The sequence below is a fragment of the Apium graveolens genome, chromosome 10, assembly GCF_009905375.1.
Source record: "Apium graveolens cultivar Ventura chromosome 10, ASM990537v1, whole genome shotgun sequence".
Taxonomy (NCBI): Eukaryota; Viridiplantae; Streptophyta; class Magnoliopsida; order Apiales; family Apiaceae; genus Apium; species Apium graveolens.
The window spans coordinates 2,241,447-2,313,535 of record NC_133656.1 but is presented as its reverse complement, the minus strand read 5'-3'; the positions used below and the strand labels follow the sequence as shown (position 1 = coordinate 2,313,535).

General features: G+C 37.5%; 2 protein-coding genes and 1 non-coding gene across 27 annotated transcripts; 1 reads left to right on the top strand and 2 right to left on the bottom strand.

The window, feature by feature from the left end:
• Nucleotides 1–30,543: 30,543 nt before the first annotated feature.
• On the top strand, nucleotides 30,544–31,029 carry LOC141689614 (uncharacterized). The gene is made up of 2 exons (XM_074493961.1): nucleotides 30,544–30,836; nucleotides 30,957–31,029. The coding sequence occupies exons 1-2, from the start codon at nucleotides 30,544–30,546 to the stop codon at nucleotides 31,027–31,029; spliced, it is 366 nt and encodes a 121-aa protein (XP_074350062.1).
• A 5,539-nt stretch (nucleotides 31,030–36,568) lies between these two features.
• LOC141694293 (small nucleolar RNA R71) lies at nucleotides 36,569–36,675 on the bottom strand. Its single transcript, XR_012563613.1, has one exon. It is a non-coding gene; the product is annotated as a small nucleolar RNA R71 (small nucleolar RNA).
• A 6,215-nt stretch (nucleotides 36,676–42,890) lies between these two features.
• LOC141690323 (putative protein phosphatase 2C 20) lies at nucleotides 42,891–47,619 on the bottom strand. 25 transcript variants are annotated; one of them, XM_074495071.1, is made up of 9 exons: nucleotides 47,493–47,619; nucleotides 47,329–47,419; nucleotides 46,964–47,251; nucleotides 46,798–46,870; nucleotides 46,242–46,557; nucleotides 45,464–45,619; nucleotides 44,638–44,782; nucleotides 43,974–44,054; nucleotides 42,891–43,353 (listed from the first exon to the last, which is right to left on the bottom strand). In XM_074495071.1, the coding sequence occupies exons 3-6, from the start codon at nucleotides 46,996–46,998 to the stop codon at nucleotides 45,558–45,560; spliced, it is 486 nt and encodes a 161-aa protein (XP_074351172.1). In that variant the 5' UTR covers nucleotides 46,999–47,251; nucleotides 47,329–47,419; nucleotides 47,493–47,619; the 3' UTR covers nucleotides 42,891–43,353; nucleotides 43,974–44,054; nucleotides 44,638–44,782; nucleotides 45,464–45,557. The 25 variants fall into 25 exon arrangements, 6 of the variants coding, with proteins under 6 accessions (XP_074351172.1, XP_074351173.1, XP_074351170.1 ...); XM_074495072.1 differs by having other exon boundaries at nucleotides 46,964–47,041; XM_074495069.1 differs by having other exon boundaries at nucleotides 46,964–47,041; nucleotides 47,129–47,251; nucleotides 47,329–47,615.
• Between the last annotated feature and the right edge of the window lie 24,470 nt (nucleotides 47,620–72,089).

Genomic DNA, 72,089 nt, shown 5'->3' with positions numbered 1-72,089 from the left:
AAATATGCTCCCAAGAACCTCATCTAAGTTAGCAATCTTTTCTTCACCCCTGACTTCAATTCCTTTCATTTCTTCAACTTGGCTTGACTTTAGCTGTTTTTCAAGCTTTGCTTGTGCTCTTTTGTCAGCCTTGAGTTTTACAGCTTCTTTCTTCAACCTTCTGGTTTCTTCCCTTTTAGCCTTTAGAAATTTGGGATGTCCTTGCATCACACAGATACTCTTTCCCTCTCTATAGATAAAGGCCATGTTCATTCTCTCACCCTTGTCCTTGGTCTCCTTCTTCTTTATGATGCTTGCACTTAGAACTTTGTCTCCATCAGGTTTTGGAAGAGGAAAGTCTACTTCCTTTATCTGAGCAAAGTCTAGGGGATTCTTTGTGGAGTCCATACTGGATCTAGTGTTAGGCTTTAGAACCATAGGTTTTAAATTCTTGAAAGAAGTCTCTCCAACCTTATTTCTCCCTACTGGCTTGAGCTCCATGTTGATTGGTTCAATCTTTGTGCTAAATTTCACAGATGTTGATTTGTCTTGTGTAGAACCAAACACCAATTGCAACCTTTCATCAATTCTCCTCCATTGTTCTTTCATTTGTATTTCAGCTGCTGCTAGCTGAATCAAATCAATTCCATCAGGTTTTCCCTTGATTTGAATGATTGGAGAGGTAGTGATGGCAGGAACTAGCACTTTAGATATCTGAATCTTTGTAGAGGGCTCTCATTCCCCTTCCCTTTTATTCTCCCCCTTTTTGTTATCATCAAGGAGAGGGGTCAAGCCTTGTGCTTTTGCCAGCTGCATTAGGAGATTGGTTTGAGATTGTTGGTTGAGAAGAAGGGTGGCCACAGAGTCTTCAATTCCTTGAACTCTGTCTTCCAACTTGGCCAGCCTTTGTTCAGTAACTGATTCCTTTTTCAATCTCGAAACCAAGTCCTGCAAAGTACCATAGGGCATGACTGAATCCAATTTTTCTGAAGTGAAGGATTTCAAGTCAGCAATATCTTTCCTGAGATCATCTAGACTCATATTTTGCTTTACTTTCTGCAACTTCATGAGATGCAGTGAGTCCAGGTGAGCTTGGAGGATAGCCTTGATATTTGCATTTGAAGTGTTCTGAATGGCCTGTTGAATAGTGATGATTTGTTTGACCAAGTGGACATTGAATTCACCTGTTCTATGCTCCTTAGTCAGGGCCCATTCAGGTAGATTAGGAATGGAACTAGGGTCTTCATCTCCCCCTATGTTCATGCTTCCATCAGAAGAAATAGAGTCATCATCATCAGAATTTACTCCAAATTCCTCAGATGGCTCACCAGCTGTAGAAGGCATCCTGTTAATAGCAGCTTTATCCCTTTGAAGAGATTCTGTTGAGTGCACTAGATGTAGTGTCCTTTCTGCCTCCTCATTGCCCTGAGCAGCCAACATTTGATAGGCTGTCACAGGATGAGTAAAAGTGTCAGCATCCAAGGAAATGTTATCAATTACAGCTTTGTAATGTTGCTGAAATTGTCTTTCCTTTTCAGCATCATCCACAATCATTGACTCATGAGCAATGGCTGGTTTCACCCTTGTATCAACTGTACCTGCTTTTCTCTCTTTTTCTCTATGTTCTTGCATCAGGGGCTCCCCCTGGCTCACACATCTCACTCCCTCACCTTCACCTTCTAAGGTGGTACTCCACTCACTGACTTTTGCCATGCTGGAAGAAATAGCATGCATTTTTGTGCTCTCAATCTCTCCTTTTGCCTGGGAGCAACCCATCCTCTCACTCAAATTTTCACTCCCTGCCCTCAATCCTAAAAGTGATTGCACAGTATTCATGTCTTCTACACTTGGAATCATTTCAGTTATTTGTGTAGAGACTATCAACGTATGTGGAATATCCGTTGAAGTTGAAACTGTTGTTATCAACGGATAACTGCTGTTAAGCTTATCCGTTGAAGAGCAACCACTTGTCAACGGATGAGTGATATCCGTTGAAGAAGGAAAAGAAGATGAAATTGAAAGTGATATAACTGTTGAATCTGTATAGATTGATTTGATATGTGTTGATACAGATCCTTCAATTATATCTGAAAGAATTTGCGGGTGATCCAACAAATCATCTAAAAGATGATGATCACCTGTATTTGAGTGGGGCTCCTCCCTGAGTTGTAAAGAGGGAGAATCAGGAATTGATGGGAATAACATATCCACATCCAGAGATGGTGAAGAAGTATTTGGTGATTGATGTGTAGTTATTGTGAGAGAATGGGGCTGTGACTCCACATTTATTGGAGTCACATCAAACTGAGTTTGAGAAGGCACAGAGACAGATGGATGTATCTGTGCAGTGTGTGCACCCTGTGTAGAAGATTGGGTTCTAGCCTTCTTTCTTCTAATAAAAGCTTTTGTAGGTGAGTGTTTGGCTTTAGTGTCCCTCCCTCTTTTGTTCTGTGTTCCTGGTTGGGAACTCTTTTCAATAGTAACATCCTTTTGGGAGGATGCTACTAGGGATGTGCTAGAAACCTTTTCAACCACCACAGCTTTTTGAGAAACTGGGGCTTGGCTAGCTTGGGAAGCACTCAACTCTCCTTCCTTATCCTGGGGGTTTCTTTGATGTTCACCCCTCCCCTCACCACTCACACCCTGATCACTTCCCTCAGGGTTAATGGTTGTTGTTACAACTGTTGTCTTTTGAGAAACAACAGAGGTGGTTTTCTTTGTCTTGGATTTTGAAAGTTTAGATTTGGTGACCTTGGTAGAAATCTGTTGGGGCATTGACACAGATTTCATGGCCACACTAGAAGATAAAGAAATAGAGGGGTTGGAAGAAGTAGGAGTTGTAGAAGCAATTACCTCACCTACCTGGGGTGCATTCATGATTGGTAAATATACCAATTGCACACTGCTGTTGAGATCCATTCTCAATAAGTCTGCAAGAACTCTTTTCTCTTGTGCCCAGCACTTGAGTTTATTATTCTCATTGATAATGACTAAACCTTCAGCAACATGGTTAGCCAATAACATAAAGAATCTAGCATAATAGATGTTATTAGGTCTATTAGCTTTGTTACCTAATTTAGTACCTAATTCTAGCATCACATAGTTGCTAAAGTTAAAGTACCTATCAGAAACAAGCATATAGAACATATTAACAAGAGATGAAGTTATGGCATCAAAATTACTAATTTTCCCAGAGAAAACCTTTATGAAGGCATCCCCAAGAAAACTCCATTCTTTCCTAAGGCCTTTTCGTCTAATACCCCCTAAATTAGCAGAGTTAAGAGAGTAACCTATGGAATCTAACATGCTGGATACATCACTATCAGTGTGTGGTGTCATGGCATTGTTCTCAGGTAATTTAAAACATGCTTGTAAGTCATCACAGTTAATACAGTGATTTTTACCTTTGAGAGTGAAGGAGATAGTCATATTCATGGAGTTGAACTCAGCAGTTGTCCAAATCTCCTCAACTACTTCACAGAAAATCGTTGGGGCTTCCAGCATTGCATAGCTAAGTTTACAGTTTTTGATGAAGTCCATCATTTTGTGATAATCTGAGTGGGCTTCATTCTTTTCTACCAGAGCTATGAAATTGTTCTTCTCGTAGATGAACCCAGATTGAGACATAATCTTCACGACTGGTGCCATTGTTGTGAGTAGAAATTGCAGAGAATAACTTGAAGGTTTTGCAGAGAGAAAATGGTAAATGCTTGAAATTCTAAGAAAGCGTAAAGTAATAATGAACAATCAGAAGGGCTTATATGCTTTCAAAGAAAAAGAAATAAATAAAGGATTAATCAATAAATGGGTGTTAGTGAATTTCAGCCGTTTAAGAATAAACTGTAAGTATTCTAATAACTACCTTTAAAACCAATACATACAGATGTATGTATGGTATCAACGGTTAAGAAAATAGAATCAACGGCTGTGAAACACCTCAAACGTCTGATGTGATATTTCAACGGATAATGTAAATTGTCATCCGTTGAAAGGTACTTCAGCTTTATCCGTTGACGGATAAAAGTTCCAGAGATATACTTGTCTTTCAACGGATAATGAATATCCGTTGATAGAGCAATTTTGACTTTCAACGGATAGGGAACATCCGTTGATGGAATAAACTTTGTTAAAAGTCAAATTTGTTCTAGCAACTAATATATTTCAGGCTTCACATCAAATTGCAAAGAAGACATGAATTTTAAGAGTAATTAAGCATACCTAGCTCACTTACCAATCTTGTGAATGTTGATTCATCAAGTGGCTTGGTAAATATGTCAGCAATTTGTTGTTCACTTGGAACAAAATGTAGTTCCACTGTACCATTCATGACATGCTCCCTGATGAAGTGGTACTTAATATCAATGTGCTTGGTCCTTGAGTGCTGCACAGGATTCTCTGTTATGGCTATGGCACTTGTGTTGTCACAAAAGATAGGTATTCTATCAACATGAAGTCCATAATCAAGGAGTTGATTCCTCATCCATAACATTTGAGAACAGCAACTTCCAGCAGCAATGTATTCAGCCTCAGCTGTAGAAGTAGAGACTGAATTTTGCTTTTTGCTAAACCATGATACAAGCTTGTTTCCCAGGAATTGGCAGGAGCCTGTTGTACTTTTCCTGTCTATTTTGCAACCTGCATAGTCTGCATCTGAATAACCAATTAGATCAAAGCCAGATTCTCTAGGATACCAAATTCATAAATTTGGTGCACCCTTGAGATATCTGAAAATTCTCTTGATAGCAATTAAGTGAGACTCCCTAGGATCAGCTTGAAATCTAGCACACAGACATGTAGCAAACATTATATCTGGTCTGCTAGCAGTTAAATATAAAAGTGAACCAACCATGCCTCTATAACTTGTAATGTCCACAGACCTTTCAGTCTTATTTAATTCAAGTTTGGTGGCAGTGGCCATGAGAGTTTTTGCAGATGAACATTCCATTAAGTCAAACTTCTTTAAAAGATCATGAATATATTTAGTTTGATTAATGAAAATTCCATTACTAACTTGTTTAATTTGTAAACCAAGAAAATAGGTTAGTTCTCCCATTAGGCTCATTTCATAATTACTTTGCATTAGCTTAGCAAACTTTTTACAAAGTTTATTATCTTTAGAACCAAATATTATGTCATCTACATAAATTTGAACAAGTATACTAGAGCCATTAACATTTCTAAAGAAGAGAGTTTTATCAACAGTACCTCTAGTGAAATGATTCTCCAAAAGAAATTTTGATAATGTTTCATACCAGGCTCTAGGTGCTTGCTTCAGTCCATAGAGTGCTTTCAACAGATAATACACATAGTCTGGAAAATTTGGATCTTCAAATCCTGGAGGTTGACTTACATAGACTTCTTCCTCTAATTTCCCATTTAGAAATGCACTCTTGACATCCATTTGATAGACTTTGAAATTGGCATGGGCTGCATAGGCTAGAAAGATTCTGATAGCTTCAAGTCTTGCAACAGGAGCATATGTCTCATCAAAATCTATTCCCTTTTGCTGAGAATAGCCTTTAGCAACCAATCTGGCTTTATTCCTTATGATAATGCCATTTTCATCCATCTTATTTCTGAATACCCATTTTGTATCAATAGGACTCTTGTTCTTTGGTTTGGGTACCAGCTTCCAAACTTGATTTCTCTCAAATTGGTTTAGCTCTTCCTGCATAGCTAATATCCAATCTGGATCCAATAAGGCTTCTTCCACTTTCTTAGGTTCCTCCTGAGATAGAAAACTACTATACAGACATTCATCTTGAGTAGCTCTTCTTGTTTGCACTTTAGATGATGCATCACCAATGATTAGTTCAAAGGGATGATTCTTGGTCCATTTCCTTTGAGGTGGAAGATGAGCTCTAGATGAGGTGATCTCAGTATTGTCATGATGTGAGACAGCGTTTTGATTAGTTGAAACTCCCCCTGAGTTGTTGGTCCTTTGCAGGGAACTTGGAGTTCCATCAATTAATGATGTAAATTGATTATCAGTTGATGAGCTATGATCAACGGATGCTTCATTAAGTACTTCAACGGATGATGCACAATGTCTTTCAACGGATGCTGAATTTTGTGCATTATCCAGGAGCAAATTTTGTATTCCTTTTGAAGTGTCGTCTCCATCAATCTCTTCTTCACTATCATCATAATATATTTCAATATTGTCAAATTTGAGTCTCTCATAATGTTCCTCATCTGTTAGTCCATCAATCTTTTTATCATCAAACACAACATGCACAGATTCCATAACAATGTTGGTTCTTAGATTGTAGACCCTATAAGATTTTCCAGCTGAATAACCAACAAATATTCCTTCATCAGCCTTTGCATCAAACTTCCCTTTATGGTCAGATTGATTCCTCAGTATAAAACATTTACATCCAAAGACATGAAGAAAGTTTAGAGTTGGTTTTCTTTTCTTGAACAACTGATAAGGAGTCATGCCTTTAGCTTGATTGATCAAAGAAATATTTTGAGTGAAACAGGCACAATTAACAGCTTCAGCCCAAAAATATGTTGGTAACTTTGATTCTTCAAGCATTGTTCTGGCAGCCTCAATTAAAGATCTGTTCTTTCTTTCAACTACCCCATTTTGCTGAGGTGTTCTTGGAGCTGAGAACTCATGCATGATTCCATTTTCTTCACAGAACAGCCTTAATGTCAAATTCTTGAACTCAGTTCCATTGTCACTCCTGATGTTTCTTACCTTCAAGTCAGGATGATTATTGACTTGCCTGATGTGATTGATAATGATTTCACTTGCTTCATCCTTTGATCCAAGAAAATAGACCCATGAGAACTTTGAGAAATCATCTACAATCACTAAGCAATATCTTTTTCTTGCTATTGACAATACATTGACTGGTCCAAACAAATCCATATGTAGCAGCTGTAATGGTTCATCAATTGTTGTTTCAAGCTTCTTCTGAAATGATGCTTTCCTTTGTTTGCCATCCCTTGAGAATTCAACAAGAGGAATTCCTCTTACTAAGTCCTTTTTGACTAGATCATTCATTGTCTTGAAATTCAAATGGGATAGCTTCTTGTGCCATAGCCAACTCTCAACTGAACTTGCTTTGCTGAAGAGACAAGTAATAGATTCTGCATCTGTAGAGTTGAAGTCAGCTAAGTACACATTTCCTTTTCTAACTCCAGTTAGAACCACTTTGTTGTCTTTCTTACTAGTGACAACACAGGCTTCAGAATTGAAGGAAACTGTATTCCCTCTATCACATAGTTGACTGATACTCAGTAAGTTGTGCTTGAGACCATCAACTAATGCAACTTCTTCAATGATGACATTCCTTGTTGAAATCAAGCCATATCCCATAGTAAACCCTTTGCTGTCATCTCCAAAGGTTATGCTGGGGCCAGCTCTCTCTTTAAACTCTGTGAGCAGGGAGAAATCTCCAGTCATGTGTCTTGAACAGCCACTGTCCAAGTACCATAGATTTCTTCTATTTTCCTGCACACCACAAAATCAATCAATTTGATTTTGGTACCCAAGTTTCCTTGGGTCCATTCTTGTTAGCCTTTCTCCTAGACTTCATTCCTCCTGCATCTTTAGACTTAGGTGAGTTTGAGTCAACCTTGGTCTTAGATGTGGTTGGTTGAGGTGTAGGGTTAGTCACAACATTATCCAGCACATTTATAGAATTATTAGGCATGGATTGTGCATACATGTTATTCCACATTGGCATATTGTATGGCAATTGAGGCATACTGAATGCAGCAAGATAAGGATTGTTAAAATATGGCATGTTTGCAAAATGTGCATAAGGATTTTGTTGAGACATAACAGGCATAGCATGTAGAGGTGATACAGACATGTTAGGCATGGAAGAGGGTACAGTTATGGGAGATTTCTTAATAGATTTACAATTAGCAGATAGATGATTAACACTACTACAATGCACACAGCTTTTTCTAGGAGCATACTTATCAGGTGTGTAATTGTTATGTTTGTTAACTCCTACCTTCCCATTTCTGTTGGATTTCCTTTTGGATTCCTTTTTATCCTCAACCATCTTGAGCCTATTGTTTAACTGTTCTAAGGTCATGTGCCCTACATTCACCTTTCTGACATCTTTGGATGTGCTTGCTTCTTCTTTGACAAAGTTCTTTGAAGTTGAACCAAACTTTTTGTTGAGTTTCTTTAGATTTTCTCTTTTAGAAACATCTGCCTGTTTTAATTGAGGAACCTTCAACGGATGTTCCTTTTCTTCCTTCAACGGATAACTTTCATCATCCGTTGATTCCACATCCGTTGACAGTCCATCAATTAATTCCAGTTTCTTTTTATTTTTATCCCAGGCAGTTTCACAGAATGATTCAATTCCTTGGACTTTGGCAATTTGAGCACTTACATCCCTAGATGTTTTCCAGGCTTTAATCACCTCTTGCTCTTTCTCTAATTGATTGGAAAGTATTTCTACTTTCTTAACAGATTCAGCTAGTTCATTCTCAACAGATATACAATGCAATTTGGTTTTCTCTAGGTCAATCAACTTATTTTCTAACACAGTATTTCTATTACTTAAAAACAGATTGTTCTCTTTGATCCTACTATTTTCTTTAGCAAGAGATTTAAGAGACACACGCAAATGATACAATTCAGTAGACATGTCATTGAAAGCATCATTGCACTCTTCTTTAGTAAGCTGTGTTAAATCAGTAGTGATTACCTGATTGCTTGATGAACTAACTTCGTTTTCTTCAGAATCAGCCATGAGAGCAAGGTTGACATAATCCACATCTTCATCCTCTTCATCTCCATCAGCTGCCCAGTCCTTTTCTTGAGTAATGAAAGCCCTTTCCTTCTGTTTGAGCAGATCAAAATATTTCTTTTTGTAATCTACTTGTTCAAATTTCTTCTTTTCAGAGGTTGGCTTTCTGCACTCACTTGCAAAGTGTCCACTTATACCACAATTAAAACACTTGAACTTGGATTTGTCCACCATGTTCTTATAGGGTTTAGTGGCTCTAGTGTTTTTCCTGAACTTCATCTTTGTAAATCTCCTGGACAGAAATGCAAGATGCTCATCAATACCATCAGAGTCATCTTGACTGGAGTTGTCTTCATTTTCAGCAACTTGCTCTTTACCCTTGTCTGATTCTGGATTTCTTACACCATCTTTGGAGCTTGATGTAGATCTCACAGTTTCTTTTCTGCATTCTTTCTCATTTTCAGCTACCAATGCAACTGAACCTCCTTTCTTTCTCCCCCTCTCCAATACCTCATCCTGTTCCAACTCTAGTTCATAAGTCTTCAAGATTCCATATAATCTTTCAAAAGTAAAGTCCAACTCTAGTTCCAACTCTGTCTGATGATTAGAGCATCAATTGAAGAAAGCTGGAAATGGCACAAGAAACTCTCTCATTTAAATTTCAACAATATAAATGAACTTGTCAAGAAAGATCTTGTGAGAGGACTGTCAAAATCAGTATTTGCTCCTTATGGCCTTTGTGATTCTTGTCAGAAGGCTAAACAAAGGAAGTCTTCATTCAAGAGCAAGACTGAATAATTAATTCTTGAGCCTTATCATCTACTACATGTTGATCTATTTGGTCCAGTGAATGTCATTGTTATTCCTAGAGGACTAACAATGAGATTTACAGAAGGGGGGGTTGAATGTAAATCTCAAAACTTTTTCAAGTTTTGAGAAGTTTATTAAAGCAGTGTGTTCTAGATGAACAAGTGTATGAATTGCTTTGAGCTAATGCAGACAGATATATATTCAAACACAAAATGTAAAGAACACAACACACTTTAAAAACTTTTCTGGTGGATTTGTTGTTCCACCAGAGATGGTATATTAGAAAATCTGTGTTCAACAATGTTGATCACAGCTGCATCCTAGTACAAACTAGATGAATTTTCTCTCAAGATATTTCTTAACAGCTCTGGAAAATCTCTCTCTAATTACTAGCTTCTTCTTGGTTTATATATTACCAAGTGTACAAGTGAAAAACAATATAAAATTACAATAGTAAAATAAGTTCTTCACTTGCTTCTTTTCCTGTTCACTCAAGTACTTTGTTGACTATTGCATCTTTGTACTAAAGAAGAACGGCTGCTTTTTCTGTTGATCCTGAAATTCGGCTACCACATCTCAGTTTTCTCTGTCAACCCACGTGCCTCTGTTTGTAGGTACAACTACCACTTATCAACGGCTAATTAGCAGAACATCCGTTGAAGCTTTCATCCGTTGATGACTTCATCCATTGAAGGATGTTATCCGTTGAAGCTTTCATCCGTTGATGCTCTCATCCGTTGAAGGATGTTATCCGTTGAAGCTTTAGAGACATCCGTTGAAGCTTAGCTTCTCATCCGTTGAAGGTCTTTAAGTCATCCGTTGATACCACTTCATTTATACAAAATTACAAGGCATGAAATATTTACAATTGGCCTTCCTATTTGCATATCATCTAGTAGTCAACATGACTCATAGTTTCTCTCAACTTCTAAGAATTACAATTTTAAATACAGAGACTGAAATATGCTACAATACTAGACTTATTTCTAAGTAAAGCTACACCATCAACGGATAGCCAAAGTGGTCTTATCCGTTGAGGCTACAGACACTAAATTTCTACTTAAGTGTTTTGTTAAACATATCATCAAACTAATGCACATATATTCCTAACAGTCATGTCTATTGCAAAGAAGAAATATGCTATGGTCATAGTGGATGAGTTCACCAGATACACATGGGTGTATTTCTTGCACACTAAAAGTGAAACTCCATCTATCTTGATTGATCATGTCAAGCAACTGGATAAATTGGTCAAAGATTCTGTGAAGATAATAAGAAGTGATAATGGCACTGAGTTCAAGAATTTGATCATGGAAGAGTTCTGCAAAGACCATGGAATTAAGCAGGAATTCTCTGCTCCTGGAACTCCACAGCAAAATGGAGTTGTTGAAAGAAAGAATAGAACTCTCATTGAAGCTGCACGAACTATGCTTGATGAAGCAAAGCTACCAACATATTTTTGGGCTGAAGCTGTGCAGACTGCTTATTTTACTCAGAATGCAACACTCATTAACAAGCATGGAAAGACACGATATGAGATGGTAAAGAAAAAGAAGCCAAATCTGAAGTATTTTCATGTATTTGGATGCAAGTATTTTGTTCTTAAGACTCACCCTGAACAGCTATCCAAATTTGACTTAAAAGCTGATGAAGGAATTTTTGTTGGATATCCACTTTCCACAAAAGCCTTCAGAGTCTACAATTTAAGAACAAGGGTTGTCATGGAATCTATCAATGTCTCTTTTGATGATAAGAAGATTACTGGACTTGAAGATTTCAATGATCATGATCAGCTGATATTCGAAAATGAAGACTCAAATTCCGATACTGAAAATCCTGAAAGTCTAAATCCTAATAATGCAAACTCTGATGGATTAAACTCTGATGTTATTGAAACTGTGGTGATTACGTCAAAGGAAGATGCACCTGTGCAGGGGGAGTATATTGAAGATATATCCACATCTCAAGAAGCATCAGAACATAAAACTGGCTCTTCAGGTTCTGATTCATCAAGTCTAAAAAGCCAAGTTCTAATAGTTCTGAAAACTTAAATTCTGAAGGATCCAACTCAGAGAGCATAGTTTCAGGGGGAGCATCAGAAAATGTTGATAAAATAGCATGGATCATGGGGGAGCATCCAGTTCTAGGGAAAACCTTCCATCTGCAAGGAAGTGGACTAAATCACATACACCTGAATTAATTATTGGAAATCCTGATGCAGGTGTCAGAACTAGAACAGCTACTTCAAGTGAATGTCTTTACAATTATTTTCTTTCTCATACTGAACCAAAGAAAGTGGAAGAAGCTCTTCAAGATGCTGATTGGGTGCAAGCAATGCAGGAAGAGTTGAATGAATTTGAAAGAAACAAAGTCTGGACCCTAGTGCCAAGACCAAAGAACAGATCTGTTGTTGGTACAAAGTGGGTATTCAGAAACAAAATTGATAGTGATGGCATAATTACTAGGAATAAAGCAAGGTTGGTTGCAAGAGGATATTCTCAACAGGAGGGAATTGATTATGATGAAACATTTGCACCAGTTGCTAGATTGGAAGCCATAAGGATATTTTTGGCTTATGCTGCTCACAAAAAGTTTAATGTCTTTCAAATGGATGCGAAAAGTGCTTTTCTTAATGGAGAATTGGAGGAGGAAGTATATGTGGAACAACCTCCAGGCTTTGTAGATCCCAAATATCCAGATCATGTCTACAGGCTTGATAAAGCACTTTAAGGCCTTAAGCAATCTCCAAGAGCATGGTATGAGACTTTAGCTCAGTTTCTTCTGGAAAGTGGATTTAACCGAGGAACTATAGACAAAACATTTTTCTACCTCAACCATGGAAAGGACTTACTTCTGGTTCAGATATATGTTGACGATATCATCTTTCGTTCTATAAATGACAGACTTTGCAAAAAGTTTGTCAAACTGATGCAGTCAAGATATCAAATGAGTATGATGGGAGAACTTAGCTATTTTCTGGGCCTTCAAGTCAAGCAGAATGAAGAAGGCACTTTTATTTGTCAAACCAAGTACACCAGAAACTTGCTGAAGAAATTTGGAATGCAAGATTATTCAAGTGCATCCACTCCCATGGCCACTGCAACAAAACTGGATAAGGATACTGGTAAATTAGTAGATATTACTGATTATAGAGGTATGATTGGCTCTTTACTTTATCTAACTGCTAGTAGACCTGATATCATGTATGCTACCTGTCTTTGTGCAAGATTTCAAGCAGATCCTAGAGAACCTCACTTAACAGCTGTGAAAAGAATATTCAAGTATCTTAAGGGAACAGCTGATCTGGGATTGTGGTATCCCTTAGAATCATATTTTAAACTAATAGATTACTCAGATGCAGATTTTGCAGGTTGCAAAATTGACAGGAAAAGCACAAGTGGAAGATGCCAATTTCTTGGAGGCAGATTGGTTTCTTGGTGATCTCATATATCTAACCTTGTCTCAACGTTTTTCTGAAAATCTTTGTCATGCATAAGATAATCATTTACTAGATATAAGTTTAAAAGATGAAGTTACAAGATACTCCAATATACTTATATCTTTTCCAAATACTACTTGAACTACCACCGTTCAAGTTATATTTAGTTTCAAAAGTTCATCACGTAGATGAGACTACAAGACCAGATTTGAATAGATTAAATCTTTAAAATATCATCAAAATAAAATGAAGTTACGAGATACTTCATTTGATGCAAACATCATTTTGAAAACTTGACCCTGCCAACACTCAACAATCGCCCAACCGTAGCCTTTCTATCGAAGTGCTCTGGGTAGTGTTGCAGAAATATCCAATTGGATGATGAACTCATTACGGGAGTTTGCCGCGCCAGGAAGACCACTTACGATGATCAGTCGTAGTAGTGCAACCCCACCATTTTCTACATGTAGAGGAGAACCTGTCGGATTTACTTGTCAACCGAACACTGAACTCCTAAGGAATGGACCGCCTTAGCGGAACTTCCAGGCCATTTGGGCCAATATAATAAGGCTGGGCCGGCGCCACTCGACCACTTACGCCACTCCTAGTTCAGATGAAATCCATGACTCTGAAACGTAAAGCTCGTTCCCCCTTTCCCCAAGTAGAAACTTGTTGATACGGCTCCATCAAGAAGTCGTATCTAGTTGGAAAGAAGAACTCACCGATATTTCCCAGGCGATGCCTGTTAATGGATTAACTTGTTCCAAGAATTTTACTTCCCGAGTGTTGGGTAAGTAATCGATTCATTTAACAAAACAGCAACCTTGTTGCGAATATAAAACACACCACAGAGCCGGATCCCTCATGTTTTGAGCGAGTATTTAAATCCCCTTCGAAAGGAGGATCTTAAATATAAAAATGAGTTTTGGGATCTGCTCTAACTTTTAAAAATCATTTTGAAGACTCGCAAAACATTTTTAAGAATGTTTGGAGTGATGTTGATTTAACAAAATAAATCAGTCCCAATATATTAGAAAATATCTGAATATTATTGTTTAAATAATATTTCCATAAAGAATAACCTTTATAAAAATAATTGAAGTAGAAGTATTGAAACTTATACTTGAAATGAATATTAAATATCCAAAGATATACCTATACGAAAGTACTATCTTTATTTGAATAATCAAAAGTGAGTTTGATTATCGACACCTTATTCTTTAATAAAATAAAGAATATATCTCAGCAAAAAATCGGAGTCATAGATCCTCAAATGAATATTCAAATAATATTCAATAAATAAAATAAGCTGAGTCATAAGCCCTCGAATGAATATTCGAAATAATATTCAATAAATAAATAAGCTGAGTCACAAGCCCTCGAATGAATATTCGAAATAATATTCATTAAATAAAATAAAGGAGTCATACATCCTCAAATGAATATCCAAGTAATATTCAATAAATAATATAAAGGAGTCATAAGTCCTCGAATGAATATTCAAGATAATATTCATTAATAAAATAAAGTTATCGAATAAACCTTATTCGATTAATAGTTTTGAAAACTATAACCATATATATAACCATATATATATATATAAAATCTACTCGGGATCCTCGACTCCCGGTTTTAGAAAATGTTTTCACCTTTGGGTCCCTATACTAAAGGTATATGCAAATTACCGCTATTCTCTAGCATAGGTATTATCAACTGAACCAACAGATATATATGGTAAGAATACGAAACAGGCATGCATATATATACCATATCAGCATGCTTCAATATATCGCAAAAATTTGCTAATTAACCAACATGCATTTATCACAAGACGATGCATATACATATATACATCACAACAACAGTATAGCGGGTAGAAAACTTGCCTGAGCGACTGGGGGTGATAAAAGGCTCGGGACGAGTCTGGTAACCTATAAACAACAAGTAAGTTGGAATTAAACCAAAGTCACTTGTAAATCTATACTCTAACTACCTTAGACTCTAACGCTCGCTTTGCGCTTACTGATTCTTTAAAGTCACTTGAGTACCCTCGGCACCACCATTTTTTATAATTTAACAATTACCAGTTTTAAGGCGATTCCTTCGCGAGTGTCTTACCAACTGCCTAACAATCTTACCATAATTGTTTCATACACTAATTAACCCTTTTTGGTCTTTAACCTATGTTTCAAAGTAAGGCAAGGGGAAAAGTTTCGTTCGCGAAACGCCGTTACTTAAAACGGTCGTTTCTCCTAAACCGTACATCGGAATCAAACGAACTACATATCAAAATGAAGCTCGTAACATGAACTATCTAAACATGGAAATGGTCATAATCTAGCAGGGAGTTCTCGGGTCCAAATGTTATGAACAAAAGCAGTCTAAAGTAAATCGGACATTACGACGGCTATGTTTACGCGATTACCAATGTTTAAACTACTCCAATTAACCACCAACCAACTCATAACCATCAATACAACAAAACTTCACCTAAACCATACCACATCAGTCCATAATCTCCAAGGTTTTCAACTCAAACAACCACAATCAAGACCTATGAACTATAATCAAGCTTCAATTACCAAAACACTTCCAAATCAAACCAAACTACTAATAATCACAATCCATGCTTCTCAGTTCACAAAACCAACCATTAAACTTACTAACAAATAAAGTAAAGGCTAGGGTTTGAAGTTTATACCTTCCTTAGGAGGTGTTAAGTTGCTAGGAAGCCTTAGGGAGCCTCCTACAAGCTTGATCTTTCCAAAGAAATCAAGAACACAAAGTTAGGCTTTGAAGTTTCTAAAAGTCCGATTTAAAGAAATGTACAAATGAGGGTCTTACTATGATTATTTGGACGAGACTTGTGAACAAGAGTTGTCGGCCATCTCAATACCTTTCCAATGAGCTATAGAACACAATATTTGAGTGAGAAATGAAGGAGATACAGCAGTTTTAGTGTGCTGGTTCTGTTTTGGCCGAGAGCAATGGAAATGGGGGAGGAAATGCTTTTGCTTTCTTGTGTTGGTGGAATAATGTGGTGGATAATGATGGGTTGTCTTGATATTTTGCTAGGTTAATAATAAACAAAGGAGTTAGTGAAAGATGATCTCACCATTTGCCATGTGTTGGTGATTTGTGGTGAGATGAGATCATCCCTAGTTAACTATATAATTAACTAGCCATTCCTTCCTAACTATCATTTGGTTTCTTGTTTGATCAACCATCCACTTGCCTTGCCACTTGCAAAGGTATTTACAAGAGTCGTTATTCATTTCTTTGTCCGGTTATCACTCAATCTCGTTGATCGTTTGGTTAAATACCTTAATGGTTTTATTGATAAAATCTTCTTGGTATTTTTAATACCTAAATTAATTCTCCTTTATAATCCTTGAATTTAAAATCCTTCATCTTAATATTAATTCCTTAAATCCCTTAATGTCTGGTGGAAATCTCGGGGAAAAATAAAAGTGCTCGTTTTCAAAATCCGACAACTTTTACATACACTTATTTTCTTTATGGAATACTAATACGATCTTAGAATTTCCATAACAGTACTCCTATATATCGTGGTCTGATAATTTTTCTTAATCAGCATTGTCAGCAAAAGTTACTATTCATCCGGGTTTCAAAAATCTCCAAAAATTGGGGTTATTACAGTCTCCCCTCCTTAAAAGGATTCCGTCCCGGAATTAGATAGAAAACAGTTGGGGATGCTTTTCTAGCATTGTGCCTTCTAACTCTCTAGTCAATTTTCCACAATATGGTTCTACCACCAAACTCTGACTAGTTTGATAACCCTTCTCCTAAGCACTTGTCCATTTTCGATCTATAACCCTTCCTGGTTGCTCCATATAGGTTACGTCTGGTTGCATGTCTATGCGCTCATATGCCCCTATTTATCTGCCATCCGAATTACATTTTCTTAACATTGATACGTGGAACACGTTATGAACTTGCTACATATTCGGGGGTAGGGCTAGCTCATATGCTATCTTCCCAATATGTCTTAATATATCCAAGGGTCCAACAATTCGTGGACTTAGCTTCCCTTTCTTTCCGAACCTCGTCCTTCCTTTCCAAGGGAATACCTATAACAACACTAGGTCCCCCACTTCCTATTCCTTATCCTTTCGTGTCAAATCAACATACTTCGTGTTCTCATCTTGGGCTACTACCAGCCGTCCTCTGATTAAAATCTATTATATCCTTGATCCTTTGGACTACTGCGGGTCCGAGCATCTTGCGCTCTACAACTTCATCCTAACATAAGGGAGATCGACATTGTCTTCCCTCAAGGATCTCATAAGGCGATATCTCAATACTGACATATGATCTATTATCGTAAGAAAACTCAATCCGTGTTAAGTGATCATTCCAAATTCTTTCAAGTCTATTGCACAGACTCTCATAATAGCTTTTAACATTAGAGCTTTTGCTTCTCAATACCCATTTTTTTCCAGTTCGTAATCGCTACTACCTTCCGTTCCTAATATTATACTGGTTATACTTTTGCTCGTTAGCGTTCTATAACCTTTTAATAACCATGCCAACCTTAGTATCACGAATGTGTTTCCATTCCGAATACTACCACAACTTTATTACTCATTTTCAGCTGTTTCTATTTTTGAAAGCTTAATCCTTCATATAGAAGTAAAAGAATTTATTGAGAGATCACTATGATCATGAACACTTGTTATATCGCATAGTTAGTACAGAAGGTGGCCAGCCTTTAGTACTTGACAAGCAATTAAACAATAGATGGTATCCTACTAGGCTTCTATCACACAGATAGATAGTCATTCGGCAATACCTCCCCTTTCTGGAAGGGTTGTTCTTCTCAGCTTACATGAAATGAAAAGAAGAGAAAAGAACAAATTGAAGAGAATTGTATATATGAAAAAATATATTGCCACAAAATATCTTGCTTGGAACCTACCTCTGAACTATAGAGGTTTGTCATAGGAGAACAAAACATATATGTATTTATATCAACATCAAGTATTATAGCATCGCATTTCACATGCCTAAATATTTTCGCCATTCCGTCCATCATTCTATGGACCCATACTCTTCCTCGAGCTTATACACAATCACCTTTAAAACTCCCTCGATATCGAAAATCGAATCTGGGATCTCATTCTAGACCTCATCGTTACTAGAATCCATTTCTATACCGCAACCTTCTTCGTATGGGTAATACTACTCTTTATCGATAAGAAGGAATAAATATATCATAGGTAGATAATCGACTTAATTAGTCTATCAATGATAACTTATACACCACCACGACCCGATTAGTGGTACTTACTCTCAACATCCATTCCAATACAACTCTCACGGTTGTAAGTAATCAGCTCATTACTCTCAGAATCATTCCTGCATTACTATGGCCCACCGTTGACCTACTGTAGTCATTCGTTTTCTATGAAGTTTTAATAGCTAACCATACGGAGTCCATTCATATCATATCGAATTCTTCTAAGGAGGTAACATGATCACCGTTCCTGATTCATGAAGAACACTCCTGATCCTGACGTACATTCATGACGTGAAGCAGATAAAATTGCAGAAGAGTTTCAATGAAAGCAATGATAGCAGGTTAATACCAGTCTTAATCATATGCCTTCAATAGAAGACTTAACTCAAAGGTTTGTTTAGTCCTTTTTTTTTGAAACATGGTCCAGGCTCATTCTCAAGATAGTATCTCCTGAGATAGATAGCCCGCTCATGGCGATTACACGAATTAAACCTTTACCAACTACTATTACGGTTGGGTATTGCACAGTCATCAGAAGGAATGTCAATCTTCCAAACCATAATACAACCTTCATAGCTTTAACCATCATCACTGTATTCCTTTGGCACAAGCGCCTATAATTATCCTCTTACCTTTAAAGTGTCGGCCACCTCTTTGGCCTTTCCTGATAGTAAAATTTCCTTACAGTCAATGTCATTTTAACCACCTCCAAATAAATTTTCTACCTTATTTCAATCACAGCTTATGTGAAAATGCTTTTCTTTAATATCTGATGAGTAAATAAAAAAAATATCACCATTTTTCCATAAGTTATTGCCACAATCTTTAGAGGTTAATCACTGTCACGACTGACTCTCAATCATTCTTAGAACATCTTTTATCTTAGGTCCTAATTGCCCTGAACAATTTCGACCTTTACTGGTTCGATCCATACTTTCTCGTGGTTTAACACGTGCCCTACTTGGCATCATTATAATTATGTCATATTTCCTTTATCAACATTTTTATTCTTGAGAATTTCGAACATTTCCTTTCTCCTTGTAAAACCTCTAAGGTTATCCTTCAATCGTTCCTCCTGTATTTCCTATATATAGGGCATATCAAAATACCATTTACTAATACTAGAACCATTGTCTATATACTTCTGAAAAATTTCTCCACTGATCCTTAAAGGTTATTATTACCTTAATCCTTTCCAATTCATACTGTCAAAACTCATACTATCCCTATTAAGGGTGAAATGCCAACCTTTATGCATTCCCCTAGGATTCGTTTTAAGTTACCGATGTTCTATCCTTAATTCCACATTTAAAAAGGTATAAGCATCCTTCCATGGATAAATAAAGTCATATATCCCTGATAAGGGTATCTTATTCAATCATTTCCACCTCGATAGTCTATACCGAATTTCACAATAGCATCCTTATTCAAGTTAAGGTCAATCCACATGGCCTCCAAAAGATAAAAATGGTTATCCGCTTTTCTTTCCTGATTTGGTAATGATCACATGGATGATCTGGAAGATATTGGTCGTGTTCAACGTGAACTTCTTCTTACTAAATCCTTATTTACTTTTGTTGTTTATCTCAACAGTCATCTCAATGTTGGGATATCTTTCATACCTGGCGTCTCCCTTCCTGGGTATCAAGCCACCGGTCTTACACTTCACATTCTTGAAGGTCACTTCCTTCATCCAATTTTCCTAATTTCTTACTTCCTTGTCTCCTCAGTCTATCCGCGTCTCAATATTTATCCTTCGAACTATCTCAAGGTTTCCTCAAATCCTCCCAACTTACAGGGGATAAAATATATTTATCTCTTATGCCTTCAACCATCAATTTAACTCATGGTGAATCACCCTCATCCTGACGATTACATACTTTTCTATTTCTATTGCTACAAGTCTTTAGGGTTTCCTCATACCCAACTTCCTTATCATTCCTCAAACTCTATTGCCTTTATATTCTTTTCCACTTCAGTTTCTTTTTATTTTCCTTTCTCTTATCATTATTTCATGAACCAACACAACATAAGCATTGATTTCAAATATCCCGTCATTCTGGATTCGTGTCCTCAGAACGAATCTTGATAACTTTTACAACTTAGATTCATAATTCATCATACTCATCCGCTTTTGTTCTAGCTCCAAAGCTTTTACACTACCTCCATAACCTTGGGAAGTACTTTCCCGAAAATAATTGTCTGAACTTAAATCAGTTTATTATAATCTCTTGCTCCGTGCCTTCCTTGGCCTTTCACCAGCGGGTGGCCTCTCTCTTAGGAGGGTAAGTGACAAAAATAGTCTTTTGTGATTCGTCAATCATTTAGAATCTCAAATGATTCCTGTATTTCCTTTAGCCAGGCTCTTGCCTCGACTGGGTCAGCTTGTTCCTTGGAACTCTGAGAGCTTAGCGACTTAAAGGTCCTGAAAGAATTTCTCACCGCATTGTTTCCTCAGGGTGGTGGTTGGGGATAATAGTCTAAGTTCTGTCTAGACTGGTCCATAAATTGTCGTATAGGAGTACCATCTCGGGTCTCCTTTCCTTACTCGACTTTCTGTTTCCTTAGTATGAAATGTTTCAACCTTCTCCCATAATCGGGGTTATCTTATACATTAAAAACCTTGTTTTCTGCTCTACTATGTTATGGGTTCTTTCTTTCTTGATGGCAACCTCCCTGACTATCACATTCAGGGTTTGCCTTAAATCTTATTCCTCAAACTATGGCTCTCATCTAAGTTCTCATCCTTAAGCTCTTGAACTTTTGGAACCCAATTTCTGTAGGAACACCTCACTATCCCCTTATCATCTTTCTCGGTGTGGATCTCTTCTCCAGTCATTGACTCTCTGCCTTCATTCATCACTTTTTCTGGCACAATATGTTCTTTTCCAAAAATTTGATCTGTATTGCAATCTCAAACAGCTTTTCGGTACCGGCTCCGGTTACCTTCACTTCTATTTCCATTTTCTCAAAATCTCTTATAAACTATCCCAAAGACATTATCATCTTGGGTCTCTCCTTTTTACTAAGGGCATCAGCCACCACATTGGCTTTCCCCGAATGATAAAGAATCTCCCAATCATAATTCTTGATTAGCTCTAACCGCCTCCTCTGGCGTATGTTGAGCTCTTTCTACGTAAAAATGTACTAGAGCTCCTATGGTTTGTGTAAATCTTGCACTTCTCTCCATACAAGTAGTGCCTCCAATCTTTAGGGAAAAACTATTGCCACGAGCCCAAGCTCATGGGTGGGGATATCGAATTTTATATTCCCTTAATTGTCTTGACGCGTACGCTATTACCTTGCTGTGCTGTATATGAAGCACCCTAATTCCTTATGCGAAGCGTTACTACACATCACAAAATCTCATTTTCCATCCGGCAACGCCAACATAGGGAACGTCACCAACCTTTGCTTCGGTTCTTAAAAGTTGTTCTCGCATTTCTCTATCCATTCGAACTTCTCAGTCTTACGAGTAAGCCGCGTTAAAGGGGCTACTATCTTTACAAACTTGAACGAACCTCCGGTAGTGACCGGCCAATCCTACCTCTGGTAGTTTCCCTAACCATGATCATCAATTCCTCAGTGGTCCTTTATTCATTCTTGTCAGGATCCTCCACGGGATCCTCCTCAGCAACAATCCCTTCTAGGACAACATCCTCAACCGCTACATCCTCAATATGAACATCATTCGGTCCTGCGTTAGGACTCTCTATCGGATCCACAATCCGATCTCCAATTAGTAATAAAACATCATCGCGTTGTTGCTCCTCAACCTCAGGGTTCGGAGTCCCGCTACCATATACGATAACGAACTACTCTTCTATCACGATATTTATAAGGGTTCCCATAAGGGTTTTAACTGTCAGTACTACGTTAGGTAGCCCGACTATGAACTTGGCAAGAGTTCTTATTATCTTAGTTATTATCTTAACGTCACATCATCTCTGAGGTTTATAACGCTTAGCTCTGATACCACTTCTGTAACACCCCCAAATCCGGGGTCGGGGATCCGGGTTGTCACGAGTTCCATTTCCCTTAATAACACCCAATCTTAATAATTAATCAACTACTCTGTACTGTGACCCCACAATAAACACACACACCACACGTTATAGTCTCAGAGATGAACATCCAAAAATAATCACAAGTCATTTTATTCCACAATTATCTGCCAATACACCTTAAAAGGTTCTCTGAATAAATTTACATTTTCTTTGCCATTATTACAATTCATAAGTATACATAAATCTGGTACATCAAAACTTGAAGCCTAGTCTATTGGTAGTTCCCACCTTAGTTACAGCGACTTCAATGCCTACAGGAAGCTGCAGAACGTTTCCTATCCGCTCGCGAATTGGGAGCTTGGTCCTGTTCATCTTGTCTATCTGATGTTGTGTGATGAAAGAAGAAAGCAAGGGTGAGTAGCAAGCCCACCAAAATAATATGTATAATAATTTACAATATATGAGCCTTCTCATAGTACTCATGAAAGTCTAGGTCAAAAAAAATGAACCAAGTTTGATATCTTAATGCGATGAAGTCGCAAAATATTCAGTATATATACATATATACTTTTTAAAATCTTGGAAGTCCTCTTCCATGCATAATATACACAGAGTTCCAGTGTATAACTGTACAAAAATATCGTTGCAAGGTGATCTCATATATCTAACCTTGTCTCAACGTTTTTCTGAAAATCTTTGTCATGCATAAAATAATCATTTACTAGATATAAGTTTAAAAGATGAAGTTACAAGATACTCCAATATACTTATATCTTTTCCAAATACTACTTGAACTACCACCGTTCAAGTTATAATTAGTTTCAAAAGTTCATCACGTAGATGAGACTACAAGACCAGATTTGAATAGATTAAATCTTTAAAATATCATCAAAATAAAATGAAGTTACGAGATACTTCATTTGATGTAAACATCATTTTGAAAACTTGACCCTGCCAACACTCAACAATCGCCCAACCGTAGCCTTTCTATCGAAGTGCTCTGGTAGTGTTGCAGAAATATCCAATTGGATGATGAACTCATTACGGGAGTTTGCCGCGCCAGGAAGACCACTTACGATGATCAGTCGTAGTAGTGCAATCCCACCATTTTCTACATATAGAGGAGAACCTGTCGGATTTACTTGTCAACCGAACACTGAACTCCTAAGGAATGGACTGCCTTAGCAGAACTTCCAGGTCATTTGGGCCAATATAATAAGGCTGGGCCGGCGCCACTCGACCACTTACTCCACTCCTAGTTCAGATGAAATCCATGACTCTGAAACGTAAAGCTCGTTCCCCCTTTCCCCAAGTAGAAACTTGTTGATACGGCTCCACCAAGAAGTCGTATCTAGTTGGAAAGGAGAACTCACCGATATTTCCCAGGCGATGCCTGTTAATGGATTAACTTGTTCCAAGAATTTTACTTCCCGAGTGTTGGGTAAGTAATCGATTTATTTAACAAAACAGCAACCTTGTTGCGAATATAAAACACACCACAGAGCCGGATCCCTCATGTTTTGAGCGAGTATTTAAATCCCCTTCGAAAGGAGGATCTTAAATATAAAAATGAGTTTTGGGATCCGCTCTAACTTTTAAAAATTATTTTGAAGACTCGCAAAACATTTTTAAGAATGTTTGGAGTGATGCTGATTTAACAAAATAAATCAGTCCCAATATATTAGAAAATATCTGAATATTATTGTTTAAATAATATTTCCATAAAGAATAACCTTTATAAAAATAATTGAAGTAGAAGTTTTGAAACTTATACTTAAAATGAATATTAAATATCCAAAGATATACCTATACGAAAGTACTATCTTTATTTGAATAATCAAAAGTGAGTTTGATTATCGACACCTTATTCTTTAATAAAATAAAGAATATATCTCAGCAAATAATCGGAGTCATAGATCCTCAAATGAATATTCAAATAATATTCAATAAATAAAATAAGCTGAGTCATAAGCCCTCAAATGAATATTCGAAATAATATTCAATAAATAAATAAGCTGAGTCACAAGCCCTCGAATGAATATTCGAAATAATATTCATAAATAAAATAAAGGAGTCATACATCCTCAAATGAATATCCAAGTAATATTCAATAAATAATATAAAGGAGTCATAAGTCCTCGAATTAATATTCAAGATTATATTCATTAATAAAATAAAGTTATCGAATAAACCTTATTCGATTAATAGTTTTGAAAACAATAACCATATATATAACCATATATATATATATAAAATCTACTCGGGATCCTCGACTCCCGGTTTTAGAAAATGTTTTCACCTTTGGGTCCCTATACTAAGGGTATATGCAAATTACCGCTATTCTCTAGCATAGATATTATCAACTGAACCAATAGATATATATGGCAAGAATACGAAACAGGCATGCATATATATACCATATCAGCATGCTTCAATATATCGCAAAAATTTGCTAATTAACCAACATGCATTTATCACAAGACGATGCATATACATATATACATCACAACAACAGTATAGCGGGTAGAAAACTTGCCTGAGCGACTGGGGGTGATAAAAGGCTCGGGACGAGTCTGGTAACCTATAAACAACAAGTAAGTTAGAATTAAACCAAAGTCACTTGTAAATCTATACTCTAACTACCTTAGACTCTAACGCTCGCTTTGCGCTTACTGATTCTCTTAAGTCACTCGAGTACCCTCGGCTCCCCCATTTTTTATAATTTAACAATTACCAGTTTTAAGGCGATTCCTTCGCGAGTGTCTTACCAACTGCCTAATACTCTTACCATAATTGTTTCATACACTAATTAACCCTTTTTGGTCTTTAACCTATGTTTCAAAGTAAGGCGAGGGGAAAAGTTTCGTTCGCGAAACGCCGTTACTTAAAACGGTCGTTTCTCCTAAACCGTACATCGGAATCAAACGAACTACATATCAAAACGAAGCTCGTAACATGAACTATCTAAACATGGCAATGGTCATAATCTAGCAGGGAGTTCTCGGGTCCAAATGTTATGAACAAAAGCAGTCTAAAGTAAATCGGACATTATGACGGCTATATTTACGCGATTACCAATGTTTAAAGTTCTCGGGTCCAAATGTTATGAACAAAAGCAGTCTAAAGTAAATCGGACATTATGACGGCTATGTTTACGCGATTACCAATGTTTAAACTACTCCAATTAACCACCAACCAACTCATAACCATCAATACAACAAAACTTCACCTAAACCATACCACATCAGTCCATAATCTCCAAGGTTTTCAACTCAAACAACCACAATCAAGACCTATGAACTATATGAGCTTCAATTACCAAAACACTTCCAAATCAAACCAAACTACTAATAATCACAATCCATGCTTCTCAGTTCACAAAACCAACCATTAAACTTACTAACAAATAAAGTAAAGGCTAGGGTTTGAAGTTTATACCTTCATTGGGAGGTGTTAAGTTGCTAGGAAGCCTTAGGGAGCCTCCTACAAGCTTGATCTTTCCAAAGAAATCAAGAACACAAAGTTAGGCTTTGAAGTTTCTAAAAGTCCGATTTAAAGAACTGTAAAAATGAGGGTCTTACTATAATTATTTGGACGAGACTTGTGAACAAGTGTTGTAGGCCATCTCAATACCTTTCCAATGAGCTATAGAACACAATATTTGAGTGAGAAATGAAGGAAATACAGCAGTTTTAGTGTGCTGGTTCTGTTTTGGCCGAGAGCAATGGAAATGGGGGAGGAAATGCTTTTGCTTTCTTGTGTTGGTGGAATAATGTGGTGGATAATGATGGGTTGTCTTGATATTTTGCTAGGTTAATAATAAACAAAGGAGTTAGTGGAAGATGATCTCACCATTTGCCATGTGTTGGTGATTTGTGGTGAGATGAGATCATCCCTAGTTAACTATATAATTAACTAGCCATTCCTTCCTAACTATCACTTGGTTTCTTGTTTGATCAACCATCCACTTGCCTTGCCACTTGCAAAGGTATTTACAAGAGACGTTATTCATTTCTTTGTCCGGTTATCACTCAATCTCGTTGATCGTTTGGTTAAATACCTTAATGGTTTTATTGATAAAATCTTCTTGGTATTTTTAATACCTAAATTAATTCTCCTTTATAATCCTTGAATTTAAAATCCTTCATCTTAATATTAATTCCTTAAATCCCTTAATGTCTGGTGGAAATCTCGGGGAAAAATAAAAGTGCTCGTTTTCAAAATCCGACAGCTTTTGCATACACTTATTTTCTTTATGGAATACTAATACGATCTTAGAATTTCCATAACAGTACTCATATATATCGTGGTCTGATAATTTTTCTTAATCAGCATTGTCAGCAAAAGTTACTATTCATCCGGGTTTCAAAAATCTCCAAAAATTGGGGTTATTACAATCCTGTTGCTATAGCACATGAACGACGCTATTAAGTGTCGGGCCTTTCCTCAAACCCTATCGGGTATGGCTCAAATGTGGTACATCCGTCTGCCCCAAACTCTATCTGATCTTTCAAGGACTTGAGCCAAGCTTTTATCAAGAAATTTATAAGTGGCAGAGTACACAAGAAGAGTTTGGCTTCTCTCATGGGCATAGTCTAAGGAGTAAAGTAATCCCTTAGAGACTATCTGAACCAATTTACGAAGGGGGCTTTGAAGGTCCCTAATCTTAACGATAAGGTAGTTATGATAGTCCTACAACAAGGGTCTAGAGACGAGTTCTTTAAGATGTCCATGGTCGAACGCCCTCCCGAAAGCATGCTACATCTCCAGGATATGGTCGGAAAGTATATTAAGGTGGAGGAAAGTATGAATAAGACTGATGTGAGTAATGAACCTGCTGGAAACAAGAAGCGGAAGACGGATCAGGAGTACGATGCCAAGGACAAGTATCCTCGAATTGGAAAAAGCTCTGACTCCTCCTCTTCGAAGAAGAATCATCAACCAAGAGGTTGAACACTCCAAGGAGCCAAATCCTGATGCAAATTGAGAATGACAAAGAGTTCAAATGGCCGAAACCAATAAAGGGAGACCCCGAGAAAAGAGACAAGAGTCGATACTGAAGGTACCATAAAGATGTTGGTCATGATACTGATGATTGTAGGAAACTCAAGGATGAGATTGAGTATTTGATCCGAAGGGGGAAATTCGGACGTTTCACCAAGGGTGAAGAGGCTGGAGGCCAAAAAAGAGACAATGACCAAAGAGATGACGATCGAAGGGGTAATGACAGATATCGCAACCCACAGTCCCGAGGGGCAGTAATCAATATAATCTTAGGAGGACCTATAGCAGCTGGGACTACGAGGAAATATCGAAAAGATTATGCGAGAGAGAGGTGATGAGCATAGTTGGAGAACCATCTAAGTGTTTTAAGTAAGAGATGACGCTTGAATTTGGTGATCCGGACCTTGAAGGTTTGAAATTTCCTTAGGATATTCCTCTGGTTATCACTCCGGTAATTGGAAATTGTCCTGTTATGAGGGTCCTAGTGGACGATGGAGCTTTCGTGGTTATTATTTTCCATGAAACATTCATAAGGATGGGATACAATGATTCTCAGCTAAATCCATCTGACGCACCCATCTACGGATTTAACCACGTGGAATGCAAAGTTGAAGGAGCAATACAACTTCCCGTAACTATCGGGGAAAAGCCCAGGTAGGCCACACAAATGTTGAACTTTCAGGTTGTTACGGCAGCCTCTACTTATAATGCCATCATGGGAAGAGCAGGAATCCATACGTTTAAGGCTGTGCCTTAACCCTACCATATGGTACTGAAGTTCCCAACTATGAACGGTGTTGGAGAGACGAAAGGAGATCATAAAATGGCCCGCAGTTGCTACGTTGCAGCACTTAGGCCCAATGGAACTGGGGGCAGGTCCTCCCAATAAAAGACATGGATGTCTGACAAAATGACGAACTTCGAGGGAAGCCAACAAAGGACTTGGTCCCAATTCCCCTAGACTCCTTAGACCCAGAGAAGGTCACGTATATTGGAGCATCTTTGGACAAGCCTCTGAAGGGCAAATTGACAACTTTCCTAAAAAAGAACAGTGATGTGTTTGCTTGGACAACGGATGATATGCCTGGGATTGACCCGAACCTTATAACTCATAGGCTGAATGTTGACCTAACTCGAAAGGTTGTGAAACAGAAGAAGAGAACTTATGCCCCTGACAAGCTGGAAGCCATTACGCAGGAGGTCGAGAAGCTCTTGGAAGCGGGATTCATTGAGGAAGTTCAATTCCCTAAGTGGTTGGCCAACCCCGTAATGGTAAAGGAGGCTAGTGGAGGATGTGTATCGACTTCACTGACTTGAATGATGCTTGTCCTAAGGACTGCTACCCCCTTACCAAGGATTGATACCCTGATTGATGTCACCGCTGGGCACGAGATGTTAAGTTTTATGGATGGATTCAGTGGTTACAATCAGATTAAAATGCAAAAGGATAACACCCCCAAGGTATCTTTCATAACTGATTTTGGTGTATTTCGTTATCTTTTTATGGATTTTGGATTTAAGAATGCATGAGCTACTTATCAAAGGTTGGTAATGAAGATATCTGCCCATATAATTAGGAAGACCATGGAGGTCTATGTTGATGACAAGTTAGTCAAAAGCCTAAGCAACGCCGATCATATTAGTTGCCCCGGAGAGGCATTTGAAGTGCTGAGGCACAACACGATGATGTTAAACCACACAAAGTGTGCTTTTGGTGTGGGTCTGGAAAATTTTTGGGTCACATGTTCTCTAAGAGGGGAATAAAGGCTAACCCTGACAAGATCAAAGCCATCAAGGACATGGAGCCACCACACTCCATCATGGACGTTCAGAAGCTGACAGGAAGAATCGCAGCTCTAGGGAGGTTCATCTCCAAGTCTGGAGACAAATGCTTGCCCTTTTTCAGAACCCTTAAGAAGGTGAATGGTTTTGAATGGAAAGCTGAGAGCTAAGAGGCCTTTGAACAGCTAAATAAATACATCACTGAAGCCCCATTGTTGGCCAAACCAAGTCTGGAGGACACCCTTTATCTGTACCTAATGGCATCTGAATAAGCTGTGAGTGCAGTCCTCATAAAAGAAGAACAAAAACTCCAGAAGCCTGTATACTATGTAAGCAAGGTGCTCCACGGAGTAGAGTTGAATTACTCCACCACAGAGAAGTTTGCACTCGCTCTCATCACAGCCTTGAGAAAGTTGAGACCATACTTCCAGGCTCACAAGATCAAAGTTATGACGGACCAACCCTTGAGGAACATTCTTCATAGCCCGAAGGCCAGCGGAAGGCTCATCAAGTGGGCAATTGAGTCAGGAGAATTTGATATCAAGTACAAGCCTAGAACGACCATCAAGGCTCAGGCCTTAGCAGACTTCATGGTCGAATGCTCCATTACGGACCAAGAAATTGGTGGGCAAGAGATAGTAACCCCAAAGGAGGAAAGAAAGAGAAGGATAAAGAAACGACCGTGAAAGAGTATTGATTTCTCATTTTGACGGAGCGTCTAAACAAAATCTGGTGGTGCAGGCCTAGTCTTACAAAGCCCCGATGGGTTCATGATTGAGTATGATTCGGAGTTGGACTTCCCAACTACGAACAACGAAGCAGAATACGAAGCACTGATAGTCGACTTACGCTTGGCTAGAGCTGTGAAGGCAAAAAACCTTAAGGTCTTAAGAGACTCAAGACTTGTAGTTTCTCAAGTCAATGGAGAGTTCGAGGCCAACGATGATATTATGGCCATGTACCTGGGAGTCATGAAGGGTATAATGACTCAGTTTGATGAATGGTACGCAGAACATGTTCCAAGAGAGGAGGACACTATAGCTGATGCCCTATCCTAGTTCGCCTCTTCCAAAATTGAGAACTATCCGAGAAGTATCTATTTCCAGGTCCTGAAGACCCCTACTATACATGTCATAAATCTGATAGCACCGATTGGTGTGGCAAGTTGTTGGATAGATCCGATGAAAACCCAACTTAAGACTGGATGGCTCCCCCACGATGCCCAAGAGACACGCAAGCTGTCGGTGAGAGAATTGAGATATTCATTGAATAAAGGCCTTCTCTATAAAAGGTCCTTTGTTATTCCATACCTGAAGTACTTGAGACCTCTTGAAGCAGGGGGCGCTTTAAGAAGCCCATGAAGGGATTTGTGGACACCTCGCTCACAAAATAACTCGATTGGGATTCTACTGGCCTACTATGCTAGCCGATGCAAAGGCTTATGTGAAGAACTGTGACAGATGCTAGAGGCACGCTCCAATAGTACGACAGCCCCCAGAGAGGCTTACATCTATCAGCACACCCTTCCCTTTTACAATGTCAGGAATGGATATACTTGGACCATTTATTGTAGCATCGGGACATAGGAAGTTCATTGTGGTAGCCATAGGCTACTTCAAAGAATGGATCGAAGCTAAGGCACTAGCCAAGATAACCACCAAGGAATTTACGCAATTCTTCTGGGAGAATGTGATATGCCAATTTGGGATCCCATGCATCCTTGTCACGGATAATGGACGACAATTTGATAATGCATATTTCAGAGAGTATTGCGATGATAATGGCATAGAGCTTCGCTTCGCCTTGGTTGCACACCCACAAGCGAACGGGTAGGAGGAAGTGGCTAACAGAATCATCCTTGATGGACTTAAGAAAAGGATAGAACGCTCAAGGAACACTTCGAAAGATGAGTTGCTGCCTATACTATGGGCATATCGCACCACCTACAGGGTGACTACTGAAGCTACCCCATTTATGATGGCTTACGGAGTTGAGGCCGTGGTGCCCCTCGAGATCACCTAGGATTGAAGTTTATAAACCAGAGACCAATGAAGAAGGCATGAGGTTCTCTCTCGATCTCATTGACGAGGTCAGAGATGAGGCCAATGCCCGCAATGCAGAGAATCAATGAAGAGCCTCCTTCTATTACAATAGAAGGGTTAAAGAAAGGTTCTTTCAACAAGGAGACTTGGTTTTAAAGAAGATTGAGGCATCGGGAATCGGGGAGAAAGGAAAACTAGCCCATAATTGGGAAGGGCCTTCTAAGTTCAAGAAGAAATTAGGACGAGGATCCTACAAGTTGGAGACCCTGAATGGTGACGAAGTGCCCCGTACTTGGAACGCTTCAAACCTGAAGGTTTATTATGGTTAGGAAGTTTGTGATATGTTCCTAGTACTTAGTATTAAGTTTATGAATAAGGTCGACGAAACCATCTTATGTAAGGTTTGAACCCATTTCTCATAGATATTATCTATTTATGCAAGTTTATTTCTATCATATTGTCTACCAATTTATTTAAGTACGAGCATCTAAAGAATGCAAGTCTCGGAGGACCAAATGTCAAAAATAAAAGACAAGTGTGAAACGAAATCAAACATAATGCATAGATAAAGATCTCGAAGGATCATAAGTCAAGTCTCGAAGGACTAATAAGATACAAGCCAATATAATCCGACTAAACAAAGTCTGAAAATACGGCCACATACGACAATCAAATCCATGCAAGGCCATAACAGTCACTCGTCAGAAGAGCCCTCCTCTTCCTCACCATTCCCTGTAACTTGGACTTATTCCTCCCCCTCCTCCTCTTCCCCATCCGAACTAGCCTCAAAGGAGGAGTTGATGCTCCCTGCAGCCGGCTCCCTGATCTTCCCGTAAAGGGCTGCTTTGAAGCTGGGACTACGCAAAGGGGCCTTACCCTTAGAATCGGAACTTCAGTGACTGGAACTGGACTGAGATTGCATACGGGAAGTCATTATGAATTTTTGAATAAATAAAAATTCAATGAGTGGAAGAATCACAAAAGTCTAGGATCTTGATTTATTCGTTAATCAGAAGGCTCTGATACCAATTGTTAGGTCCCAATGTGTTTGTAGAAGGGGGGTTGAATACAAACTATACCCTTTAATCGAATTTAGTGGGGAATAAAAATTGAAACAAAATTCAAGTTAAATAAAAATATTATTAAACTTGAAAGGTGTTACAACAAAGGTATCGATTACAAGGGATTAATCTCAAATTAATTATCACAAATCTAGAATAAATTCGACATGAACTTTTTCTATTTTTGCAATAAAAGGAATCAAATGCTAAAAGCAATTTGAGATTAAGTTCTAGGGATTTTGATCCGCTAGATAGTTACACAAGAACAAGAGAATGATTTCTAGTGGTTTGGATTTAACTTTAAAACTAGAAATGTATAATCTTGAATTCAGCAGAGAGATAAAATATTTCTTCTGCGGCTGTTGTTCTTGAATTGGTTGATGTTAAAATGTCTCCTGCTGCTTCTGTCTTTTATATTTCAATCAACAGAATCCACTTGAACTAGCATGACTATTTGAAAATTGGCATGACTTTCGGTGACACAATCCGTTGAGCTAGCAAGACAATCTGTTGAACCACCATGACTTTCGGTGAGACAATTGAATGAACTAGCAAAACTATCAAAATGAACTGGCAAGACAATCCTCCTTCCAGTAGAACTTTCGGTGAGACAATCAGGAATGGCCTGGCATGACAATCGGTATGACAATCCAGATTGTCATGCCAGTTCAATCTCAATTGTCTTACTGAATTAAAACTGATTTGAATTCAATTATAATTCAGAAAATTCTTAATATTAATTCAGAATTAATTAATCAATTAATTCAATTAATCAATAAATTAATCTTTACAGATTTAATTTATTTTCTTAATTAAATTATGTGACTTAATTAATTAATAGAGAATTAATACTACTCTTGAACAGCAACCATTCTTTTGAAAATCTTCTGAAAATCACTGTCAATTATGAATCAATTCCACCACTTCAATATTGACATTCGATGTACTGTCTGGTTCATGAGTGACTAACTTTCGTGACGTTTCTTCATGTCTTGACTTTGATAACTTGATTTTCTTCAGATTAAATACCTGTAATTATCTGATACCCTAACAAGATCTCTGTCACTTGATTAAATCCACAATCTTGATTTATATCACTGAGGCTTGATCAATTTCTTAAACTTCTTCCAGTGAAGTAATTCCTCAAGTCTGTAGATGAACCTTGTTTCTGAATCCTTTGACATATGTTACTTTGAGAGATCTCTTTGACGGTAGATCCACTATTTACTTGTTACATTCTTATTTGAGTTGAGTTAAATCCTCGAATAAACAAATAGGCTATGACATATTCCTTTCAGAGAATATAAAAAAGAGTTATAAAAGTTTAAGTCAGAAGGGCTGATTCCCCAAACACAAGGCCTAGACCGACCAACCTTGGCCGACCAGTATGAAACAAGGCCCTTTGGCCGAGCAGGCCCCCTATAAGGGTGATTCCTATAAAATTTCTTCAAATTCTAAAATAAGTGCACTTAAAAGAAAGTTTATATAAGTTGAAGTGTCCCTGATACAAAGCGTGAGCCCCAACATCTCGGCCTCAAGTAGTTTCTCGCTAGAGGAGACAAGCAGAAGGTCGGGAGGAGTAACACAGTTCCTCGACCACTCGAGGACTAGACCCGACTACCGAACACCGACTCATTTGTGGAGATACCTCAAGAAGGTTCCCAAGGGATCCTTTCACTCCCATCGAAGTCTATGGTCCTCTTCTGGCCAGATCCAGACACTTCAAGGAAAGCAGGAATCTTAAGGACATGGTTCGCCTGCTTGGATGCATCCTGAGCCATTCTTTCCGTGACAACGTCACTCTTGTTGGCCTTGGCGTCAAGAGCCTCAGCAGCTGACACAAGATGAAAAGAAGATATATATAAGAATAAACTTGCACATGTTCAAGTAAAATAAAAATAAATACCTTCTATATAAAGGTTACTGATGCCAGCCTCGATGAGCCTGGTTTCTATTACGAACTCCCAATAGGGGTTCTTCCATCATTGTCAATAAGGAGGTCGCGGGCAAGAAGCTCAACATCCGAAAGGTTGAGGATGTAATAAGAACTGTCAACTGGACTGCTGAAGTCACGTCTGAAGTACGCCCCCAGTCTCCACCCTTCTATTCTAAGACCACAAACTTCTTATTTCATTTATGGTTTGAGTCATGAAGAGAACTCGTGTTCACTATATGAGGAATATGAGGTCTATGTTGTATCACGATCCAACCAGGTCTGTTCAGAGGAGAAGCTTTCATCATGAAGATACTTCGAAACATTGTTATGCTCAATGGGATGCCCAAGTCATGGTACCTCACTAAGAAGAGAATGATAAAAGCCCACCCGTTGGGGTAAAGCTGACACGGATGAATCTAGAGCTCGGCCACAAGCCTCAGAATAAAGGGGTGTAGGTGATAAGTGGCATTTTATACCACTTAGAACGTCTTATAATATCTTGAATTGGTGTCTTGAAATCAAGTATTTTTTGTATTTGATGCGTTTTTTTAGTGTTTGTGCATTTCAGGGTATTAATTGCATTTCGGGAGAGAATTCATCAATAATAAGCCTTGGCATGTGTTTAGCATTGTAAGTGGGAAGATAGGAGCAGATTGCAGCGAAGAAATGGGAGAAAAACAGATCAGTTTCCAGAAGGGGGTTGAGCGCCCGCTCAGGAATGCTGAGCGGCCGCGCAGGGTCGGATTTTCAGAATTAATATTTTAGACTCCTATTTCTGTTTGACTTCCAACTTCTGAGTTAGCTGGGCTTTATGGGACTCCTATATAAGTAGATTTCAGAGACGTTTCACAAAGGTTGGATCGTAGTATTAATCGAAGAGCGAGGAGATAAGGAAGAAGACCGTTTTAGCATACCACAATGAAGAGGAAGCATATTTTCTTGTGATTCTTTATTTCGTTGTAACGTTGGATGCTAGTTTTCTTTACTTTGAACCTATTTACTCTTGTGACGTACTCTGGTTTAATATAAGTAGTTTTAGTTATTATTCTCGTGTGTTATTATCATGTTTTCATATGAACCCATGATGATGATGAGTGTTATCATAGGCTAATTGTGATCTTGGGGTCGTAGCGGATTTACTATGGAATTCTTTAGTTAGTTGTTTAATACCTTAGTGTGTGATGATTGCATGATATCTAGTATTGGTTGTGCGTATTCGTCTTATGTGCGTCGCGAACATATAAGATAGGGTGTTAATCTCTTGTAAAGCGATGGTGGATCTTGAGATTTAGAACTTGCCATGCTAGCATAGGTTCATGTACGAGTATGCATGATTAGTGGGTAACTCTAACCATTTTATTCGCCCTGTGTAATCAAAAGGAATAACTTGTGCTTAAATCGTTATGTTGTCAATTTTTGTAGACATATAGGGACTCAACATAATTGATGTCTATTCAACTTCTATCTTAATTGTGGATGCTTGGTAGAATGGTATTAGTACAATGAAAGTTGGCTTTTATCAGTTTTGTGTTATTCGATTAATATCATCACCGTTACATGCTAAGGGTAATAACAATAGCTATTGAAGGAAGTAGTAATGAAGTTGTGATCTCATGAGTGTTTTAATATTGTTAATTCAAGTGTTAATTAAGTGCTTAATTCTAGTAGTTAATTGTAGTTAATAATTAGTTAGTCAATCTAAGTGTTATTATCTTAACATTGAGAAGTAATTATACATTGGTGAGTGAGTTTAATTGAACATAATTAGTCTAAGTCTCTATGGGAACGAACTAGAAAGTATTATGTATTACTTGCGAACGCGTATACTTGCGTGTGTTATTAGCGCGTGTATTCGCACTAACAAGTTTTTGGCGCCGCTGCCAGGGACTCGGCGTATTTGTTTAGTTTATGTACTTACCATCATTGGTCATTAGGACTCAGTGATTAAGACGTGTTACTTATTTTTTCCGGTTGTGTTTCAGGTACTTTAGCGAGTATTTATGCAAACTCGTTCTCGTACTCGCAAGAGGACTTTAGATACGGCCGAGGAGACAGACGAAGTTCTTGATATTCCGGAGAAGATAGATTTTTAAGATTCGGATTCAGGAAGTGAGCAGAAAGAACCACTAATCATGGGTGATCGTATTGTTTAAGCAGATCCAGCTCTTATGGACTTTTCTCGGCCCAAAATTGATGACATTCAGTCTAGCATCATGCACCCGGCTATTGAGGCCAATAACTTTGAAATCAAGCTGGGCACTATTCAGATGGTGCAGAATTCTGTTTCTTTCGGAGGTGCTGCGACTGAAGACCCCAACATGCACATAAGGAATTTTGTCGAAATCTGCAGTACTTTCAAATATAATGGTGTGACTGATGAGGCTATCAAGCTGAGGCTTTTCCCATTCTCACTGAGGGATAAAGCTAAGGACTGGTATTCTGAACCAGCTGGGTCTATCACTACTTAGCAAGATCTTGCGTAAAAGTTTCTGGTGAAGTTTTATCCAATGGCGAAGACTGCTGCTATGAGGAGTGCTCTTACTCAGTTTGCGCATCAACCTACAGAATCTATGTGCGAAGCTTGGGAGAGCTACAAGGAGATGTTGAGAAAGTGTCCACATCATGGAATGCCTGATTGGATGGTGATCACTGGTTTCTATAATGGTTTAGGGGCCCAATCTCGGCCCATGCTCGATGCAGCAGCTGGAGGCGCTTTGTGGGCCAAAAGCTATACTGAGGCTTATAATCTTATTGAGACTATGGCTGCAAAAGAGCTTCAAAACCCAACTCAAAGGATGATGCCTGGGAAGGTAGCAGGTATTCTGGAAGTCGATGCAGCTCCCAGCGCTGTCTATGAAGGTCGACTCTCTAGCCACCTATGGGGTCAATCAGATAGCTATGGTTTGTGAGATTTGTGCAGGTTCTGATGCTACGGATCAGTGTTCTCTTGTTAATGAATCTGTTCAGTATATGAACAATTATCAGCGACAGCAGCCTGTGCCAGCTACGTATCATCCTAACAACAAAAATCATCTAAATTTCAGCTGGAGTAATAATCAGAATGCTATTCAGCAACCATATCAGCAAGGCGTAAGTAAACAGTTCAATCCACCTGGATTCTAGCAACCACGGCATTATGCTCAAAGGCAATCATATCCTCAATAAGGAGGTGCAGCTCCACCCTCTAGTGCTGATTTTGAGGAACTTAAGCTGTTATGCAAAAGTCGGGCGGTTTCTATCAAGACCTTGGAAAATCAAATCGGTCAAATAGCCAATGCAGTGCTCAATCGTCAACCTGGCACACTTCCTAGTGATACTGAAGTGCCAGGAAGGAAGGAAGCTAAAGAGCAAGTCAAGGCTATTACCTTAAGGTCTGGAAAAGTTGTTGATGCTGAAAAAGCAAAAGTAGGGGAAGGTGAAGCTGGTGATGGAGAAGCTAAGCAAAAGGAGAAAGCGGCGGAAGCAAGGAAGACTATTGTTGAACACACTCTGCCTGAGGGTAATACAGGGGAGAAATAGCTCTATCCTCCACCACCTTTCCCTAAGATATTGCAACAACAAAAGTTGGATAAGCAGTTCGGTAAGTTTCTGGAGGTGTTCAAGAAACTTCACATCAATATACCTTTCGCTGAGGCTCTTGAGCAAATGCCTAGTTATGCAAAATTTATGAAGAGTATTCTTTCAAGGAAGGTGAAACTGAATGATCTTGAGACCGTTGCTCTAACGGAAGAATGCAGTGCTGTGCTGCAACAAAAGTTACCTCCAAAGCTTAAATATCCAGGTAGCTTCACCATCCCTTGCACCATTGGCAAGTTGTCTTTTGACAAGTGCCTTTGTGATTTGGGATCAAGCATCAATCTGATGCCGTTGTCGATCTTTAAAAAGTTGAATTTGCCTGATCCAAAGCCCACCTTCATGTCTCTACAATTGGCTGATCGTTCTATTACATACCCACGAGGCATAGTGGAGGATGTGCTAGTAAAGGTGGATAAGCTCTTCTTTCCTGCAGACTTTGTTATTCTGGATTTCGAGGAAGATAAGAAGATTCCCATAATCTTGGGAAGACCTTTCTTGGCTACAGGCCGTACCTTAATAGATGTGCAGAAAGGTGAACTTACAATGCGGGTGCAGGATCAGGATGTGACATTCAATGTATTCAAAGCAATGAAATTCCCTACAGAAGATGAGGAGTGCTTACAAGTGGATTTGATTGATTATGCGGTTACTTCAGAACTTGATCATATGCTAATGTCTGATGCATTAGAGAAGGCCTTAGTGGGGGATTTTGACAGTGATGATGAGGATGGCAATGAGCAACTACAATATCTAAATGCTTCTCCCTGGAGGCGAAAGCTAGACATACCATTTGAATCTCTTGGTACTTCTGACCTCAAAAATGCTGAAGGAAAGCTCAAACCATCTATTGAGGAAGCACCTACCTTGGAGCTTAAACCATTGTCTGAACACTTGAGGTATGCTTTTTTAGGTGATGCATCTACTTTACCTATTATTATTGCATCTGACCTTTCAGGTAGTGAGGAGGACAAGCTCTTAAGGATCTTGAGAGAATTCAAATTGGCTATCGGATGGACTATAACAGATATAAAAGGGATCAGCCCTTCATACTGTATGCATAAGATTCTGCTAGAAGAGGGTAGTAAGCCGACTGTTGAGCAACAGCGCAGACTTAATCCTATCATGAAAGAAGTGGTGAAGAAAGAAATTCTGAAGTGGCTGGATGCAGGAATCATTTATCCTATTTCTGACAGTTCTTGGGTGAGCCCCGTGCAATGTGTACCTAAGAAAGGAGGTATCACTGTGGTAGCAAATGAGAAGAACGAGCTCATCCCCACGAGAACAGTCACAGGATGGAGGGTGCTGGGATGGCTGATGCCCAGTATAGGAGGTTGTCGAGGAGGATGGACGCTATGTACGGGACACAGAGCAGGTTTGCTCAGGAGCTCACCCTTGCACTTAGGACTGCTTTTCGAGGCCTTGGAGCTGACATCCAGTGGCCAGTTTTTGGTGAGGACTCTGCATATCCGCCTCCTGATACACCACCCTCTGAGGGTGATGATGATGATGATGATCTCTTCGAGTAGGTATACCCTGTGTTCCTTTCTACTACCTTCACTGGGGACAGTGAAGATTTTAAGTTTGGGGGTGGTAGTTAAGGAATATTTTGTGTGTGTCATATAGTTGCATATTCATGATAGTTTAGTTCATATAATTACATTTTTTTTGCCATATAGTTTTTTTTCTTTATACCTTTATCTATCATGTCATGTAGCTCATGCATATACCATGATCCCTTTTGCGCTGATTTACCAATTAATTTGTGATGTTGATGCGAGTGTAGTGATAGCGTTGAAGTGATGTTGAGTCGGGTAAGTTGATATGCATGCTGGAAACACTTGTAATTTCACTAAGTCTTAGAGAATGCTTAAGGACTAGATTATTGTTATGGTTCGATGGTTTTTGAGGTTAATCTATTGATTATGCTTAGAATTTTATAATAGGTTCTTAGTGATAAAAGGCATGAAAAGGAAAAAAAATGGAGTAAAAAATGGAATTCAGTGTTAATTGTGGCTAGGCGTCAAATGGCTAGTAGCCGGCTCGTATTTTTATGCGAGTAGTCTAGGGTTGAGCAAGAGGGAGTGAAACGCACTTGCTCAGAAATTTTGAAAAAAAAATAGAAAAAATAGAGAAAAAAATAGAAAAAAAAGAAAAAGAAAAGAAAAAAAGAGTTAATGCATAATTGATCACGAGTGGGCTCTTTGGTATTTGAGTTATTAAGTTCATAGGGGACTTTGTGCCTAGTGACCTAAGGCTTTTATAATCTGGGATCCGCTAACCTAACGCTCCCTACATGGATGCCATTGCATAAGTCTTTTGTGGACCTCACTCATTGCACGGTCAAATAAGCATTTGTTGTTATAAATAAAAACATGGTTCTGTAATAAGCTCTAGAATCTTGAAGTGTTATAAGTCACTTTGTGCCTAGAATTTTTATTCTTCGTATAATCATGTGATTGCCTTGAGGATAGTTGAGTTATGATAATTGATCTAGTTTCGAAGCATATCTGTTAAGCATCTGCACACACCACATTTCTGGCCGTATGTTAGTTTGCATGACTTGATTGATCTTTATTCGCCTAATTGCATTTGTTGAGATGTCGTAAGTTGGTTGGTTTGGTCGTAGTAAGGGGGATCGCTGCATTTCATATTGATTGCATTCATGCATGTTTTCGTTTTGTTTTTGAGTCTGTGACGCTTGAGGACAAGCATCGATTCAACTTTGGGGGTGTGATAAGTGGCATTTTATACCACTTAGAACGTCTTATAATAGCTTGAATTGGTGTCTTGAAATCAAGTATTTTGTGTATTTGATGCGTTTTTCTAGTGTTTGTGCATTGGTATTAATTGCATTTCGGGAGAGAATTCATCAATAATAAGCCTTGGCATGTGTTTAGCATTGCAAGTGGGAAGATAGGAGCAGATTGCAGCGAAGAAACAGGAGAAAAACATATCAGTTTCCAGAAGGGGGCTGAGCGCCCGCTCAGGAATGCTGAGCGGCCGCGCAGGGTCGGATTTTCAGAATTAATATTTTAGACTCCTATTTCTGTTTGACTTCCAACTTCTGAGTTAGCTGGGCTTTATGGGACTCCTGTATAAGTAGATTTCAGAGACGTTTCACAAAGGTTGGATCGTAGTATTAATCGAAGAGCGAGGAGATAAGGAAGAAGACCGTTTTAGCACACCACAACGAAGAGGAAGCATATTTTCTTGTAATTCTTTATTTCGTTGTAAGGTTGGATGCTAGTTTTCTTTACTTTGAACCTATTTACTCTTGTGACGTACTCTGGTTTAATATAAGTAGTTTTAGTTATTATTCTTGTGTGTTATTATCCTGTTTTCATATGAACCCATGATGACGATGAGTGCTATCATAGGCTAATCGTGATCATGGGGTCGTAGCGGATTTACTATGGAATTCTTTAGTTAGTTGTTTAATACCTTAGTGTGTGATGATTGTATGATATCTAGTATTGGTTGTGCGTATTCATCTTATGTGTGTCGCGAACATATAAGATAGGGTGTTAATCTCTTGTGAAGCGACGGTGGATCTTGAGATTTAGAACTTGTCATGCTAGCATAGGTTCATGTACGAGTATGCATGATTAGTGGGTAACTCTAACCGTTTTATTCGCCCTGTGTAATCAAAAGGAATAACTTGTGCTTAAATCGTTATGTTGTCAATTTCTGTAGACATATAGGGACTCAACAAAATCGATGTCTATTCAACTTCTATCTTAATTGTGGATGCTTGGTAGAATGGTATTAGTACAATGAAAGTTGGTTTTTATCAGTTTCGTGTAATTCGATTAATATCATCACTGTTGCATGCTAAGGGTAATAACAATAGCTATTGAAAGAAGTAGTAATGAAGTTGTGATCTCATGAGTGTTTTAATATTGTTAATTCAAGTGTTAATTAAGTGCTTAATTCTAGTAGTTAATTGTAGTTAATAATTAGTTAATCAATCTAAGTGTTATTATCTTAACAGTGAGAAGTAGTTATACATTGGTGAGTGAGTTTAATTGAACATAATTAGTCTGAGTCTCTGTGGGAACGAACTAGAAAGTATTTTATATTACTTGAGAACGCGTATACTTGCGTGTGTTACTACCGCGTGTTTTCGCACAGAGAGAGCCCGAAATTCCCCAAGGTCCGTGAAGAGCAGACCTGGACGACCAGGCCAAAAATGAAGCCTTGAGGCTGACCGGGTTCCTCTGTAGGATAGTCCGGAGGGCCACAAGGTCCATTAAGAGCAGACCTGGCCGACCAGGCTATAAATGAAGCCTTGAGGCCGACTAGGAACCTCTATAGGAGAGCCTTGAGGCCTTCCAAAATTGTTCTGGTGGCCCTTCCGTGAAATTTTGTGCGAATTCGTAAAAAGGGGTTGACCTCCAAAGCCCCGATTAGGGCCGATAGTGAGATTTAGCTCCAATGAGGGCCGATTAGTGTATATTACACCTAATTAACCCATGTTAGGGGGAATTAGAGCCTCATATGATAAAATTAACCCCGATTAGGGCTGTTTAACATATTCAGCCACATGATTAGTGTGAATTAGGGATAATTAGTGTCTTATGCATGCTAATTAGTCTTGGTTAAGACAGAGTAGCCCCGATTAGGGCAGATTAACTTCGAATAAGGCCAATTGGTGCGTTCAAGCTTAAAATTAGGCTCTTTTAATCCTAGTTAGTAGCTTATACATGGAAATTAACCCCGATTAGGGCCGATTAGCCCCAATTAGGGCCGATTAGCCCCGAATAGGGCATGTTAGTAGATTTCATCCTATGATTAACCTTGATGAAGGTTAAGGGGTGGTAAATGCTCGCTTTTTAGTCCCGATTAGGACCGTTTAGTGTTAAATACTATCCACTACGCCATAAGTGGGCTATTATAATGCCTAAATGGTGTTACAATAGGCCCAAAAAGCATTACCTTATGCCTATTGTAACACCAAGGGGCGTTACATATATGAGCATTACAATAGACATCATAATGTAACACTTCACTGATCTATTGCAACTACTGTAACACTAAAAGGCCCAAATGTAATGCACAATGAGTGATACAATAGCTTGATCAATATTGCTTAAGTGGGACCCACCACATAGCCCCACATGTGAGCTTGTGGGCCCCCTATAACCTATTGTAACAGTCTATTTTATCTATTGTAACACCAAATTTTTTGTAATTAAGCAATGCTAGCATATGTAATGTAACACTATATATAATCATATATTACACCAGAATAAGGGCAAATGTAACGAGTTATTTTAATTTTTTTGAAATATATGCTTAATTTAAAGAACAATCCCATTTGCAACAAAACATCAAAGTTGCCATACATAAGTCTTAATATCCAAACCATACTACTAAATAACAGTGTCAACTGCATACCATACTCCTACATTACATCCAAACTAGGCCAACATCAACTACTCACACCCCCAACACATATCACAACTACGACAAAAGTACTAGATTATCAAAGACTAGATTACAATAAAAGTACGTAGAGAGCAATAAACTATGAGCAAGATACCAATGTAAAATGATACAAAATAGAATATCTAAGAAGTTCTCCGCCTTGACACGAGTGTCATTGTTGCCTTGATCACTTGAATTTCATAAAGAATAGTGTGTTCTCTTCGTATGCGCTTCAACTCCTATTTCTTTGAACACTCGAATTACATTCCTTCTGCAATCTCTACAAAATTCCTTCTTGTTAAACCTGTCATATAAGACTAGTCATTTGATTGACAAGATATTAATGCATAGTAAATCTTCTAACTTAAATAGTAATTAGTGTATTGATTTTATCACAAGTCAATATTAACAATTCTTAATTTATTTAAAACAACGATCAAGACAATATATTTTTTAATTAACATGTAAAAGAGTATATATGCTACATATCAGTTAAAGATTATCTTCTTCTAACACTGATATAAAAAAATTATCAGATAATTAACACGAAGTACTAAGGCAGTAAAATAATTCTATCAAGTGACTGTTATAGGTCAGGTGAATTGCTACGGCTGTGCAGAAGTAAATATATTTGTAGAGGTAGCCTATATATTCTTCCTTTACTGGTGTGCGAATTGAGAAATTATAATTTATGATGTTTTCTCTAATAGTTAAAAGAGCTGTCTAGTGGGACGCAAGTTAGGAACCAATCATTATACTGAAACATAATAATTGGTGCAAAGGCTTTTCTAGGAGTGCTAGATTACATTGCTTTTTCACATATATCTCACGGCATGTAGCTCCTATGTGAGATTTTGAAATAGTTTCAAACTTCTACTATCTCACTATGAAACCATTAGTATTAATTTCAAGAAAAGAAATTACCTCTGTAGAGAATCCTTGGGGTCTGTATTTATCATCTCAGAACATAGTTCCAATGCGATATATTTGCGGTACGCTCAACATCTAGATCAAAGATAAAATTTAAAAAACTGCAACTTTATTGTTCCGGTAATAATGTTTGATATAGAGCAACTCTTGAAGTGGATTTGCAAATTTATGAAAAATATAATATTAAAACAAAATTAATATTAACTAGTTTATGGAAAGCCAAATATCGGGCATTCTTCATTATTGATCTCCTCGAGTGTCTTCTGAGACTTTTGATGCATTACATGCAAATTTCAGAACAGTTCTATTTACATGCAAATTTCAGAACAGTTCTATTAATTCTCTATTATCTCAATCTCCTTTCCGATTTTCAGGTTTTAGTGACATTGTTTGAAGTATCTAACCAGAAATCCTACTGCTTTCCTTATGTGTTTCAATTCATCCCATGAAAATCCAGCAAGATGTTCATTAGATAAAAATTCAGAATGTTTGTAGAAGAAAGAAGATAAGGAGGAATGATAGAATATTTCTTGAACACCAGCAACTAATAAATTCAAGAAAACTTTCATGATAGTCGTTTCAATATAATTTTACTTCTAAACAATTAGAGTAAATTGACCAGGATGCTCAGCTAGAAACACAAGTAAAAACCGCAAACCTCTGAAAAATCATAATGCCAAAATCATCCATGTGCACATCATGAAGAAATTCTGGTTTAGTCGAAAGTACAGCACATTTTTCTGCTGATAGAGAATGACTTGGGACAACCCTTCTTGATATCTAAAGCTGCAACATCTCTTCACCTTAAACAGAAAATATCACGTCAAAATGGGTTTAACATGCTTGTCCAACATCGTGTCAAAGCACCTTCTATACTTATTACTTAATTAAGTCAGAACTCTAGTTAAATTGTTATGATTCATTGAGACTAACACTTTGCATTGATGTTTGTTAAACTTTGTATGCCAACTGGCTCCTTTATATTTGTAAAATGCTAGTTCACTAAACTTCTAACAAAATAAAACATTGGTTTAGAACATACTTCCAAGAACTAACAGAAAGGTGATTATATTCACAACGAATGGTAGCATCAGAAACCTCTAAACAATCACTAATTGTGGGCCTTTTCATCAAACCACATACACTATAAACTTGAGCACATATATGGAATTATGAGCTTAAAGTCGAGCTACATATGTACAGGTCAATATGTACAGGTCAAGCTGCATATGTACAGGTCAATATTTTAGTGTCCGACTACCTGTCTCTGCCAATGTCAGTGTGTGTGAAGTTAATATACAACAAAGTAGAGTTAGTGTGATACTGTAATTAGTGTGGCAGCAGCTTCCTGAGCAAAAATTTGGAAGAACTAAAAATATATAATGGAGTTTGTGGTTGCGGTATGCTTTAACATAAGTGGAAGAACAAACTTGTCAATAAAATCAGAAATTAAGATGCATGTAAGAAGAGATGAATGGTCTTACTACAACAGCAGACCAAACTTTTTCCCATTCACAAGCCATCATTCTTCCTGACCTTTCCATACCACTTTGTATCTCATCTGCAATCATTAGTATATTATACTTTGAGCACAGATCTCTGACAGATTTCAGGTACCCATCTGGTGGAATTATAACCTGCTAATAAAAGATAAAGAAACATCCTTCTTATTAAAACCTTGTACATAGCAAAAGAAGAAAAAGAAGAATACTTAATTGGAAATTGAAATTTAAGAAAGAACAACCCCCTAATTAATTACACAAATTTGCTACTAGTGAACATAATGACAAAATTGATACTATCTGAGCCGTAGAAATTATTTCTATAATTAAAATCATCAGTTCAAGACTCCAGAAAATCTTTTCAGAATCCAAACAAAATTAGTTATTCCAATTTGCAAGTTTTTCATAGTCTGAACTACATATATGACATTAATTCTTTTTGCTAAGTCATATATGACATTATCTATACATTTAAAAGTACTGCACTTCATAATTTAACAGCAGAATAAAAATGCTATGTCAACTCCTGAAGGGTGAAACTAAATACTGGTTGACCAGGATCAGAAGTCTATATCCGGATAATATGCTGCAAAAAACACTCACCCAGATTAATTGCAAAACTCTAAATACTCATTGGGATTATTAATTGTAAGATATGACTAGTGAAAAGCTATATCTAAAGTTGCATAAATCGTATATATTATTTAACTCTTCAAGCGTTATTAACAGGGAAGGAATCAAATGGTTCTTTTTAAAGCACCTGGCATGTTTGAGACAAAGCCAACTTTGTTTTCAAAGCTTCCCCGCTCTGTATTAGGCTCATGATCGACACTCATCTGTATCTCTTGCCCTCTCCCGGAAAGAAGTGCTCGTGAATCTCCAACATTGGCTACCCAAAGCACTTGACCATTTATAAGAATTGCAGTCACCGCAGTTGACCCACCTCTTCCTAAGTCTGGATTGTAGGTGAGAATAGAAGGACCCACTCCATCTAAAGTAAAACATTGGACATGGTACATATATGGCGTTTTTCCGGAACAAAATAGTTGCCCAGAAGAAAATAACAAGTCAAGGTGCTGCAGAAAAAATACTCCCAACTATTATTTTCTCTGAGTGCATATAAATATATAGTACATGCTTCATCTGCACAAGAACACAACCAATCACAAGCAGAACAAAGATCCAAGCAGAACAAATAAAATGACTGGCATATAATAACAGAAAAACTTATAATCCGCAAAATGTAAAGAGGGGATTCACGACAAACACACATGTTTCTCTGCAGATAGAATCATAGAAATTTACCAAAATCATACAGTTGTGCTATTCTCTTGGCAGCATAGTCCAACCACCCATCTGGCCGAGCATCTAGATACTCTCTTGTCAAAACTGTAGTCATGTTACGATACTGCATTTCAGACACCCTTACTTTAATTCATGTACAACAACAAAATCTACCTTGCTAGGCTAGTATAAAGCTACCTGTTCCCACAACAGAATAGCCTCACAAACATCATAGCTGTACTCTAAAGGTTCAAAAATCTTAAATTGTGCATTGTACTGTGGATATAAGAATAAGCCATGGATCAACCCGATGTTTTAGGTAAAATAGAAGGAAAAGAAGAAGAAATTAAACAAGGAACAGACCCAGGTACATTATGAAGCCATAATGTACTGATTTTAGGTATATTATGAAGCCATGATGGATAAACTGACTCTGCTTGAACTCTGTGTAAGCGTAGATTTAGAGATTTATGAAGCCCTAATCTCCTACAAAACAAAACTTCGATGGTACCAAAATCCACAACTGAACACAACAAAACTTCAAATAAGATGTAAATGCTTACCAATTCACTCGAACCCCAATTTCGAAGTCCAAATCGCTTGCAAATTCATTTAAAAATTAGTAATTGTCGCCACAAGGAAGCCCTACAAACCCTGTAAAATCATATAAATTGAAAAATAGTTATCAACCTTTCAATTGCAGCCATACGATTGTTTATTCACATACCAAATCCTCAATTTCTTCTTCAATTCATGAGTCGGGAGAGAGTGTTTTGAGAGAGTGTTTTGAGAGGGAGAAAGAGTCATTGTATAGTTTTGTGTAGACTGCAAGTCCGGGTCATTTTCGCTCAGGAGGGAAATATACCGCTCATTTTTCAACTAGGAAAATGTGTATGATTTTAAATTTTAATTTTTTTAGTTTTTTATTTTAATTGTTAAATTATTATTTTATTAAATAAAAAACTAAAAAGGTGATTTTTATATTTATGTATAATAATAATTTTATAATTTTTATAATATTATATATTACATTCTTGATTCATTAATGATCCAAATTATTATTTTAATAATAATTTATGATAACATTTTTACTTTAATATGTTTAAAAGTTAAAAAAATAACTAATGTAACACTAGGTGTAGGTGTTACATGTCATGCAACACCGTCATTTCTCTGCAACACTAACTTTATAGTTATTGTAACACTAATTGAGAGGTGTTACAATAGGACAAAAATTTTTTAGCTAATGTAACGCTACTTGTAACACTTGCATTATAATAGCCCACTTATGGCGTAGTCTATCCAATTAGCCTATGCAAAGGCCTTAAGTCCATATACTCGCACTATATAAGTCGTTGTAAACGTGTAGGTCGCTCCACACTTTATGACAAAACGGAGATACCCATGAAGGGTCGACACCCATGAAGGACCGATACCCAAAAAGGGCCAAAAGTACAACGAGTCGCGAAAAGATTATTATAACTTCCACGAAAACTCAAGCAGTATTCTCGAAAGTTGGGGGGAAATGATATGGATAGAAAATAGATCCTAAAGACACATTAAATGTCACATTAATTACACTTGGGCTTCTTTTCTGAAGTCCAGTACAGACATGTCTGGTCCAAGCTCGTAGCAGATAGTTAAGGTTCACGAAGACAAGCTGCTCACGGACTAGGACCAATACGGTTGAAAGAGTGGAGACATGTGTCCTAAACGGATTCAAAGTCCTACACAGATAGTTCCGGAGTTCCTTCCCTTATAGGACTCCTAATCACTATCAAAGTTGGAGACTTGTCCACCAAGTCTCCCAACACAAGTACCCCAGACTCACCTCTATATAAATGGCTCTACCCCTCAACCTAGAACTACATTTGGCTTGATACTCTACTACACATAGATACGTAGGCATCTTGCAAGGACCGATAGTCCCGAACGCGAGAGCAGCCATTAAAGCTCGAAACTCACAAACCCTAGAATTAATTACTAACGCAGTATAGTTTTTATTCCATAACACTTTTGTATCGTAAGGTCGCTCATTTTGTAAATGTTTCTGAGTCCCGTATTGACTGAAAAGTCGTATATTGACCTGATTTCAATTTTAAAAATACAGAGACCTAATTTTTTATGAACTGAGTCATGTGTTATATGAATAATGTGACGCGTGAATTATGTGTTTACATGCTATATGAATTACATGCGTACATGTTATCAGATTCTGGTATTTAATTGTTATAATTATATGTGGGCTATCGTATGGGTAGGCGATAGAGTTTTAACGCGCAGTTCATCGGATAATTATCATGTAAACGGTTAAAGTGTCTCTTTTAATTATATATATGGGTCGTTCGAGATGATCGGGACCAGACGGAATGGATAAAGAGTAAAGTGGAATAATAATGACAGATCAAGCTTGTACCAATCGTATGAGCAGCAATCAGAGAATTAGCGGATTAAACGATGATGATGTCTTGAGGCAAAATGACATAATAATTATGTTGTTGCGAGCGTGACTAAATGCTATTGACGAAAGACAAGTTTTCATACACTATTCTAATTCCAGAATAAGTTCAATTTTTTACATTTGAAACTACTTTGTTTTGATTATGCATGTTCCTACACTATTCTAATTCCTGAACAGTTTAATGTTTTTTACATATTAAAATGATTAAATTCTGATTATGCAAGTACTCTTCTGCTATTCTATGTTCTGAATAGTTAAGTGTTTTTACATATCCAAATACTGAATTTATAAGTGTTTTAGAATTTGAGAAAGATGATTTCATTTTAGAAGTATTCTTGACCATTTGAAATTGGGGAATTAAATTATTAAGGATGTCGTTTGATTCGTCTCCTTTCATAAATTGTTTTTATATTGGATGGTTACTGGTTACAGCGTAAGTCGCCGAGACACTGATCCAGCACGAGCTATTATATGAAAGTGTAATATCTTGCAAGTCGAATATATGCCTGTTGGGATGCCCTATATTTACGTTTTGGCTGCGGGATACTGGTGCTGTTCCAGGACTGATCATCAGGAACAACATAGTGTATAATTGATTTCAATTAAAATTGGTAAATTATTTTGATAATCATATAATAAATGATTTATCAAGTATTTATGTTTTGGATAAAATATGAAATACAGTTATCATTTAGTTTCTGATTGATGTTGGTATTTACTTTGCTGTTAATATCAAAAATTGGTATTGATATATATATATATATATATATATATAATTGGTGTTTACTTCAGTACTTCAGTACTGGTATGTTATGAGCATATAAGATTAATATTGATATCTAATTTGACGTTGACATCAAACTAAATATTAATGTCAAGAGTGGAGTTTTGAATAAAGTTTATGATTAATTCCATAATTATTGTTTCATGTTGTTTACACTATTCCTATAAACAATGTTTTACATTTCTGATCGAGTCAGATCGAGTCACGAGACACAAGAGCAGTCAAATCGAGCCTCGAAGCCCACGAACCCTAGTAATAAACACAACAATTAATACACCCTAGTTTTCAATCCATAACATTTGGTGTCGTCTGTGGGACAGCATAACAACAACCATGGAGAGAACACGAAGTGGAAATAACGCCCCTGAAGGAACACCAGCTGGAATAACTCAAACAATTTCGTCAACGGTGGAGATACCCCCACACTCGTCCTACGCCTATACCCAAGGAGGAACCTCGATAGGGGCAACTAAGCCTCTACCCCAAGGAACGACTCCCCCGGCTCCTCAAGGGACGAATCCCCAACTTCAACAGGTGCATACACCTGTGAACTCTCAACCTGTAAGGTATGAATATTCAACTATTGTGACCACTAATCCCCCTACGGGATGTCCCTATATCCACAGGTTGGAGGAAGTGGACATGCTAATTGAAGTGAAGCACGGGACAGACACCCCCTTATATACGAGGTTTGGCTCCTATTCCGGAGGATCAGGAATTATCTAGACCATATACTGAAAGAGACTTCGAATCTTCAGATGACGATGTGGCTCCTAGGAGGAGGCGTGCTGGTAAAGAGCCGATGACTGATGCTAATCGACGCCCCAGAACCACACAAGGAATTAATACCTAGGAAGTACAAGAAAGGATTACGGCTCATGAAGCTAAGATCCAAAGGCTGAAGCGCGACTTTGAGGCGCATCTAAGGCCCCCACTGCCCCTAAGGAGGGGAAATCCCCCTCCAGTTATAGACCTGGATGGTCCAACACCAAGAGGGGCTGTTATCCCAAGGGCTGACCCGAATGATCTTCTACCCTTAGGAGATCCTGATGATCCAACTCCACCCTATACTGAAGAAATAATGAATACCCATATTTCAAGGAAGTTTAAGATGCCCACCATCAAAGCCTATGATGGCACTGGAGATCCCTCAAATCATGTCAGGACATTCTCCAATGCACTGTTGCTGCAGCCCCGTGAACGATGCTATTAAGTGTCGGGCCTTTCCTCAAACCCTTTCAGGGATGGATCAAAGATGGTATAGTCGTTTACCACCAAATTCAATTGGATCCTTCAGGGACTTGAGTCAAGCTTTCATTAAGAAATTTATTAGCGGAAGATTTTATAAGAAAAGTTCAGCATCTCTTATGAGCATTGTGTAAGGAGCAAAAGAGACCTTGAGAGATTATCTGAATCGTTTCACCAAGGAAGCATTGAAGGTCATAGACCTTGATGACAAGGTAGTGTTAGATATATTTGTGATGTCATGTCTAATCTGTTGTGTTTAGTTTCAGAACTTAATATCAGGACTTACTGGAAATCAGGACTTACTGAAGTCAGAACTTATATCAGAACTTAAGGCGTCAGAAGATATATCAAGACTTAAGTGCGGGAAGACTTCAGATAAGGAATGCAACTGATTTACAGGAGATGATCTGGACTAAAACAAAAGATGATATGTATGAAAAGTTAGACAGCTAGAAGACTTGTAAAAAGATAATATCTGATTGATATATTTTATGAGACAAAATTATATTCCATATCAATTAGAAGATATATTGTAACTGTGTACTATATAAACATAACTTAGGGTTTACACTATATGTGTTATCATTCACGAGAACATTATTCATTGTAACCTAGCAGCTCTTAGTGATATTGTTCATCACTGAGAGAGTAGTTTAATCTACTTTGTAACCGAGCTTATTATATTGAATAAACTTGATTATTTTTACATACATGTGTTCTAAATTGATTTGATTGTATAAACACTATATTCAACCCCCTTCCATAGTGTTGTGTGACCTAACAAGTGGTATCAGAGCCTCTTTGTTGATATACAAACAGTGAGATCCAGTTTACAATCATGTCTGACAAAACACAAACTCCACCTAAGCCCACCAAAACTCAAGATACTCAAAACAATCAAACACACAGTCGATATGAGAGTATTAGGGTTCCCATACTGAGAGCATCTGAGTATCCTATATGGAAGGTAAAGATGGCTATGTTTCTAGAAGCCACAGATCCGGAATACCTTGATAGAATTAATGATGGACCATATAAGCCTACCAAGCTCTCTGTTGCAGTTGCTGATCAACCAGCAAAGATGATACCAAAGGAGAAAGGTGATTACACACATGAAGACATCTCATCTATTACCAAGGATGAAGGGTAAGGCTTTTACTTCATAGTGAAATTGACAATGTCATGTCAAGTAGGGTAATTGGATGCAAGACTATAAAGGAAATATGGGATGCTTTGGAGACAAGATGTCAGGGAACTGAAGCCATAAAAAAGAACAGGAAGACAATACTCACACAGGAGTTTGAGCACTTTGACTCAAAATCTGATGAGTCACTAACTGATTTATATGACAGATTTGCCAAACTCTTGAATGATCTGTCACTGGTGGACAAGGAATATGATCTTGAAGATTCAAATCTAAAATTCCTTTTAGCTCTTCCTGAAAATTGGGATTTGAAGTATACTACAATAAGAGATAACTATGACCTTGCTGAAACTACTCTTGATGAAATTTATGGTATGCTCAAGACTCATGAACTTGAGATGGATCAAAGGAGCAAAAGGCATGGAAGAAAGTCAAAGACGGTTGCACTTAAAGCTGAGGAGGAATCTCCTAAAGTGGTTGTCTCAAAGAGGGGCAAAGGAAAGGCTCTCATCATACAGTCTGATTCAAAGTCATCATATTCTGATGATGATGATTCAGAATCTGAAAATTTATCTGAAGTGGATTTTGATGCAGAGATGATGCAACTCTGTGCTCTTATGGTGAAGGGTATCACAAAGATAGCCTACAAGAAATTCAGAAACTGCTGAATTGAAGGTACCTCATTCAACTCTTGCTTTTCATACTGATGATATTTCTGAGCTAAGATTATATCTTAAAACCATGTTCATTAGTTTTAGAGATCAGACTTTAGAAAATGAAAGATTAAAATTTGAAATTCTTGCTCTTAGAAACAGAAATGACTACTTAGAAAAAGAGTTAGTTATATTTCATCAAAGTTAGAAAGAAAGGGATGAGGCTTTGTATATTAAAGATGAACTGCTAAAACTGAATAAATCTCTTAAATCTGAACTAGAAAAGGAAAAGGAGATAATCAAAACCTGGACTAACTCTAGAAGAACAACTCAGAAAATCTTAGAAAATGGAAATTGAAATTGTTAGGTCACACACACACACTGTAGAGGGGGTGAATACAGTGTATAGTACACTCAAATCGAACTTAAAGAACTTGAGTAACAGAAAACAAACTTTATTGAAACAATAAACTCTGTTACAATATGGAACTGTTACCTCTCAGTGATGAACAAATATCACGAGAGCTGCTAGGATTATATATATTAATAACTTCGATAATGATAACACTTATAGTGTAAACCCTATGCCTGTGTTTATATATTACACAGTTACAAGATAATCGCTAATTGATATGGAATATAATTCTGCTTCCTAAAATATATCAATCAGATATCTTCTATTCCAAGTATTCCATTCTTCATGGAATTCCTTCTTCATGCATATCTCTTCTTATGTTTTATCTCTATCTTCTTTCCTTTAATCAGCTACTGTCCTTATCTGATCGTCCTTCAACACTTAAGTTCTGATATCTATCTTCTGATGATTATCTCCTGATAATATAAGTACTGATATCCTTAAGTCCTGACTTCCAGTATAAGCACTGATCAACAGTTAAGTACTGATCTATCCTGTTCACACAAGATCTGAAAGCTAAACATAAGACATATTAGCCATCACATTATCAAATATATCTAACAATCTCCCCCAACTTGTAAATTAACAAAATATACAAGTTAAACAGATATTTGATGATGTCAAAAACATTAAGTACAAATGCATGAGAAATAGACTAGATAACTACAACTTACAGTCCTTAAAGTTTTACCAATTTCAACTTCTGATAACAACTTCAATCTGCATAAATATCAGAATTTAAGCAGTTGTAGATCTTCGACTTGGCATCATCAATTTCTGATCTCTCTGATGTCAGGAGTTGTTCTGAGATAGTTCTTCAACAAACATTTCTCAACATATCTTAGTTCATCAATCATTCTCCTTTTAACACCTTTAAGCTCTGCAGTATCTTCACCAGTTTGAAAGATTGCAGCTCTGAGATCATTAATCTTTGCTTTTCTTAACTCCTGGTCTAGTCTTATGACATAAGCTTTGTCAGATTCAAGATTGAATTCAAGTCCCTTAATACCAAGATACGTTCTGATCTGTGCAGTATTAGGCTTCATATCAACAATATCCCCATTGTGATTTCTGTACTTTGGAACATATCTGCTGTCAGACTTAACAGAATAAAGCCTTTTCTGTCTCTGAATCTGTTCTTTTAAGTAGTTTGCAGCAGTCTCTGTTATTCTGTCATCCACTTGAAGTAAGAAAAGTACATGCTCCAATTCTTCAAAATACTTCAAAGGAATGGCATTTTGTCTTATATGATAAACCCTACCATCTGTCATGAAATACAACATGATGTATTCTTTCAAGTAGGTATGGTAAACCATCTGTACAGATTCTAGTTGATTCAATCTCTCAGGAGTTGCTCCAATACCTGGTTCACTCAAGGAAGTTGGATCATCGGTAGTGTTGTGTACTCTTCTTTCATCAGCACTTCCCAATCCAGTTTTATCTCTAGCTTCCTTTCCAGTAACTACTCTTGCTTCAAAACCACTTGGAGTAGTCTTCAAAGATTAAGTCTGTTTTGCTTTAGTGAATCCTGGTAGGAGTGTTTTAGATCTATTTTCTGATATCAAGTTAACTTGAGCACTGTAAGAGGTTACTTGCTTCTTCTAAATATCAGAACTTACAATTTCTTGACTCTGAACAACTTGAGCCATGTCAGAGGTTGTTTTAAGAACTTTTCTTGAAGTCAGAGCAAGATCATCTTTTCCATCAGTAATTTCTTCTTTCTCAGGAGATACATAAGGCTTGATAGGTTCACCAACCTTTTCTTTACCCTTGGATCTTGGATCTATCTGTGGTTGTGATCTAGTCAAAGTTTCTTCAGTATGTATCCTTTCTTTGATCACAATGCCTTTAGGTTTTGGAAGTAACTTTTTACCAGAAGCTTCAGATTTAGATGTGACTTTCTCTGATTTAAGTCTGGCTTCTTCTTTCTTTAAACTTTCCAAGTCCATCCCTGGATTTTCTTGAAGAAATAACTGTCTTGACATTTCCTCATCAAGATCTAGAAGTTCATCAGAACTTATCCTTTTACTAGCAGCAGAACTTATTCTTTTCCCAGTATCAGAACTTGTTCTGTGACTATCTTGTCTTGATGTAAACCTTCTACCTTGACTATGACCACTACCCATTCCAGAGTTTCCTTGGTCATCTTTTCCATCATCCTTTCCTTGCAGTGTCTTGTTGGTTTTGTATTTGGACTTAATTACCTTCTCCCCCTTTTTGGCATCAGCAGGTAATAAAAGAGAGATAAGTAGTTCCACTGAGGTCTGGATTTCAGTAAGTTGCGATTGCTGAGAAGCTTGGTTTGTCAGAATTTGATCAATCTGAGCTTGTTGCTTCTCTTGAGTTTTCTCAATATAAGCAACTCTGTCAATGGTAGGTTGGAAGAACTTTTTCTTATCAATTTTCAAAACTTGTTCCTGTTTGATAAAGTTCTCCTGAATCTTGTGTAGCTCTGCATGAGTGTTAGAATGAAGACCTTGTAAATGTTTAGTACTCAATGCAGTGACTCTAAGCTGGGTTTTAAAATCATCAGAATGTAACATTTTATCAGCTTTAGTCAAGTGCTCAGCAAGATGTAAAGCATTTGGAACACAGGAAACTAAGTTCCATTCCTTAGTCCACTCCTGACCTGCAGGAGTTTCACTCCAAGGTACTGGTGCATCCCCGATAACAAACTCCTTTACCAGTTCAGACTTTGGAAGAGTCAGTGGAGGAGTATGTCCTGAAGGACCTGCTTCATCAGCATCTACAGTTGTAGCAGCCTCACCAGTATCTCCAACATTTGCAGCATCAGAACTTAGAGAATCAGTATCTTCTGATAAGACAACAGTGTGAGTAGCAATGGAGGCTTCAGCATCCTCTAATTGCTGATCTGATATTAAGTTCTGATCAACAGCCATATCCTGATGCTCATCTAAAATCTGATCATCAGCATCTTGATGCAGAGAAGGTGTGAGTGATAACTCAGGAGTTTGAACAGCATCAGTAACAGGTGTTGTGGAAGGATTATTTGCTGTTGGAGCTTCTAAGAAAAGTATTTCAGGCACAACCAGGTTCTGAATATCAATTTCAGCACTTGTGCCTGGATCAACAAGAGACACAGAAGGTGAATTAGCCTTGTCAGATACAGGTTCCTGAGATGGAGTTGATGGAGAAGAAGTGACTGGAGCAAATTCCTTGTCTTGTGAGATCAGAGATTCCTGATCCCCTTCCTTAGCTGCTTCCTCCTCATCATCTGAAACTGGCCTTTGTGCCCTCTGTTTCTTGTACTTCCTTGTTGATTTGGATTCCTTGGGAGTGTCAGGAACCGTCATACGTCTAAGCCTCTTGAGAAGCCTAGAACCCCCAAATGCAGAATCCTTCTGAGAAGTTGCCTTCTCAGCTTCATTAACTACAGGTTCTGAATAAGGAATCTGATCCTCAAAATCTGATTCATCTCTCAAAGTAATTCTCCTCCTCTTTTGAGATGTGTGAGGAACAGTCTTTGTTCTCTTTGGCGTAGAGGATGTAGGCTTCACAGTAGGTGCTGAAGAAGAAGGTTGAGCAGTCTGTGAAGTGGAGAGATATGATTGGAGATAAGTTCTGAGGGTAGGTTGAGTAGAATGAGAGGTAGGTACTGAGGTTGATGGATTTTGGTTATGGTGAGTTGGTTGAACATTTGAGTAAACAGATTTGTAAGTAGCAGGATCAACATTTACCAGAATCTGTTTCACAGACTGAGGAATCTGTAATTGTCTCACCATTGATTTCTTTGTGTCAGCATTTATCAGGTCGTTAAAGTACCTTTTTGCAACCTTAAAAGGTGGGGTTTGAGTGCTGACTAATTGGGGTTCAGCAGTACAATACGTGTAAATAAGTTGACAGAATCTAGCAAAATAAACAACATCTCGATCCTCTGTCATCCTATCCCCAATAAAACCAATTATCCCAGTTGCAAAATCAAAATGAGTTTGATGAATAATAGCATACCCGATGTGCTGACTCAGAATTGGGATGGCATCAAAATTTGAACACTTGTTGCCAAAAGCCTTGGTGATGCAATCGAAGAAGAAACTCCATTCTCTTCTGATATTAGCCCGTTTCAACTGTCCAAGTTTCGTCAGACTCTTTTCATATCCCAATTCAGTCATTAACCCCCGAAGTTCTGATTCCTCTGGTATAGAGAAGGTACAATCTTCTGGAAGATGTAATGCTCTTCGTACTGTACCAGGAGTGACTACATAGGATGAATCACCCACTTGGAAGATAATACTGGGAGTTCCTCGTTTACCACCATCATCAAAAACTCCAGTCCTCCAGAACCGCAGAACTTGTTGACTTGAAAATAATTCAGGCTGAGTTAAGGCGTACCGAACCTCACTATGTGCAAGAAGATCTTGCACAAAGTGCAATTCAGATGGAGCTTCAGCATGATCAAGAATTGTAGCATAGTTGTTTGGAACAAACTTTGCTCCATCAATGATTAAATCCTTTGGTACCATGTGAAAAAATATTTAGATTCAAGTATGCCTGTTAGGTGTTTGTGATAATATCTATATGAAAACAACGGAAAAAGTAAAGTGAAGGAGAGTAAAAGTAAGAAGAGAGATAAAAGATGAAGAAATTAAAAAGATTACAGAAATCTTCTCTCTGCTGTACTTATACAAAAAAATATTACCGTTGGACACCTGTCAGACATGCAGTAATAACGGATAGTTACTGGGCTCGAGAAAACAGGAATGATTACTTACCCAGTTGCCTTGTTTCAAGGAAAAACCGTTCCATTTATCAAGAGACACAGTTTTAATTCAAAATTTAAACCGTTAGCACTGATTGAAGTATTTTTCACTGTAACATTAATATTCTGAAAATGAATCATGTTAAAAATGACCGAGATAATTTCGATGAATAAGTGCTGACAAAGAATCAGAACTTAAATAAAGACAAAATTTAAATGGTCATCAGAATATCAAGCAAGATTTAACAACACAAGATAAAATAACTCAGAGACAAAATCTTGAAGTAAAAACAACTTTTATTAATATATCAAGACAATACATTGATGAAATGAAAATTACATCAGTACTTATACAAGATTTTCCCTAAGCTTCTAATCCTAACGTCAACAGCTTTAGTCCTAGCTAAGAAGCCTGACAAAGCTGAGGATGAAGAAGAACAGGAAGAAGATGAGATTAAGTCATCTTCCTCTTCCTATCTTCGATGAACAAGATGGCGAGTCGTATGATTCGCTCTTGCTGACGGATACGATGAAGGTAAAGGTCTCTTCGAACGGCCACCAGATCACGTTTGATAACCTCTGGAAATTGAATCCAGAGATTGTGAGGGATGTTGGTGATAGGGTAGGGAGTTGGAATTCCATTCAAAAAGACATGCACAGTCTCATCACCGTAATTATAGAACCAGCCAAATTCAGCCATTTGTGATAGTAAATGAAAAACAAGACTGAATTTGTGATAAAAGTTTGATGAGAAGACTAATGTGAAGTGGCTGTTTATACAGGCAAGAGAATGCCAAGAGACGCAAAGATATTTAATGCTGACAGGTAGAATTAATTCTACCTCATCTCCCTAGACTTTGAAAAAGAGTAACAGTCATTGGAAAGAGGAAGCATGGTCTAGACTGCACAAGACACAAGAAACAATGGGCTGTACAAGTACAAATACCATTAATCCTAATCATAGTGACTATTAATCTTCCACTTCAACATATTCGAGTTCGAACTGAGACTGTTATCAAATTTTATTCACAGATAAGCCAAGTAAAGGATTAGACTGAGAAATCAGAACTTAGACCTATACCAGAACTTAACAGTCATCAGAACATAATTTCTTAACTCGAAAAAAGGAATGCCCATCTTAGTAAATACTCATACAAGTTCTGAGTTATGGACGTCAGAACTTAATCATCAGAACGTGGAACTTAGAACTTGTCCTCAGAATTTGTGCAAAAATGACACAATGACTGTTTATCTAAAATAACATAGACCACCACAGAAATTTTCATCATTCAGATGGAGTGATTAGTGTGTGCATTAAGCTAAAAATAGACAAAGAGTAAAGGCTGATTCACTTCAGTATATCTTAGAAATAAGGCATAACTAAAATTTTGCTAAAGATCTGTCATTGTCCTGAAACCTACTGATGAATGAGTTCATGCTTGAGTCCACCTCATCTGTTTTATGCTCATTTTATGCATCTTTTGAAATTCTATTTTACAGTGGCTTCTCAGTGTAAGTGAGTCATGACTGTTTATTAGAATTTATACTATTATCAGAGTATTTCTCCAGTAATCATAGAGTGTGAAAAGTCACCAAGAAAATATTTTGCTTTTCTAATGCATATTTACTTAATACCAGCAATGCACTTGGGTCGTCCCTTTCACATTTTTACTCTAGATCTCAAAGGAGTACCTGATTTTATTCTTTAATCTTTTTGCTTTTTCTTTTGATAAGAGAGGTCTATCAGCACTTAGTGCACTCAGCAGTTTTACTAGTATCAGAACTTAACAGATGAGTAGTATTATTCTAATTTGTGACTTAGTAATAAGATATACAAAGTAAACTTAACTAAGCTCAATTATCAGAATTTGCTAGTGTCATAAGATTTCCATTGAAATAATTACTTCTTTCATGGAGTCACTTGTTTATTGAAGACTACTAGGTCAGTATCTAGCACAGTTATCCTCATAGGATTGAATAGGTACTAAAACAAACATATCACTTATCAGAGTTTAGAAACATATATCAGACAACAGTCAGTACTTAAAGACATTTATCAATTTAACACAGAATACACAATGATATTAATTCTGTAAATACTGAGCATAAAGTCTGATAACACAGAACAAGTCTAAGCAGATTTAAAGAAAGAACCTGAAACCATTCCAAGTTCATTTACCAATCTTGTAAAAGTAGCTTCACATAATGGTTTTGTGAAGATATCTGCCAACTGTTGATCTGTGGGAACAAAATGCAATTCCACTGTACCTTCATCCACATGTTCCCTGATGAAGTGGTACCTGATGCTGATGTGCTTTGTCATTGAGTGTTGAACTGGATTACCTGTCATAGCAATAGCACTTTGATTATCACAGTAAATAGGGATTTTAAAATATGTTAACCCATAATCCAGTAATTGATTCTTCATCCAAAGAATCTGTGCACAGCAGCTTCCTGCAGCAATATACTCTGCTTCTGCAGTTGATGTGGAAATTGACTTTTGTTTCTTGCTGTACCAAGAAACCAATCTGCCTCCAAGAAATTGGCAGCTTCCACTTGTGCTTTTCCTGTCAATTTTGCAACCTGCAAAATCTGCATCTGAGTAACCTATTAGTTTAAAATCTGATTCTCTAGGATACCATAATCCCAGAGCAGCTGTTCTTTTAAGATACTTAAAGATTCTTTTTACAGCTGTTAAGTGAGGTTCTCTTGGATCTGCTTGAAATCTTGCACAAAGACAGGTAGCATACATGATATCAGGTCTACTAGCAGTTAGATAGAGTAGAGAGCCAATCATACCTCTGTAGTCAGTAATATCTACTGATTTACCGGTATCCTTATCCAGTTTTGTTGCAGTGGCCATTGGGGTGGATGCACTTGAACAATCTTGCATTCCAAATTTCTTTAGCAAGTTTCTGGTGTACTTGGTTTGACAAATAAAAGTGCCTTCCTCATTCTGCTTGACTTGAAGGCCCAGAAAATAGCTAAGTTCCCCCATCATACTCATCTGATATCTTGACTGCATTAGTTTGGCAAACTTCTTGCAAAGTTTGTTATTTGTAGATCCAAAAACGATATCATCAACATAAATCTGGACCAAAAGTAAGTCCTTTCCATGGTTGAGGTAGAACAGTGTTTTGTCTATTGTCCCTCTGTTGAATCTACTTTCCAGAAGAAACTGAGCTAAAGTCTCATACCATGCTCTAGGAGCTTGCTTAAGTCCATAAAGTGCTTTATCAAGCCTGTAGACATAATCTGAATGTTTGGTATCTACAAAACCTGGAGGTTGTTCAACATATACCTCTTCCTCCAATTCTCCATTGAGAAAAGCACATTTCACATCCATTTGAAAGACAGTAAACTTTTTGTGAGCAGCATAAGCCAAAAATATCCTTATGGCTTCTAACCTAGCAACTGGTGCAAATGTTTCATCATAATCAATTCCCTCCTGTTGAGAATATCCTTTTGCAACCAGCCTTGCCTTATTTCTTGTAATTGTGCCATCACTATCAGTTTTGTTTCTGAATACCCACTTTGTACCAACAACAGATCTATTCTTTGGTCTTGGCACTAGGGTCCAGACTTTGTTTCTTTCAAATTCATTCAACTCTTCCTGCATTGCTTGCACCCAATCAGCATCTTGAAGAGCTTCTTCTACTTTCTTTGGCTCAGTCTGAGAGAGAAAAGAATTGTATAGACACTCACTTGAAGTACCTGTTCTAGTTCTGACACCTGCATCAGGATTTCCAATTATCAAATCAGGTGTATGTGATTTTGTCCACTTCCTTGCAGATGGAATGTTTTCTCTAGAACTGGATGCTCCCCCATGATCCATGCTATCTTCATTTTCATTTTCTGATGCTCCCCCTGAAACTATGCTCTCTGTGTTGGATTCTTCAGTATTTAGATTTTCAGCACTATTAGAACTTGGCTTATCAGAACTTGACGAATCAGAACTTGAAGAGCTAGATGCATGTTCTAATGTTTCTTGAGATGTGGTAGAATCTTGAGTATGCTCCCCCTGCATAGGTGCATCTTCCTTTAACGTAGTCACCACAGTTTCAATAACATCAGAGTTTAATCTGTCAGAGTTTGTAGTATCAGGACTTAGACTGTCAGGTTTTTTAGTATCAGAATATGAGTCTTCATTTTCAAATCTCAGCTGATCATGATCAACGAAATCTTTAAGACCAGTGATCTTCTTGTCATCAAAAGAGACATTGATAGATTCCATGACCACTTTTGTTCTCAAATTATAGACTCTGAAGGCTTTTGTGGAAAGTGGATATCCAACAAAGATTCTTTCATCAGCTTTTAGATCAAACTTTGATAGCTGTTCAGGATGAGTCTTGAGAACAAAACACTTGCATCCAAATACATGAAAATATTTCAGATTTGGCTTCTTTTTCTTCACCATCTCATATGGTGTTTTTCCATGCTTGTTAATGAGTGTTGCATTTTGAGTAAAACAAGCAGTCTGCACAACTTCAGCCCAGAAATAGGTTGGAAGCTTTACTTCTTCAAGCATTGTACGTGCAGCTTCAATGAGAGTTCTATTCTTCCTTTCAACAACTCCATTTTGCTGTGGAGTTCCAGGAGCAGAAAATTCCTGCTTTATTCCATGGCTTTTACAGAACTCTTCCATTATCAGATTCTTGAACTCAGTGCCATTATCACTCCTTAGAATTTTCACAGAATTTTTGACCATTTTATCCAGCTGTTTGACATGATCAATCAAGATAGATGCAGTTTCACTTTTTGTGTGCAAAAAATACACCCATGTGTATCTGGTGAACTCATCCACTATGACCAACGCATACTTCTTCTTTGCAATAGACATGACATTTACTGGACCAAATAGATCAACATGTATAAGATGATAAGGCTCAAGAATTGATGATTCAGTCTTGCTCTTGAATGAGGATTTTCTTTGTTTGGCTTTCTGACATGAATCACAAAGACCATCAGGAGCAAATACTGTGTTTGGCAATCCTCTCACAAGATCTTTCTTGACCAGTTCATTTATATTGTTAAAATTTAAATGAGAGAGTTTCTTATGCCAATTCCAACTTTCTTCAATTGATGCTCTACTTAACAGACAGATTGCAGAGCCATCAGCACTTGTTGAAAGCTTAGCTTCATAAATGTTACCACGTCTATATCCTTTCAGAACAACTTTGCCTTTAGATTTACTCACAATTTCACAGTGTTCTTCAAAGAAATCAACATAATAACCTCTGTCACAGATTTGACTTATACTCAGAAGGTTGTATTTAAGTCCTGAGACCAGAGCTACTTCTTTAATGATGACATTCCCAAGATTGATATTGCCATATCCCAATGTTTTTCCAATGTTGCCATCTCCATAAGAAACACTTGGGCCAGCTTTCTCCACAAAGTCTGATAGCAGGGCCTTATTTCCAGTCATATGACCTGAACATCCACTGTCCAGAACTAGAATATTCTTCCTGTTGCCCTGCAATCATAAGGACCACTAATTATTAGTTTTAAGGACCCAGACTTGCTTGGATCCTTTGGTCTTATTAAGTTTGTTAACATTTGCAGCGGATTTAGCATCAGAGTTTATGTTAACATTTTTCTTATCAGAATTTACATTATCAGACTTTGACACAATTTCCTTTTCTTCTTTATCATCTAGGTAACCTAGTCCTTCTTTTCTGTTAGATATATTTGATAATGTCATGGCTAATATGTCTTATGTATAGCTTTCAGATCTTGTGTGAACAGGATAGATCAGTACTTAACTGTTGATCAGTGCTTATACTGGAAGTCAGGACTTAAGGATATCAGTACTTATATTATCAGGAGATAATCATCAGAAGATAGATATCAGAACTTAAGTGTTGAAGGACGATCAGATAAGGACAGTAGCTGATTAAAGGAAAGAAGATAGAGATAAAACATAAGAAGAGATATGCATGAAGAAGGAATTCCATGAAGAATGGAATACTTGGAATAGAAGATATCTGATTGATATATTTTAGGAAGCAGAATTATATTCCATATCAATTAGCGATTATCTTGTAACTGTGTAATATATAAACACAGGCATAGGGTTTACACTATAAGTGTTATCATTATCGAAGTTATTAATATATATAACCCTAGCAGCTCTCATGATATTTGTTCATCACTGAGAGGTAACAGTTCCATATTGTAACAGAGTTTATTGTTTCAATAAAGTTTGTTTTCTGTTACTCAAGTTCTTTAAGTTCGATTTGAGTGTACTATACACTGTATTCACCCCCTCTACAGTGTGTGTGTGTGTGTGACCTAACAATTGGTATCAGAGCCTATCTGTTAACTTACATACAGTTAAAGATCCAAACACAATCATGTTGGACACAGAAACTCCAACTAAGCCTACCACAACTGAGGAACCACCAAAGACACAAATTCAGAGTCGGTATGAGACCATCAGAGTTCCCATACTGAGACCATCTGAATATCCCATATGGAAGGTAAGGATGACCATGTTCCTGGAAGCAACAGATCCAGAATACCTGGATAGAATCAAGGAAGGTCCTCACAAACCAACCAAACTCGCTGTTGTAGTTGCAGGTGAAACAGCAATGACCGTACCAAAGGAGAAGAGTGATTATACTGCTGAGGACATAGCATCAATTGCTAAGGATGCTAAGGTACGACACTTACTGCATAGTGCCATTGATAATGTAATGTCAAGCAGGGTAATCAACTGCAAGACTGCTAAGGAGATATGGGATGCTCTGGAAACAAGATGTCAGGGAACTGACACAATTAAGAAGAACAGGAAGACAATACTCACTCAAGAGTATGAACACTTTGATTCAAAGACTAATGAGTCATTGAATGATTTATATGATAGATTTGTCAAACTTTTGAATGATTTGTCATTGGTTGATAAAGAGTATGATCTTGAAGATTCAAACCTTAAGTTCCTGTTAGCTCTTCCTGAATGCTGGGATTTGAAGGCAATGACAATAAGAGACAACTACAATCTTGATGAAACAACTCTTGACAAAATCTATGGAATGCTCAAGACACACGAGCTGGAGATGGAACAAAGAAGCAAGAGGAAAGGAGGAAAGTCAAGGACAGTTGCTCTTAAGGCTGAAGAAGAATTCCCCAAAGCAGCTTCCTCAAAGAAAGACAAGGGTGAAGCTCTTTTCATAAAGTCTGATACTGAGTCATCAAGTTCTGAGAGTGATGATGACTCAGATTCTGAAAGCTTGCCTGAGACTGATGCTGATGAGGAGATGATGAAGCTGTGTGCTCTTATGGTGAAAGGAATCACAAAGATTGCATACAGGAAGTTCAGGAAGGGAAAGAAGGTTTCCAGGAAAAGCATAAGTTCTGATAAGAAGAATTTCAGAAGATCTGAAGGCAGAGGAGGAAAGTCTGACAGAGGAGATTACACCAATGTTAAATGCTATAACTGTGGTGAGAAAGGCCACATATCTCCTGACTGCAAGAAGGTAAAGGGTGACAGAGGCAAGGCTCTTGTCACAAAGCAGAAAAGCTGGACAGACACTTCAGACTCTGAAAGTGAGGAGAACTATGCATTGATGGCAAATACTGATAAAGAAAGTGCTGAGAGCAGTTCTGAAGCTGCTGAAACAAAGGTACCTCAGACTACTTATACTTTTCATACTGATGATATTAATGAGTTGAGAAGATATCTTAAAACCATGTTTATTAGCCATAGAGATCAAACTTTAACATGTGAAAGATTAACTTCTGAAAATCTTGCATATAAGAAAAGAAATGATTTCTTAGAAAAAGAATTAGTCATATTCCATCAAACTCAGAAGGATAGAGATGATGCTTTTTATGTTAGGGATGAAGTGCTAAAAATGAATGAATCTCTAAAAACTGAGTTAGAAAAGGAAAGAGAAATAATCAGGATTTGGACTAACTCTGGCAGAACAACTCAAAATTTGCTAAGTAGTGAAAATTGGAATGAGGGCTTAGGTTATGGAGAAAATAAGAATGATAAAGGAACTGAAGAAATTAAGCCTGTTGTTAAGCAAAAGCCAAAGTTAAAACCTGTTAAGTTTGTAACTGTAAAGTCTGATAATGAGAAATCAGAAGTTAAAGAGGAATTAACTTCTGACAAACTAAAACAGGAAAAGACAGCTGAAGTAAACATAGGCTTAATGACAAAGAAGCAGCTTAAGCATAAGCTGAAAGATGTCAAGAATGCAAACAAGGTAAAATCACCTAGGAAAAATAGGAATGGAAAGGAAGGTGTGAATAAAAGCAATGATTATAAACCTGTTCCTGATGCACCTAGGAAAACATGTCATAACTGTGGAAGTTCTAACCATCTGGCTTCTTTTTGCAGGAAAAATAAGAATATTAACTCCTTACCTTCGAAATCAGGAGTTAAGAGTCAGTCAGTTAGATACAAACCACAAAATCCTTGTTTTCATTGTGGTAGTTTATGGCATTCCATTTATACTTGTAAGGAATATCATAGTCTGTACTATGATTATTATCAAATAAAACCTTCTTTGAAGAAAGTTTCCATAAACTCTGATTCAAAGTCTAGTATAAATTCTGATGCAAAGTCTGATATAAAGTCTGATAAAAAGAATGTTAGCATAAACGCTGAAACTAATTCCGCTGCAAATGCTAATAAACTTAAAAAGGCCAAAGGATCCAAGCAAGTCTGGGTCCTTAAAACTAACCAATAGTGGTCTTTGTGATTGTAGGGCAACAGGAAAAACATCTTGGTTCTGGACAATGGATGTTCAGGATATATGACTGGAAATAAAGCCCTACTATCAGACTGTGGAGAAAGCTGGCCCAGGAGTTTCTTATGGAGATGGCAACATGGGAAAGACTCTGGGATATGGAAATATCAATCTTGGGAATGTCATAATTGAATCAGTAGCTCTTGTCTCGGGACTTAAACACAATCTGCTAAGTGTGAGTCAAATCTGTGACAGAGGTTATCATGTGGATTTCTTTGAAGAACACTGTGAAGTTGTAAGTAATTCTACAGGCAAAGTGGTTCCGAAAGGTTACAGACATGATAACATATATGAAGCCAGACTTTCAACAAATTCTGATGGTTCTGCAATCTGTCTGTTAAGCAGAGCATTAATTGAAGAAAGCTGGAATTGGCACAAGAGACTCTTTCATTTAAATTTCAACAACATAAATGAGCTAGTAAAGAAAGATCTTGTGAGAGGACTGCCAAAATCAGTATTTTCTCCTGATGGTCTCTGTGATTCATGTCAAAAGGCAAAACAAAGAAAATCTTCATTCAAGAGCAAAACTGAATCCTCAATTCTTGAGCCTTATCACTTACTGCATGTTGATCTATTTGGTCCAATCAATGTCATGTCCATTGTAAAGAAGAAATATGCTATGGTTATAGTGGATGAGTTCACAAGATACACTTGGGTGTATTTCTTGCACAAGAAGAATGAAACTGCATCTACTATAACTGATCATGTCAGACAGCTGGATAAATTAAACAAAGATTCTGTTAAAATAATAAGAAGTGATAATCGCACTGAGTTCAAGAATTCAATCATGGAAGAATTCTGCAAAAAGCATGGAATAAAGCAGGAATTTTCTGTACCTGGAACTCCACAACAGAATGGAGTTGTAGAAAGAAAAAACATGACTCTTATTGAAGTTGCACGAACTATGCTTGATGAAGCAAAGCTACCAACCTATTTTTGGGCTGAAGCTGTGTAGACTGCTTGTTTTACACAGAATGTTACACTCATAAACAAGCATGGAAAAACACCATATGAGATGGTGAAGAAAAAGAAGCCAAATCTGAAATACTTTCATGTATTTGGATGCAAGTATTTTGTTCTTAAGACTCATCCTGAATAGCTGTCAAAATTTGATTTAAAAGCTGATGAAGGAATTTTTGTTGGATATCCACTTTCCACAAAAGCCTTCAGAGTCTACAATTTAAGAACAAGGGTTGTCATGGAATCTATCAATGTATCTTTTGATGATAAAAAGATTACTGGACTTGAAGATTTCAATGATCATGATCAGCTGAGATTTGAAAATGAAAATATAAATTCTGATTCTGTAAATTCTGATGACCTAAATCCTGATCCTGTAAGTTCTGACGGGGTAAATTCTGATATCATTGAAACTGTGGTAAATACTCCAAAGGAAAATGCACCTATTCAGGGGGAGCAAGTTGATGATCATACCACATCTCAAGACTCTCAAGAAGCATCAGAACCTATCACTGGCTCTTCAAGTTCTGATTCATCACGTGCTGATGAGCCAAATTCTGACAATTTTGGAAACTCTGATTCCTCAATTCCTGAAGGATCCAACTCAAATTCTGGAATCTCAGAGAGCATAACTTCAGGGGGAGCATCAGAAAATGCTGATGGAGACAGCATGGATCATGGGGGAGGATCTAGTTCTAGAGATCAACTTCCATTTACAAAGAAGTGGACTAAATCACATACACCTGACTTAATAATTGGAGATCCTGAAGCAGGTGTCAGAACTACTACAACAACAACAAATGAATGTCTCTATCATTCTTTTCTATCTCAGAATGAACCAAAGAAAGTGGAAGAAGCTCTTCAAGATGCTGATTGGGTGCAAGCAATGCAGGAAGAGTTAAATGAATTTGAAAGAAATAAAGTCTGGACCCTAGTGCCAAGACCAAAGAACAGGTCCAGTGTTGGCATAAAATGGGTATTCAAAAACAAAACTGACAGTGATGGCATAATTACAAGAAACAAAGCAAGGTTGGTTGCTAAAGGTTACTCTCAACAGGAGGGTATTGGCTATGATGAAACATTTGCTCCAGTTGCTAGATTGGAAGCCATAAGAATCTTTTTGGCTTATGCCGCTCACAAAAAGTTTAAAGTCTTTCAAATGGATGTGAAAAGTGCTTTTCTCAATGGGGAATTAGAGGAAAATGTATATGTTGAACAACCTCCAGGCTTTGTAGATCCAAAATTTCCAAATCATGTCTACAGGCTTGACAAAGCACTTTATGGCCTTAAGCAAGCTCCTAGAGCATGGTATGAGACTCTAGCTCAATTACTTCTGGAAAGTGGATTTACTAGAGGCACAATTGATAAAAACTTTGTTCTACCTCAACCATAGAAAGTACTTACTTTTGGTACAGATATATGTTGATGATATCATCTTTGGCTCTACAAATACAAAACTTTGTGAAAGATTTTCCAAGTTAATGCAGTCAAGATATCAAATGAGTATGATGGGAGAGTTTAACCATTTTTACCAAACAACTTCATACTAAGATCATGAAGAGTTATACCTTCCTTGAAGCTTTTAATCAATGAAAGATCCTTGGAAAGTCTATGGGAGACTAGATCCACCTTTAAACAACCTTGATCTTTTAATCAAAATCAAGAAACACAGAGTTAGATCTTCAAGTTACTATTCACCCTAAACTTTTAGGAATTGTTTAACTAGGTAAAGCTTGGAATCGTGGATCCAAACTTATAGCATAACTAAGTTATGCATTATGGAAGCTAAGAAAACAAACCTTATAATTTTTGAAGGTGTAGAGCTTGGACTTTGAATTTCTAAACCTCCAGTTTTCATGAAAAAGTCAAAGCTACAAGGTGGGGAGAAAAGAAAGGAGTTGCTTGGTTGATTACTTGGTTAAAAATGTGATTAGAATACTTGGTGGAGGTTTAATCTTGGATAAATATCTTGATTAATGCTTGCATCACCATGCTTACCTCACCATCTAGCCACTTGTCTAAGTCTTATGGAGTGATGATGTCATCTAGTTTCTACTCCACTTGATTAATCTCCCTTGCTTTTTTTGACAAGCTTGTCTCTTGGTCGCTTATTTATTTTACGGTTCGCTTAACTCTCATTCTCGTTAATCGTTTGAGGGATCATATCCGGGATCCTGTTACTTGGGATTCCATAAACCTTTCTTAATATTTTATACTCCTTTAATAATCCTCTCTTCTAATCCTTAAATTTAAATCCTTTTAATCATATAACCTTATACTCAATTCTTTCGGTATCTGGTGGATTTTCGGGAAAAAATCAAAGTGTTCGAATTCGAATTCCGACGACCTTTATATATACTCATTTATTTTATGGAATACTAATACGATCTCAGAATTTCTGTAACAATACTCCTATATATTGTGGTTTGAGAATTTTCCTTAATCAGCATCATTAGCAAAAAGTTACTATTCATTAGGGTTTCAAATATTTCCAAAATTTGGGGTTATTATAGTCTCCCCTCCTTAAAAGGATTCCGTCTCGGAATCAGATAGAAAACAGTTGAGGATGCTTTTCTAGCATTGCGCTTTCTAACTCTTAAGTCAAATTTTTTTTCCACACTGTGGTTTTACCACAAAACTTTGACTAGTCCGATAACCCTATTCCTAAGCACTTGCTCCTTTCAATCCATAACCCTTATTGGTTGCTCCATATAGGTCAAGTCTGGTTGCATGTCTATGCGCTCATATTCTCCTATATGTCCGACATTCGGATTATGCTTCCTTAATATTGATATGTGGAACACGTTATGAACTTGCTACAGGTTTGAGGGTAGGGCTAACTTATATGCTAACTTCCCAATACGTTTAAATCTCCAAGGGTCCAATAAATCATGGACTTGGCTTTCCTTTCTTTTCGAACCTCATTAATCCTTTCCAAGGGATTTTCTTTAATAATACTAGGTTCCCTACTTCATACTCTTTGTCCTTTTGGGCCAAATCGACATACTTCTCTAGTCGATCTTGGGCTGCTACCAACTGTCCCTTGATTAGATCTATCATGTCCTTGGTCCTTTGGGTCACTATTGGCCCGAACATCTTGCGCTCTCCAACTTCATCTTGATAAAAGGGAGATCAGCATTGTCTTCCCTAAAGGGCCCCTAAGGCGTCATCCCGATACTGACATAAATCTATTATCGCAAGAAAACTCGATTCGTGCTAAGTGATCATTCCAAATTTCTTTCAAGTCTATCACACAGACTCTCATTATATCATCTAGCTCTACAACTTTCGCTTCTCAATACCTATTCTTTTCCAGTTTTCAATCGTTACTATCTTCCGTACAGAATACTAATCTGGATATACCTTTACTTGCTAGAGGTTTATAACCTTTTAATAAACGCGTCAACCTTAGTATCACGAACATGTTAGAATCGGAATACCGCCGCACTGATACTACTTTATTTCTAGCTGCTTCCATATTTGAAAGCTTGATCCATCATATAGAAGTAAAAGAATTTATTCAGAGATCACTATGATCATGAACACTTGTTACATCGTATAGTTAGTACAGACCTTTAGTACTTGACAAACAATTAAACAACATTTGGTATCCTACTAGGCTTCTATCACACAGATAGATAGTCATTCGGCAATACCTCCCCTTCTGGAAGGGTTGTTCTTCTCAGTTTACACGAAAATGAAAAGAAGAGAAAAGAAAGAATTTAAGAGAATTATATAAAAATATTACCATAAAACATTTGGCTTGGAGTCTACCTCTGAACTATAGAGGTTTATCACAGGAGAACAAAACATATATATGTCTATATCTCAACATCAAGTATTATAGCATCGCAATTCATGTTCATGAATCTTTTACTATTCCGTCCATCGTTCTATGAACCCATGCTCTTGCTCGAGCTTATAAACAATCACCGTTGAAACTCCCTCGACAGCGAAAATCAAATATGGGATTTCATTATAGACATCATCGTTACTAGAATTCTATGCTTGTACTGCAACCTTCCTCGTATAGTAATACGACTCTCTATTGATAAGAAGGAATAAATATTCAATAGGTAGATAATCGACTAGTTAGTCTATTAGTGATAACTTATACACCACCATGACCCGATTAGTGGTACTCAATCTTAACATCTGTTATCGTCTCATTATTCAAAGAATC

Coding starts and splice junctions, on each gene's coding strand:
- LOC141689614 (XM_074493961.1), top strand. CDS start 30,544: ATGTCAGGAATGGATATACTTGGACCATTTATTGTAGCATCGGGACAT. Junction 30,837..30,956: donor GCACACCCACAAGCGAACGG/GTAGGAGGAAGT, acceptor CACCACCTACAG/GGTGACTACTGAAGCTACCC.
- LOC141690323 (XM_074495071.1), bottom strand. CDS start 46,998: ATGATGTTTGTGAGGCTATTCTGTTGTGGGAACAG. Junction 46,558..46,797: donor GCCAAGAGAATAGCACAACT/GTATGATTTTGG, acceptor TTTTTTCTGCAG/CACCTTGACTTGTTATTTTC. Junction 45,620..46,241: donor CTTTGTCTCAAACATGCCAG/GTGCTTTAAAAA, acceptor ATCTTTTATTAG/CAGGTTATAATTCCACCAGA.